Here is a 72,089-nt window from a genome sequence, read left to right as displayed (position 1 = left end):
AACCGAAAGGCCACATCGATCTCAATCTTGGGGCAAAGGGTTTTTTACAGTGATCTTCTCAAATATGGAAGACAAAGAAAGGGTTTTCGAAGATGGGTCGTATTTTTTCAACAATGTAGAACTCTTCATTAGGCATTGGGTAGAATGCTACAACCCAGATCAGGAGAAACTCCTGGCTACCCCAATTTGCGTTCAGTTATTCGACTTACCAATGGAATTATGGGATCTAGAGATCTTAGAAGGAATCAGGAACTCTATTGGCACCTTTATTAAAGTGGCAGATTCGACAAGAAAAGGAAAATATACTTCTAAGTTCTTATGCTCGGATCTGCGTTTACATGAATATTACGGAGCCACTCCCAAATTAAATAGAGCTGGAATATCACGATGTGTATGGCCACAACCTCTAGACTACGAACACATACCATTTAGGTGTATTCGATGCCATGTATATTGTCACTTGTTCTGGGCATGCCCCCTTAATCAGAAAGAGAACCCCTATGCGGAGAGAAGGGCAGGGGAATCGATGGCAAAGGAAGATGGTGAAGGGTTCCAGGAGGTGCAACAGAGAAAGAACAAAGACCCCAGAACCACTTTTCGGTACTACATGAGGATGACATGGGAGAGCCCATGAGGGACAGCACCCCGGAAACGAGAGGCCAAAAAGATAAAGAACCGAAAGGAAACAGAATGAAGAAGATGGTGGCAAAGGCAGAGCAAGGAACGGCTGATACCATGCAAATGGTGGAACGAACCCTAATGGAGATTGATAACCAGAAAGAGGACTTAAGTGTAGAAGAGCAAGTTATGAAGCGGCTACTATAGGAATGGAGATATCTAGATGAAAGATTCATCCCGGAAGACCAGAAGCAACTCTATAAGGACACTTTTCAACAATATACAGACAAACAGGGCATAGTGATAATAAGCCAACCTGACCATTTAGGGTCCCAAGTCAGCCAAGGGCAGGAGGAAGGAGCACAAGGTAAAGGAGGGAAAAATAGAGGAAGGAGAATGATGAATGAATCCACACAGATGGTTAGTGAGCTGCTCGTGAATTTAGGAAGAGTAGTACCATTGTTAGAAGTCTTCCATCAACCCCTAAAATTGTTGAAACGATTATTACAACCTGGAACATTCAAGGCCTCAATAGCAGAGGCAAACTGAGGTACCTTAAAGAGAGACTAAAAAAAGATAAGACAAGTATTATGATAGTTCAGGAAACTAAAGCCGGTGAAAGAAAATTGAAAGAAATTATGAAGCACTTTAAGCTTTAGTATTAGGTCATGGCTCAGGATGCTAATGGCAGCACAGGGGGGCTAGTGATTCTTTGGAATCCGGAGGAAGTCCGGTTTGAAGACTGGGTCAGCCTACCAAGAATCCTCACAGGAAAATTTCAGAATATAGGATCCAATGAATGGGTTCTATTTACAGGGGTATACAACCCTCATATCCTTGGAGAGAGAGGAGCCTTCTTACAAAAGTTGGTAAACCTAAGGAACCTATAACTAGAGGACTTTTAGGCAGTGGGGGTGGGGGGGATTTAACATGATTACAACCGCAGGGGAACAAAAGGGTGGAATGAGAAGAGTAGATGCAGATATGGAAGCCTTTAGTAAAACCATCACAAATTTATGCCTCGTTGATATGCCCACAATCAATGGTATTCACACTTGGAACAACGGAAGAGGAGGGATTCATCAAATAACATGCAAACTGGATAGGTTCCTACTCTCGGAGCAGCTGATAAGCGGAGATATTTTCATAGAAGCCTTGATTCTCCCATGCATGGGGTCAGACCACTGGCGAGTACACCTGGAGGTGGACCTAAAAGAAGGACCCAAGAATCGCCCCTTTAGGTTTGAATCCTTTTTCCTTAGAGACCCGGGTCTCATAAAAAAAAATTGAGGAACGGTGGACATGAAGTGAACAACAGGGTAAAAACAAGATGCACACCTTCCAACTGAAACTTAAAGAGCTAAAGAACAAGCTCAGGAAGTGGAATAAATAAGAATTTGGACACATTATGAAGGATCGAAATGCACTAAGCAAGAGTATGGCGGAAGTCCAACAGAAAACTATTCAGGAAGGGAGGCCTGAAGAACTGGCTCGAGAAGAAGGATTGCTGATAAATAAGCTGGAGGAAAGAAGAAAGCAGGAAGAGATCCTCTGGAAACATAAATCCAGGGTCCATTGGTTGAGGGAAGGAGAACGAAATACAACATTCTTTCACAAAGCCATGGTGCACCATCATCGGCACAACAGAATTTACTCCTTAAAGAATGAAGAAGGAGAGCGCAAAGTCCAACATGAAGAGATGGAAGAACTCTTGGTCAACCACTTCAAATACTTGCTCACAGAAACCCCTGAGAATAGAACAGGAGCCACGTAAAGAATCACACAGCATATACCCCAACTAATAACTTGAGATCAGAATATGGCCCTAATGCATGCAACTACCCTAGAAGAAGTGGAAGAGATAGTCAGAGGAATGTAGAAGAACAAATCCCCTGGATGAGATGGGTTCACCACAGAATTCTATCAAGCCACTTGGACATTCATGGGGAGAGATATCCTGGAGGTTGTGGAGGAATCAAGATGTAACCAAAAGGTATGTCCCAGTCTGAATTCTACTTTCATCACGTTGATTCCTAAAATTGTTAAGTCTAGTGATCCTTAAGGATTTCGGCCCATAGCCTTATGTAATGTCATTTACAAGATTATTTCTACTCTCATTGTAAAACACCTGAAGCCTCTTCTCCTCGACCTCATCTCTCCTGAACAAACAGGATTTGTTGAAGGTAGACAAATCCTTGATGGTTTCATCACATATCAAGAAGTAGTTCACTCTCTTAAGAACCATAAGTTTCCTGACAAGATGATAAAGTTGGATTTATCCAAGGCATATGACAGACTCAGCTGCAGGTAGCTGTCAAGTATCCTCAAAGCCTATGGCTTCGCCCAAAGATGGATCAATTGGATCCTGACCATGATATCCTCCCTGGTTTTCTCCATCCTGTTGAATGGGACTCCTACCTCGACGTTCAACCCAACTCAGGGCCTCAGGCAAGGAGACCCTATATCGCCCTTCTTATTTATCATAGCAGCAGAAGGACTAGTCCGGTACATAAAACATGAGGTTCTTGAATCCTGTCTCCAAGGCCTAAGGATATGGGGCAATGACATGACCATCACCCATCAGCGATTCGTTGATGACATTATGTTTTTTTTGTCGAGTCACCCTGAAGGAAGCCCGCTGAATTAGAGATATTCTCAACACCTTTACGAGAGCCTCGGCGACCATGATAAATAACGAAAAATCCTACATTTTTTCTTTAATACCCAAGGAAATTTTAAGAACTACCTAGCCAGAATCTTAGGGTTCAGTACTGGAAATCTACCGTCCAAATACATTGGCATGCCCCTCTCTGACAACCCTTTAAGAAATGATTGTTGGCAGAACATCCTCCAAAAACTCCATGGAAAGTTCAATTGTTGGGCTTTTAGATTTCTTAACATAGTTGGCATAACAATGCTTCTCAAAGCAGTGCTACAGTCGATTCCAATATACCAACTCTCAGGCATGGCTGCCCCAAAAGGAGCGTGTTCCAAAATGGTGGATATCTTCAAAAAATTCTTGTGGGGTGGAGCACAACAAATCAGGAAATGGGCATTGATATCATGGCAAGGTCTGACCAAAAAGAAATTGGATGGTGGACTAGACCTCAGAGACTCCCTACATCCTGAACCAAACCATGGGAGCAAAACTTTGGTGGCGGTGGATGGGTGGGGGAACAGATCTATGGAAACAAATTTGGACACGGAAGTACAATATGCCGAAGAGAACAGTGGATATCCTGAGATATCAAGACCCCCCAAAAGGTTTGACGGTGTGGAATCTGGTAGCCCACAACAAAAACCTTACTCACCAACATGCTTTTTGAGAGATACGCAATGGAAAAACAACAAGATTCTAGACAAATTCTTGGCAACAAAGAGGAAAAATGATAGAGCAACAGGAGCTCAGGGACATATACTAGTATACCAGGGACAGGATTAAGCATGAGGTGGAACAATTCTGGAAAGAAGACCAAGGACTGGGAAGCTAGAGGAGATGGAATACAAAGGAAGGTCGGGACCAAGCAATAGAAATAGAACAATGGGCTACCCTTGACAAAGAATTGAGGACAAGAAATATAATGATTCGTCAAGATCTTGGCATTTTGAGATGGGGTCATACCACTAAACATACCTTCCCTATAAACGAAGCCTATGACATTCAAGTAAGACAAGAGCAGGAAGGACAAGATATCATATGGAAAAAAAATCTGGAAGGGAGGATAGTGGCCCAAGGTAACCCATTTCCTTTGGATTGTTTGTAAAGGGCGCATCTTGACCTGGGACCAATTGCAGAAAAGAGGATTCCAGGGACCTTCCTTCTGTTGGCTATGTCATCAACACACAGAAGATATGGAGCATCTCCTTAATACTTCCCAGTTTGTGTAGCAAAAGTAGAGGCAAATTTAAGGAGTTTTTGAAAGAATGGACAGAGACCAAATTAGCATTAAAGAAACAATACTCCTATGGCAGAACCATATATGAACAAGCTCAGTAGTAAATCGAGCATGGGGCTGTTAAGATATTCCAACACATAGGAAATAGTTAAGTATAACTTGTTCTTCTATAGAGTTAGGTAAAGTGTGTTTCTTTACTATGTTTATTTGTAACTTACAATCTGACGGTCACGATATGTTCTAGACATGAAGTGATCCGATGGTTTACTCTCTCCTTAGTATTATTGACACTTGATCCATGGCTTAACACTCAATTGGTCCATGATATATATTTAAAGAGCAGGAGGGTCATTTGTAGGGTGACTGTTCATGAGAGAAGCTTATGAAAATTTTCTTTCTTTTATTAATAAATTGTCTGAAGTGGCCACGTTGGCTCAGGCCGTGGACTGTTTCCCACTTTGAGGATTTTAACCACGTCAAGAATACTGGTGTATTGATATGTGATCTATTTGTGAGCGGTGTCCATTGGTGTTCTATCTGAGGAACTTACCCTATAAATTCCTACATGGTATCGGAGCTATTTGAGGGTCATATCCGTTGGTGATCCAAATCGGAAGCCGGTACAACTGTATCCCACTGTCGATCCATTGATTTATTGTTTTTGATTGCTTTCTGGCCGATAGGACTGCTCTATTGTGTTAGGAGCAACTGCTCCAGTGAGGAACCCTTTTCGTTTCATGCGAAAAGGTTTCTAGTAGCCCTAGTTACGTCATTTTTAGGCTTTGGAGGTATGCAGTCTTTATTTGCAGTTTTAGCTATTTATCTCTTTGTTTTTTATTACTGGATCTATACCTTTCATTTCTACGTATGCCCTTTGCCCCGCGACTCTATGCGATTTGGGCAAATTAGAAACAAAAAAGAAGGATTTTTCTCATGTGTATGCTCTTTTCCACCACGCCTTAGTGTGATCTCGGAAAATCAGAAACATTGAGGAAAATATTTAGTTTCCGGAAAAAGATAACTTCAAGCTATAAGGTTTGTTTTTTTTTTGTATGTCCATGTTGGGTTGTGTGAGTTTTTTATTTTGTAGGCAAAAAGAGTTTTTTCAAGTAAGCATGCACCCCAAAGGTTCAGTGACTTAAAACAAAAACAAAAAACAAAAAACCTTCCTCTTTTTCCAAAAATTACTAACATTTTAAACTAGCTCACTTGATCCAAAGTTACTTTATGAGAATAGAGGTTTTGAGTTCACATGTAACTTATGTCTTAAAGTTACTTTATGTAAAAGTTTTCTTACCCATTATAAAAAGTGAGTCACTTATAATTCTAAAGTCTCTTTATCTTTTATTTAAGTTACAATTTAGTGGGTAGCTCTTAAAGTACGATTGTAAAAGTGACTTTCATTTATTTATAAAAGTGGGTCACATAATTTTTTTTTTTAAGTGAGCTAATTAGATTAAGTTTGGAAAGGGGGAGGATTTTTTTTAAATATAACATTATCATTCATTTCCACACATTCATGCACTTCGTCGGCATTTTCAACAACTTTTCTTCAAAAAGCCATAACTTCTTCATCCGGAAGCCGTTTTTAGAGCCATTTTTTTTAATCAGCCTAATTTTTCGAGAGCTTTCAATTGGAACACTTAGTTTCAGCATCTACAACTTCAGTTTTTGTTAAAATGGAAAGTCCATGCCAAGTTATTCTTTACAGCACCAACTACTTCCAATGGTGGTCCAACATTGTCGATTTACTTAGAAGAAAAGGTCTTTACAGAATAACCTCTGGCCAAGAAACTAAACCTAAAGATAAAGATAAGGCACCAAATGGGAAAATAGGCAAATCAAGCATGTGGGTTAATAGGGATATCTATTTCTCCAAACCTTAGATTCCATATTGCAGAGCTTGATACCCCTAATGAAGAAATGAAACAATTTACTAAAGTTTTTGGAATTAAAAATGAGATTAGAGCCCACCAACTCGAAAATGAGTTGCTTACGTTGGACCCCAATAATTTTTCTTCCATTGAATATTTTTTGTCCAAGTTCAAGACCCTTAGACTTTTCTTGGAAGGTGTTAAGGTTAAGAAATAAGATGGCAGCCTTACCTATTCCATTCTTACTAAGTTGGGACCAACCTACTTTGTGTTTGTTTCCACCTTCCATTCTACTAGAGAAACATTTATTTCTCAAGGACAAGACTACAATCCCCCCTCTTTTGATGTTTGTTGTGATTCTTTAATAAGAGAACAAGAAAAACTCTTATATCTTGGTCTTCTTAATCTTGGAAACTCTTCTAAGAAAACCTTAGCCGCACAGCAGCAACCAAATTAAAAGAATCCTAAGAAGAAGTATCCTAAAAAGAATGGTCCCAAACTAGAAAAGGGTCCTAAGCAATTTCACTCTCAAAATGAAAAATCATTTCAACAAAATGATAAGGCAAATAAAAACAAAGGGAAAAAGATTGATAGAGATTGTCACTTTCGTAATCGAGATGGCCACTTAGAATCGAAATGCTTTAAGAAGATGGAAGCCTTGGAAGCAGTAATAAAGAAGCATAACATCCATTTGGACCACTCTTCAACTTCAACTTCATCTTCAGGAATTGCACTTTCTACATGTGGTTGTCAAACATCTCGGTCTGGTTATGCACTAAATGTATCTTCTTCTCCTCATTCTCATGAGTGGCTCATTGATTCTGGAGCTTCTTATCACATGGCCAAAAACAAAACCATGTTTTCTTCTTTAAATGATTGTAACACCAATAATATATATGTTGGTGATGATATATCTCTTAGTGTTATAGGGACTGGAACTATTCATCTAAACAATGGTCAATTTAATGATGTATTATGTGTTCCAACCTTATCCTGCAACCTTCTATCTGTATATCAGATAACTCATTCAGGTGAAGGTAAAATCATTGAATTCTCACCTCATGATGTTGTAATTAAGGACTTAAGAGATCCTAGATAGATTTTAGCTACTGGCATTGTTGATGATTCTAGAAGGTTGTATAAGTTTAACAAATTTGGGTCATCAACTCTTCCCTCGGTATTTGTTGCTCATAATGATGAAGTGAGTAAACTTTGGCATGAGTGATTTGGTCACTTAAAATATCGCTCCCTTCAAAATCTATGTAAATAAAATAGGGTGACATGTCTTCCTATGGTATCTTGCAGAGATGGTGTTTGTTCCGGATGTGTACTCGAAAAATAGCATCGGGATAGTTTTGAAAAACATGCCTCTTGGCACGCCTCAACCCCTTTACAACTTGTGCATAGTGATTTATGTGGTCCACTTCCAATTGTTTCATTCTCTGGGTACAAGTATTTCTTAACTTTCATTGATGGTTTCTCCAAACGCACTTGGGTATGCTTCTTAAAACTCAAGAGTGAAATATTTAACTTGTTCTTGGCCTTTAAGGCCTTTGTTGGGAAACAATCTGAATATCAAATTCTTAAGCTAAGATCTGATAATGGCGGAGAATATGTTAACAACAAATTCATCAGCTTTTGCATTGAGCATGGAATTCAAATGCAACATACTATTCCATATACTCCACAACAAAATGGTGTAGCTGAAAGGAAGAATCGCACCTTAAAGGAAATGGTTAATTGTATGCTTCAATCTCAAGGACTTAGTATTAATTTTTGGGAAGAAATAATTAACTGTGCAAATCATAGAGAAAATCGCACTCCTACTAAGGTTTTAAATAATATCACTCCAAAAGAATCATGGAGCTCAATTAAACAAGATTTAAGTCACTTTCGTGTTTTTGGAAGTGAAGCATGGGCCCATATTCCAGATGAGAAACATAAAGTATTAGAACCTAAGAGTGAAAAATGTATGTTTGTTGGATATTTTGAAGATGTCAAAGGATATAGACTTATTCCACTTAAGTCCAAAAATGTTATCATTAGAAGAGATGTAAATTTTGCTGAAAATATATCATTCTACGAGCCTAGTTCGGTGGATGTGCCACCTCTCTCTATCCCTTCTACTTCTAAAAATATTTCTTCTTCAGATGATGACAATGAGTATGACAATCCTCCCCCATCTTCTCAAGATCCTCCTTTAGCTCCTCAGCTTCCAAAATGGGTCCATGCTACATGGGATGCAGCAGGTGCTCTTGCAGACGATCCTATAGATCAGTGACGTACATGTTCTCAGTTTGATAGAGCCTCTTATTTACTGGCTCAAGATTTAGAGAATTATGATCCTGACACCTTTGCAGAAGCTTCAGGCCATCCAGATTGGGATGCAGCTATGAATGAAGAATATCATTCATTATTGGAAAATGATACATGGGATCTTGTTCCTCTTCCAAAGGGAAGAAAACTTGTTAGATGTAAATGGGTTTACAGAACCAAGTTTGGACCAGATGGAAAAGTTGATAAACATAAAGCTCGTCTTGTTGCAAAGGGATTTTCACAAGTTGAAGGCATTTACTATATTGAAACCTTCTCCCCTGTTGCCAAAATAAACTCTATCCACCTTGTTCTTTCCATTGTTGCCTCTTTCAAATGGGAAGTCCATCAGATGGATGTTAAATCTGCCTTCTTGCATGGGGACTTGCATGAAGAAATATATATGGAACAACCTATTGGATTTATCCAAATAGACTCCAGCCTTATATGTTGGCTTAAGAAATCCCTTTATGGTCTCAATCAAGCCCCTCGGGCTTGGTATGCCAAAATGGATAGCTTTCTTTTAGATACTGGCTTTTCTAGGTTTCATTCTGACAATACTATCTACACCAAGAAAGTGAGTAAGTCTCTTATCATTCTTGTTCTTTATGTTGATTATCTTATCCTTACTGGTAGTGATCCCAACCTTATAAACCATGTGAAGTCTAGCCTTAAAAAGAAGTTTGAAATGACAGACTTAGGACACTTGCATTATTTTCTTGGTCTTCAAGTCTTGCAATCCAAGGAAGGTATTTCCCTTACCGAGTCCAAGTATGCCTATGGTCTTCTACGCCACTTTCACATGGAAGACTGTAAGCCAGCCCCTTCTCCCTTTCAATTTGGAGTCAAACTTTCAGTCACCCGTACTTCACCTGAAGTTGATGCTACCTTATACCGTCAACTTGTAGGAAAAATTTTGTATCTGACCCATACTCGTCATGACCTTTTCTTTGTTGTTGACCTTATTTCTCGATTTATGCAAAACCCACATGAAATTCATTGGAAAGCAGCTAAAAGAATACTTCGTTATGTTCGAGGTATAGTTTAGTTTGGGATTCATTACATTGTAGAAGCATCTCCTCTATTGGTTGGTTTCATTAATTCTGATTGGGCTGGTGACCCTGATGATCGGAAGTCTACGGCAGGTTATGTCTTCACTCTTGGTTCTAGACCTATTCCATGGACTTGCAAGAAATAAAGTGCCATTTCTCTTTCTTCAGCAGAAGCAGAGTATTGTGGTGCCGTAGAAGCTAGTAAGGAAGCCCTGTGTCTTCATCAAATCTTGTCATATTTTGGCTTTCAACATCCATTCAACTATGCAAAGATCCATTCCAACATCAGCGCAACAAACACATTGAACTGCACATGCACTTTATCAGAAAGCTCATTCATGATGATGTTCTTGAAGTGAAATATTGTTCAACCGATGATCAAGTTGCAGACATCTTTACAAAATATCTCACAGAGGTGAAGTTTACAAAACTTCGACTTATGGTTGGAGTTCAGGAATTTGTCACTAAGGGGGGATAGGCTCTAATGCCTCCATCCTTCTCCTATTGTGTCATATTTGTACATCCTTCAATCCTATCCCAAGTTGTTCTTAAGGGGGGATGTTAGGATATTCCGACACATAGGAAATAATTAAGTATAGCTTGGTCTAGTGTAGAGTTAGGTAAAGTGTGTTTCTTTACTATGTACATTTGTAACTTACAATCCGACGGTCACGATATGTTCTAGAAATGAAGTGATGCGACTGTTCATTTTCTCCTCGGTATTACCGACACTTGATCTATGGCTTAACACCCGATTGGTCCATGATATATATTTAAAGAGCATGGAGGGTCATTTGTAGGGCGACCGTTCATGAGATAAGCTTATGTAAATTTTCTTTCTTTTATTGATAAATTGCTTGAAGTGGTCGTGTTGGCTCAGGTCGTGGACTGTTTTCCTCTCTGAAGGTTTTAACCACGTCAAGAATATTGGTGTATTGATCTGTGACATGTTTTTGAGTGGTGTCCTTTGGTGTTCTAGCTGAGGAACTTACCTTGTAAATTCCTAAGGGGTTTGGCCCCAGGATTCACCCTTTGGGCGATCTAGAAGGAGCGAAACCATAGAATATTTAAGAATAAAGAAACTGCGCATGAGAAGGCATGGGATGGTATAGTCTAGAATATAAAGGAAACAATCCTTGCTGAGACTTGGCACCAAGAAGATTGGCAAGTGCCTCCCCAAGAAGCTCGCATTCTTCAAAAACTCAATTTAGCTCCGACGATGATTGCAACTACAACATGGAAGATAAGCAGGGCCAAAAATCCTAAGAGGAAACCCAGCTGGGGGGGCCTAAGAGGTAAAGGCACTCCTCCCTGGACCGAAGGGCAAGGGACTGGAATTATCACAAGCATTCTACTAGAATCAAGGAGGGGTTGCAGGCTCGACTTAGGCTGGAAGGGATGACTTGTATACAAACATTGGTAAGGAGGATGGGAACAAAGGAAGTCCAAGGGGTAACGGACAAGGATCGCAAAAGTCTAAATTCAATAGAATAATCATGTACTAGCGAGGTGGTGTATAACAAAAATTATGTGTTTTATTCTAACTTATTATACGTCTCATCAGTGTCCTAGAAAATAGGTTATGGCTTGTGATGCGAGAGAACATGGGCATGGCAGGAGAGGCTCGACACCCAAGAAAGATAAGGGGTCGAGCACGTCGGAAACACGCAAGGGACGGAAATTAGTAGAAAACCTCATCACTGAAGCAATGGAGGCTTACCGATAGGGACAAATGTTGACATCCAAAAACCATTGGAAGAATGGGAAGAGGAGGTAAAACAAGGAAGTGAGACAGAGGAAGAGATGGATAACTAGAGGACTCTAGTTCCAGATCCAGGTAACACCCATGGGAGAATCACACAGTTCAAGAAAACATTGTACTTGTACTAGTTAAGGAATATTTTACTAGGCAAGGCGATGGAGAAAATATTCGTGGCTATGATGGTGACTCTACAGGGAATGTCGAACTATAAGAAGGATATGGAGAAAATACTCTTCCAGCTGCATAAACAGGATACTAGGATGGACAGAATCGATTGCCACATCCCTTGCATTTTGGAGATGTATGGTATGCCAGTGGAAACCACTAAGGATCCAACACTTGTCGCATCTGCCTCAAAGGACCAAAATGATTAGACTCCTACCCATGCATAATTTTGTTTCATGTGGTTAGATTTTACTTTTCATGTTTCAAATGTTAGTTTTTTTAGTTACGTAGTGTATGGACATGAGATAGAGACATATCTAGCCTAGTTGGAAAGGTTAAGACAATATTGTTTTTGGATGGTTTATAACGTTAACCAATGGCCAACAGACTGGATTCCCCGCGGGGCAAGTTGAGGCCACCTGGTTAATTTGTGTGGTGTAAACTTTCTAATTATATAATAGAAAATGGAATGGACTTGCAAGCTTAACAATAATAAAATATTTATTAATAAAAATAAAAATAACACTATGTTAAACATTTTTATTTGGTCAAAAAGAAAATAAAGAAAAAATTAAAAATAACTCTACATCAAAATAAGAATAACTTTAACCTGAAATAATAAGGTAAACTTGACTTAGTCAACTTATTTGTGGTTTTTAGGGAGTTAAATCTAAATAGGATCAATAGTTCATTCAGCCTCTGCTGAAACCCTAGGTTTTGCGGATATGTTCTTTGGTGCATAAATATCCAGATCATGTTCGGGTGACTTGGACTTATCATCGAGATGACTTTGTAACTAGCATGATCAGGTTCTTCTTCCTTCGCAAAGTATTTCACGTCTTGAGGTAATATTTGTTGCAATTTGGTCACTCGGGTTTCCAATCTTAGCAGGGTGACCCATCATGGACAGTCTGCCCCAGGACTCCCAATTAGCATAGGAGGTTTCAACCTTTAATAACTTGGTTGTGAATGGCCCCAAAATCTAGAAAGCCTCCTCGTCTAAGGTTGTTAAGAAACTAGATGATATCCCTAAAGTCGTGATTTATGCTCCTCAAGCAAGGTCAAGGGCCCTTCAGCTAGCAGATCAAGGGTTGATAGGTCAGATTACTGGTCTGTGGCCCTCTCCAAGATTAATCAAAACATGGATTGAGAACAAATAGAAACCAAAAATGAAAGGGGAAGTAGTATCTTCCTTTGTTAGAAAGAACTTCTTCACCTTCTTCTTTGAGCACAAAGAAGATAGGGATCTTATTTTCAAAAGCAAGCCATATTTCATGGGGCCTCAGGGGTTGTATTTGGACTGATGGAACCCTAACATCAATCCAGATTGTGATATTCCCACCTTACCTTTACGCTTCTAGAACAAAGCTACATTCAGGCTCATCGAGAACTCTCTTGGAATATACATTGAATGTGTCGAGCCTAAGGAAGGACTATTCACCCGTGCAAGAATTTGTGTTGAATTAGATTTGGAAAAAGGTCTTCCAGCTGTGATAAACTTGTGTATGGATGGTTGGACACACATATAGGAAGTTGATTACAACCAATTTCCATTCAAGTTCCGATCCTGCCATGAATATGGCCACTTCACCAAGAGTTGCTCCAAAATTGCAGCCAAGCAAGAGAATGAGGGAGAGAAGGGGGGGGGGGGGGTTTGTTGTGCGGGGTGCAATGACAATAAATAAAAATAGGAAGAGGCCCTAATAGGAAAAAACCTCCTCAACGGGGGGAGAATGGCCAGCATCCCAGAGACGTTGCAAACCCTAACATGCCCACTAATAATAAGGAAGGCACCAATAATTCAGGTGGAGGTTCTGGAAATCAAAATAAATATTAAGAACTAGTAGATCCTAATGAGGAAGAGGGAATGTCCCACAAATATTCAGAGCCAAATCCCCCAAAAAATCCTCTCCCCAGCCAAGAGAAATCCATGGAAGAAGAGAAGTGAAACTATGACTCATCTCGAAATGATTTTGTAGACTTGTCAAAGGATGAAGAGGAGAATTACCTGTCACCAAAGGAAGCCACGGGCCCATCTAGATTAACCAGTTCAGCGGACCAAAAAATAGAAGCTGAGAAATCCAAAGATATGGAAAGAAGAACTCAAAAAACATGAAGGAAAACCAACAGGGAAATCTGCGCAACCCAAATAGAGAAAGATAAGGAGTTGGGCTTTCAAAATACTATACCCCACTAGCTGGTTGATCTCGGTAGAAAAGAAGGGAAAAAAGGAGTAACAACAAGCCCCATGAAGGGGGACATCTAAATTAAAAATTAAATAATGAATATTCTCTCCTGGAATTTTAGGGGCTTCGAATAAAAAATAAAATAATTATGGAAGCAAAATCCTTGCATATGAAATAAAAGCATGCAGCAACCCTCTCCTAGGAGACTAAATTAGATGAAAAGGATTTCGTTTCAAAGCACAAAAAAATACGGAAAAAAAGAAGCCACCTTAAGGTAAGTTCTCGGCATGCATTAGGAGGCGTTAGTACTCTATGGGATCCAGAACAACTAAACTTCATAGACAACAAGAAAACTCAGCATCGGATTGCAACTTCTTTCAACATTTTGCCCTTAAACCATGTGTGCACCATAATAAATTTGTATATGCCTATTCTCTTTCATGAAAATCGATATTGTTGGAAATCTATAATGGACCTCAAAATCTCTACTTTTGGTAAAGATTGTATCATTGGGGGGGACTTCAATACAATCTTATATCAAAATGGAAAAAGGGGTGGGTCATTGGTCAGGGATCCTCATCAAGAGGTTATGGAGGATCTTATTAGTGATCTCAATCTAATTAATATCAAGCCATCGAAGTTGAGATACAAATGGAACAATAAAAGGATGAGACCTAGACACATAGCAACTCGATGAGACAAATTCTTGGTTTCAGACAACCTCCTTCCTTTGAATCTCAGGCTCTAATCCTTTATTCTTCCTTGGAATTGGTCAGATCACAAACATATCATGCTCCGAATGAGCATGTATCAAAATTATGGACCTATACCATTCAAATTTTAAGCTCTCTAGCTCAAATATCTGGATTTCCCTGACATAGTTGTTACCGCTTAGAATCAGTGGGTAGATGGTAGCCCAATTGGTGTATGGGAGACAAAAGTTAAAAGGCTCAAGCAAGATATTAAACAGTGGTTGAAGAATATGGAAGAAACAATCCAATCTTCACTTATATCTTTAGAAAATCAAGTGGAGCAGATTCAATCACAATTAGAAAATGGCTTTGTAACAAAGGAACTCATGTCCCGGGAATTCAGTACCTTCCAATCATATCATACTCTCCTTCGTTAAGAAGAAAATCATTGGACACTAAAATCTTGGAGTATATGGTAAAAATCAGGAGATAGATATTCAAAATTCTTTCACAAACAAGCTAAGAACAGGGAGTGAAAGAATAATATAGTTGAAATTCATTTTCAAGGACAAAAAAATGAAGATTTCAAACTCATCAAGAAGCAACAAATGCCCATTTTAGCAGCCTATACCAAGCATTGGATCACCAGCCAGATCAGGAGGATCAGTATATGTTGGAGCATGTTCGTGAATATGTAATTGAAGAAATGAATGTGACCCTCATCATGCCTCCTTCTAGTGAAGAAATTAAGTAGGTATTATTTTCTTTCAACCCAGACAAGGTCCTCGGGCCTAATGGTTTCTCGACTCTCTTTTTTCAAAAAAATTGGGACACTATCCAAAAAGATTTAGTAAGAATTATCAGATATTCGCTCGAGAATCTCTACATGGGGTGAGGAATCAATTCCTCTTTTCTTTCTCTTATCCTTAAAGAAAATAACCCGTCCTCCTTTATCAGATTCAGGCCAATCTCCCTTTGCAATGTCCCATACAAAATCATCGAAAAAAAATTGGCCCTTAGACTTGAGAAGTTTCTTCCTATTACCATAAGTGAAAATCAAGGATGATTTGTTCCAAGCAGAGAAATTTTTGATAATGTGATCATGATTTAAGAAGCAATAGACCCTAGTTGGCAGAGAAAATATCAAGGCATGATCATAAAGCTTGACATGGAAAATGTTTGGAAAGGTTAGGTATAAATTTCTCTTTCGGGTTATGAAGACAATGGGATTCCATGAAAGATTCATACATTGGATAGCGTTATGTATTGGCTTGTCGTGGATCGCCCCTTTGATCAATGGAAGTGGTACTCAATTCTTTAAATCAATTAGGGGTCTCAGGTAGGGTTGCACCCTATCTCCATTCTTGTATATTTTATTAGCAGATTCTTTTAATAAGAGATTGGAGTTTGAAAGAAGTTTGGGTTGTCTTCTAGGAATCTTCTTTTTTGAGGGTGTCAAAAGCATCAATCATGAGAAATTTATGAATGATACAATCCTTCTGGGTGGTGCCTCGGTGATAATAGAAAAAAGATATAAGAAATATTTGGACAACTTTCTTTTGGCCTTAGGGGGCTCAATCAATGAGGCCAAATCTCAAATTTCTACATGGAGCATCAACTCTGCTCATCTAAAGAAAATTGAGGATGCTCTTGGCTCCAAAGTAGTAAGGGAATATACATATTTAAAATATTTGGGAATGCATATTTTCTTAAAGAAGCCTTATGCGGAATCTTGGCAAGGAGTTTTAGATAAGATCAAGATCAGAATGGAGAATTGGGGTGCTATATGGCTCAACCTCATTGGAAGAACTATCCTAACCAAAGTAGTATTGTTTTCCATCCCTTTGTTCCAATTTTCTTCTCTTGTAGCTCCAAAAAGCATTTTAAACAAGTTGGGAACTCATCTGAGAAAGTTCCTTTGGGAAGGAGGGAAATCTTCATCCAAAAAGTTCAACCTTATAAAATGGGCCACAATCAAGGCTCTGAAGCTCCATGGTGGGCTCAGTATCAGAGATCCTAAGCTAATGAATATGGCTATTGGAGCAAAATTAGAATGTAAAATGAAGACTTGGCTTGGGCCTTGGTCCAGCTTCCATGGCTTGGGCCTCTGTATTAGCTCAATATGGCAAAATGTTGTTTTACAAAGCTCTATGGCTCCTGATACCTGCACCAATGTGTTCAAAAAAGTCCCAATTAGCCAAGAACACCTCCTTCTAGGCTCAATTTGGTCGAAATTTCTCTCCCTATGACTCAGACAGTGTTTTCCTAGAAAATCTCATCTAAATCTGGAATGACTCAAGTTAGCCCCACCATTTTTAGAATTCCCGCCGAAATAGGAGGTCCACTAAAACAATGCCATTTTAACTAAGAGTTTAATTAATGTTAAGTCAGGATTAACGGAGGTGATTATCGTTAACCCCGTGGATTAGGCTAACTGTAACCAAAACTGTTGGTGGTTTAGACGAGATCACATGTCGTGGTTACCTCACAGTTTTGGAGCCCGCCGCACTAACCGTTTGGTGTAATATCGTGGCATTCACATGGACAGAGACCATTGCGGTGTTGGAGCATTGGAGCCACCGACACATAACTGTTTTCGGTTAACAACAATTGCATTCACATGGGGAGGGTTGGCCTGCGGGCTGGCCCTCCCCTAACCGCCAACCCAAACTGCAATATAATTTAATTATGTATGCTCCATTATAGGGGTAAGAAACAACTAGTAGAGGAGGCGGTTAAGACTTGTGGACTGTATAGCGAAGGTCGCGGGTTCGACCTCGAACTCCATCCAAAAATTTTGCTCCACTGTCGAGCCCTGCCTAGGCCTTTGGGAGGTTCCACATGGTGCCTCCACGCTTGTCACATGGCATTCTTTCATTGGCCCAAAAACAAGCCAATAGAATTGTGCCAACACACCATCTGGAACTCAATCTAAATGTGACACTTGTCCAACTGTGATTTGATGTTGACCACTATTGACCCTGCCTAGTCACTTGCCACGTCAGCAGTACAGACTGCTGATTGTCCAGTGACTCAATTTTTTTTTTGCAAATTTCGCCTATTTATCACAGGATGAGAACACAATAGCTTTCTCATACAAACTCATTTTTTGGCGTAATGAGTTGCATTAGGATCATTTTTCCGAGACGGATGCGTTCGATCAGGTTTTGAGCCATTTTATGAACTTTGATTTTTGAGCTAAGTACTAAGTGCCTGATCATTCCTCCAAACTATAAGCTTTTTGGACACCAAAAGATACTATCAATTGTTCAGCAAGTGAGGGTACAACTCCCTCACCTTCTCGATCTGCAACCATTTGGCTTGAGAAGGCTTTTGTCCCTTGAGTCCCACTCTAAGGTATTCAACATCCCCTCTCTTTGAAGTTTTGATTCTTCTGTCAAGTATGAGATCTTGTTGAAGCTCATCTAGATATTCTAGCGAGAAATCATCTATTGATGGCAGTTGAACATGCTCTCCTTGATCATCAATCAAAGGAGGCTCAAATAATCTCAAATTCTCAACATTAAAAATAGAGTATATTTTCATATAAGGAGGCAAATCAAGCTTAAATGCATTGTTACCAGTCTTTTCCATAATTTTAAAAGGACCATAACAGATTGGCTTAAGCTTTTTACCTTCCCCTTGAAGTCTCTCTTTGCTAATATACAACCAAACTTCGTCACCAACTTGAAATTTGTGATCCACCTGGTGTTTGTCATGCCTTGCCTTGTAGCTGCTTTGACTTTTCTCAATTTGTTCCCGAACTATATGTTGTATCAACTGAATTTGGTTTATGAACTTCCTTGCCTTATTGATGTCATTGTGACCATCAATGGTGACATCTTTCTCAAATATGAAGTCCAATGGTGATTTTGGCAAGTACCCATAACATGCCTCAAATGGTGATGTGTTTGTGGAAGAATGCTTTGCCCTATTGTATGCATGTTGTATGTAATGCAATTGTTCATCCCACAACTTGAGATGTTTGCTGCAATATCCTTTAAGAAGATGAATGATTGTTCGATTGACCACCTCAGTTTTTCCATCTGTTTGTGGATGAAAGGTTGTACTCTTCTTCAACTTTGTGTCCATCATGTCCCACAAATTCGACCAAAAGTTCCCAACAAATTGAGAATCTCGATCACTTACAATAGAAGTAGGAAGACCAAAATGAACCCAAATGTTTTGGAAAAAAAGATGAGTTGTTTGTTCAACTGTAATTTTCTTTTTACTTGGTGTTAGTATGCACATCTTTCTGAACCTGTCTACAACTACATACAAGTAATCACGACCTTTCCTTGACAATGAAAGACCTCCTACAAAATCATTGAGATACTCTCCCATGGACGTGAAGGTACCAGAAGTGGAGTGTATGAACCAAGTTTCCTATTGCTAGGCATACTTGTAGCACATAAAGAACATCCTTTAATGAAACGAGAAACATTATCCAACATGCATGACCAATAACAATACCTTTGAAGATTGGCTATTGTCTTTCTTACACCAAAGTGTCTAGCAATCAATTAAGTGTGTGCCTCCCTTATGATATTTTTTCTTTCTCCTTGTGGAATACATAACTTGCCCAAGTGATACAAAAAACTGTTATGTACATGATAATCCAACTCTTCAATTTGGTTTCCTTGACTCAAGCTTGCATATACTTCTTGAAAGTCACTATCATTTTAATACTGTTCAATATAGCTTTCATGCAAAACAAAATTATGCTTGAGTATAACAGATGAATTTACAATAGCCCTTGAAAGCATATAAGCTACCTTATTGTAGATTCCATTTTTATACCTGATAACCAAATGAAATTGTTGTGGAAAACCCATCCATATGAAATGTCATGACTGATGCAACTTTGACTGTGATTGTAAGTACTGCAATGGTTGATGGTCAGTATGGATGATGGTCTCCTTCCCCATCAAATAGTGCTTCCATTTCTTAAAAATTTGTACCAATGTGTAAAGTTATTTGTCATAGGTGGGATAGTTAGTTATAACTCCATTAAATATTTCAGAATGAAATGAAATGGGCTTACCATGCTGCAATAGAACTGCTTCCATGGCATATTCGCTTGCATATGTTTGGATTTCTAATGGACGTCTAAGATCTGGAAGAGCTAATAATGGTGTTGAACTTATCTTTTGCTTCAAAGCATCGAATTATTTCTGTTGTACATCTCCCCAATGGAATACTTTCTTGACACTTGTCAATGCATGTAATGGAGTTGCAATTGAAGAGAAATTAACAATAAACTTTCTCCAATATTGTGTTGCCCCTAAAAAGATTCTTACCTCTGTAACTATATTGGGCTTGGTCCAATTCAAAATGACCTCAACTTTAGAGGGGTCGATCTTCAGCTCACCTCCTCCCAAAATGTGTCCCAAATACACTAAAGAAGTCTTGCCAAGTTCACATTTTGACATATTTAAAAACAATTGTTCTTTTCTCAAGACACTTAATACTTTGTTTACATGCATGACATGTTCATCTCTGGATTTGTTGAATATGAGTATATCATCTAAGTACACAATGACAAAGTCATCTAGAAATGGTCTCAATACATCATTCATTACCCTCATGAAAGTAGTTGGAGCATTTGTAAGACCGAAAGGCATAACAAGCCACTCAAACAATCCATGTTTAATTTTAAATGTTGTTTTCCAAATATCTTCTTCAGCTATCCTAACTTGATGATAACCACTTTGTAAGTCTAACTTAGTTAAATACTTTTCATACCTCAATTGATCAAGAAAATAATCAATTATTAGGAGTGGATAACGATTATTTACTGTGATTTTCTTCAGTGCACGGAAATCCACACACATGCGCCAAGTTCCATCCTTATTTGGCACCAAGACAATGGGTGAACCACATGGCGAAGTGGATGGGCGCATGATACCTTTGCTCAGGAATTCTTGAATTTTCTTTTAGATTTCCATGATTTCCATAATCGACATGTGAAACATGCCAATTTTTGGAAGTGGAACATCATGTTGCAACTGAATATCATGCTCAATTCCCCTCTTGGGAGGTAAACCCTTTGGTTCCTTAAACATCTTTCCATGTTTACTTACCACATCAAACAAATAAGATTTCAATATATCATCACAACCTTCAAAAGATTCATAATAAATATCATTATTTTTCTTGATCATGAGAAGCAGAACATTTTTACCTGCATTTACTACTCTCTTCATCTGCCCTATTTTAACTAAAGAAATGTTTAGCTTTTTGCGATGGGCTCTCACAATGTACTCCAACCCATTCTTGAGCAATATGTATTTGTTATCATGGTGATAAAATATTGCTTTCCTATCATACAAATAAGGACTACCCAAAATGATTCCTGAGATGTCAAGTGAAACTACGTCTAAATCAACTTCATCGATGAACTTTTCAGTAATGGTGAACTTGAATAAACACTTCCTTGTAACCTGTATGTTTGCATTGTTAACTGTCCAACCCAATGGATATGGCTTATGATGAGGTACAGTTTCAAGGTTTAGTTTTTTAACCAAGTCTTCTGAAATCAAGTTTGATTGTGACCCACTATCGAATAATACATCAATCTTTGTATGATTTGAAATTACTCTTACATGAAACAACTCTATTCTTGACTCTTCATTTGGAGTGTTGTTTTGACTATGTGAGGAACTAGTGCTTGCAACAGTTTCTTTTCCTTTTGTAACCATGGATGAAATCTTCGTCTCATCACCAGAATTTGAACCAAGGTCATGTTGTGTGGTAACGGTCATCTTTTGTTTTTCCTTATTGTTTTGTTTCTTAGGTCTTAATTCGGGATGCAATTTCTAGCAGTGGGCTTCATCATGCCCCTCTTTGGAACAATGTTTTCATGTGATTTTCTCCCCTTCTTTCTTCACACTTGCATTCCTCTTTCCCTTCCATTTTCCACCTTTCTCTTTCTCCTTGCCCTTGAATGGATTCCTCTTATTACCATCTTCCTGGATGTTCTTTCCTCTAGATTCAAGGTGTGTGTCTTGCACACAAACCTCATCTAAGTTATTTGGATTGAACATGAGAATAGTATGTTTCAAATAGGAATGTAAACCCCCAATATACTTCAGCAGTGTATCTTGGGAATTCAAATTTACTCCTAACAACAAATCCCTTTTCCTAAACTCCTGTGTATAATCTTGGACTATTTGGCCTTTAAGCTGAATAAAATTTTTGCAACTCATAATGCCTTTTTGCATATAGGCCAAAGGATAAAATTGTCTTTTAATTGCATAAACAAATTCAACCCAAGAAATCTATATCTTACCATGGATTCGCATTTCCTCTTGACTCTTTTCTTCCTGCCAAAATAGTGCAACTCCTTCCAACCTCAGTGAAGCCAGCTGGATCTTTATGTCGTCTTCTTGAAGGTTCTGAATTCTGCAATATACGTCCAACTTTTGAATCCAATTGTCCAACTTTTTTGCATTCACCTCTCCATTATACATGGGAAGTTCGAATTTTATGTTCAATTTGAGTAAGGGAGTCTTTCCTTTTGGGATTTTTGAATGAGTATGGGCAGTTTCAGTGGTGGTAGTGGAAGATGATGTTGTGTGAGATGATGAAGATGATGAGGATGGTGGAGATGGAGGTGGCTTTCCACCGTTCCCTTTTGAATCCTTCTTCTCATCCTTTTTATCCTTTGAGCTTCCTTTTCCATGTGGAGGTTTAGAACTCTCTCCAACCATTCTAGTGTTCCTTTCTTCATAGAGGACTTTAACCATCTCAGTCAAAGTATAGAAATATTTCTTAAATGCTTCCTCTTCTGAAGAAGGACCTTCAGGTGCTCTTTCTCCAAACATAATGGCTATGGATTCAGGCTTAGAAACTGGCATTGCTTGTACCTCTTCAATCTCAATTGAAGGAAAAACTTGAGTTTTATCCTTTGAGCTTCCTTCTCCATGTGGAGGTTTAGAACTCTCTCCAACCATTCTAGTGTTACTTTCTTCATAGAGGACGTTAACCATCTCAGTCAAAGTATAGAAATATTTCTTAAATGCTTTCTCTTCTGAGGAAGGACCTTCAGGTGCTCTTTCTCCAAACATAATGGCTATGGATTCAGGCTTAGAAACTGGTACTTCTTGTACCTCTTCAATCTCAATTGAAGGAAAAACTTGAGGAGTTTCAAGTGCAGGTGGAATTGGAACTTTGAATGGTGGATATTGTGGCCTTGTGGCTCTCCTTCTTCTAGGAATTACCTTAGGAGTTGCTACCAATAGCTTCCCTTCTCCTTTATGCAACTTTAACCTTGTAAGAATCACAATTTTTCAACCTTTAAAACCGTACTTGCACAAACTCAAGCAATCAAGCAATTCAACTTTTCTCTGATACCAAATTGATCTGTTTTGATTGTTAGTTTTTGCTATGCTAATATCGATTACAAATTTCTAAACATGTTCTTTCTTATTGCTTCTTGTACTGAGGTTTCATTAGTTCTTTGTGTATGTAAACATGTAAATTCCCTTAAGTTTAAAATGACATTCATGAGAAAAATAACTTAAATGATCAATGTTGAATAACAATAGTAAAAAATACAACAAACCATTAGATAGACACAACACAGAGTTTTGTTGGAGTTCACCCCTCCTAGGCTACATCTCCTTCGTCCAGCTTCCATGGCTTGGGCTTCTATATTAGCTCAATGTGGCAAAATGTTGTTTTACAAAGATTTATGGCTCCTTATACCTACACCAATGTGTTCAAAGATGTCCCAATTAGCCAAAAACACCTCTTTTTCAACTCAATTTTGCCGAAAATTTCTCTCCCTATTACTCAAACAGTATTTTCCTAGAAAAACTCCTCTAAATCTAGAATGACTCCAGTTAGCCACGCTATTTTTGGAATTTCCACTGAAATAGGAGGTCTACTAAAACATCACATGTTTAACTATAATTTTAATTAATGTAAAGTCGGGTTTAATGGAGGTGATTAGCGCTAACCCCGCGGTTTAAGCTAACTGTAACTTAAACTACTGGCGGTTTAGACGGGCTCACATGTTGTGGTTACCTTGCAGTTTTTGAGCCCACCGCACTAACCATTTGGGGTAACATCGTGGTGTTCACATGGATGAAGACCATTGCGATGTTGGAGTGTTGGAGCCGATGACACATAACCGTTTGCAGTTAACTATAATTATGTTCACATGGGGAGGGTTGGCCCTCCCTTAACTGCCAACCCAAACTGCAATATAGTTTAACTATGTATGCTCTTCTATAGGGGTAAGCAACAACTAGTAGCGGAGGTGGTTAATACTTGTGGACTGTATAGCGGAGGTTGCGGGTTCAACCCTGCACTCCACCCAAAAAATTTGCTCCACTACCAAGCCCTACCTAGGCCTTTGGGAGGTGCCACGTGGTGACGTCCAGGCTTGCCACGTAGCATTCTTTCATTGGCCCAAAAACAAGCCAATAGAATTGTGCCAACACACCACCTGAAACCCAATCTAAATGTGACACTTGTCCAACTGTGATTCGATGTTGACCACCATTGACCTTGCCTATTCACTTGCCACGTCAGCAGTACGGACTATTCACTATGCAGTGACTCGGATTTTTTTTTGCAAATTTCGCCTGTGTAGCAAAGCGATCAGAACATAATAACTTTCTCATAAGAACTTAGTTTTTGGTGAAATGAGTTGTGTTAGGATCGTTTTTCGGGATGAACGCGGTCATTCAAGCTTTGATCCCTTCTGATAACTTTAATTTTTGAGCTAAATACTGAGTTCCTGATCAATTTGGAAGGTTAGTGGGTGCGTCCTCTCTCTCTCCAAACCGCTTTTTTTTCATTTCCCCAAAGGCCACTCGTTCAATATGGAAACTTTGTATGTCTCCCAAGGCACTAAAAAAATGGAGATCCCACCAACAAAAATGGATTCCTCACTTTAATGGGCTTCTAATAAAAACCCAAGGGTGGCAAGAAGGGAAGGGATTTTATTTAATCCCACTAGAATAGTTAAAAAAGATATACATGGGGATTGTGTAGGAAGATTAACAATTAGGTTGAACTTTACGGACTTTATCAAGGCCTCAGTATTGCAAAAGATAACGGTATTGGCGACATCATCATTTTGGGTGACTCACTGATCACAATATTGTATCTAACTAAACCTAGCAACCGAAAGGAAAATTACCTCTCCCAGATTCTATTTCGCATCAAAAGCTTGGAAAATTTCTTTCACTCTAGAGAATGTTATCATATCCTTGGACGTAACAAAGTGGAAGTAGATTTGGAAGAAGACAAAGATTGTGCATTAGTAGAAGCCATGCTTGAAATCAATGGTAAGATCAATCATAGTCTCATTCCCTCTCTCTTTATTTTAAAATTTGACTTTGTAATAAAGGTATTTTTCCCTTTCTTCTCTCTCTCCTTCTGGGATTTATGTCCCCTTTATTTCTCCTTATATCCCCACTTCTTCCTCCTATCTCCTAACTTCTCCATCATCTCATTTCCCCACCCCTATCTGCCTTATTCCCTCCTTTCTCTTCCCTTTATCCCACTCGGTTTCCTCCCTTTCCATTTTGAGGCCCCTCGGGTGTCTTTTTTGCCCTATAACCATTATTTTGTTAGTTAAGATGTCATTTCCCTACTATATCCTTAGCATGGCTTCATGTGATATCCACCGCTATGCAGAGGTTGATCTCCCCTCTTTGCATGCTTGCACTTTCGAATTTCTATGGTTACATTATTGGAATCACCCTCTAGCAAGATTTCTAAATAATTTTGTTGATTGGCATCCGAATGAAATTAATGAAAAAATAATGTCATTCGTGTGTAAAGACATTGAGCGATTTGAAGATAAAATTGCTCTCAATTTGGCTCAGCATCCACCTAGAAATTCAAAAGATCTGTGTTCATGCTTGTGGCTGAGGAATTGGACAAAGGTTTGGTCTTTGTATCTAATTGTGGCATCAAGTTGGGCATCCTCTGCTCTGCTTTGTGAAGAGCCTCAAGATAGGATCCTGGCACTTTATCTTGTAGCAGGGAAGTCTAGGGATCGTCACCTTTGTTTGTGGGTCGTTTGGCACAACGGTCTCTCAGGCTTGCAATGTTCTTTTTTTGATCCTGGCTGCATTGCTCCATGGAACAACCCTATGCATGTTAGCCAGTTCAAAGAAGCTTTGAAGAGGGAAGACTATGATAGCTAGGTGAAGTTTTGGAAGATGTTCCATGCGCAGATTGAACAAGAATAACACATTCTGGCACCTAAGCATCAAATTGTCAAGTTGGAAGACGAGGTCGATGCTCTTAGAGGGATCCTCACATATCTCAAGCTGATCAGACCTTCTCCATCTCTTCAGGACCATCTAAGCCCAATATTGACCTTAATAAGCCAGCTTTAGAATTAGAATGATCTTCATGGGGTCTTTTGTTGGGTTAGAGTTTTTGTGGGTTTTTGAGTCTATAATTTCAGTAGACAGTGCTTTTGCAAGGGTCTCAAATTTTGTAAATTTTGGGTTTGTCACTTTCAGTAGAAAACACTGTAATGAACTCTATGGTAACCTGTCAGAGTCTTGTTAATATGTCAATAGGTCGTCATGCAATCCTATGTAATGGGTTGGTAGTCTGCTAGTTCTGAGGCAGTTATGAAACTAAGATGATGTACTCCCTATGTATTTGTTGCGAACAAGCACAAAATTACGTTTGATAATACTCATTTTTATTTATATATGTATATGTGTGTGTGTGAGCTCCAGGTTTATGAGAACTCGTGATATTGACCCATGGTATTCATGTGGAAAATAGCCTATTCAAAGGAGGAAATTAAATTGACTTAGATCCTTCTTAACTCTTGAGATTTAAACCTCTTTTAGAGTGAAAAAATATTTGATCCCTCTCAGTGCTTGGTAGATCCAGAGTTAAGATGGATCTACGCTGGTAAAATATCAGTAATCGAATCCTCATTATGCTCACTCTATTTGTTGTTGATATTACAACTTAGCAAGAAGGAGATGGTAAAAATATTTCACTCACTCATTAAAAAACTTATATATCGATAGGAAATAAAACAGTTTTATATAAACTTTAAAGAGAGATAAAGTAATTAAAAGTAAGAAAAAAAGATTTATATTTTCACTTTCAAATATTAAAAACGGTTATTTTTTATACTTTAAAAAAAAATTAATATAAGACTTAAATAAATTATTTGAATATCATTGTCCACTAACTCATTTTAATATTCATTAGAGTGTGTGTTCATGTTTTGTCTATATTAAACTAGCACAATCACATTAATAAATGTGGTTGATATAAGCTGATAAGCATATCTAAAACATATAAATAATATATTATAGAACTTATATTATTTTATAAAATTTAAACCTAATATTATTAAAAATAATATCAACCATAAAAATTAAACCCTAATATATACTAACCTTTTGCACAAGAAAAAATATATAAATACCAATTGTCCTTCCAAAAAGAAGAATCAAGAATACAAATTAAGCGCGTTAGGATTGATCTTATCCTATCACGTCTAATTAAACTCAAAAAAATTCAAATCACCAAACACATGTAGATTGTTAATTTTTTTCATTTTACATAATAATTTTAATTTTAATTTTATATGCGACTAATTCTAGATAATTATTTAAACCCTCCGCAATCCTACTACCTTAAATAAAATAATAATTTATAAAATATAATAATAAATGCAACCATATTTCATCAACAAAGACATTATTCATTACATATTTCTGGCTTCACAAAACTTCCATATCCAACAAACCATATTTTACAAATACAAACACTTTCCTAGTGACATCACGGCTACCACGACATGTTTGTGTTATACAAAACTTAAGGAAAAACAAATTATGCCCCATTCCTACCAAAAAAATAATATGCATTTGACAACTGTATTAAATGTTTATATTCACCCATTTCGATTAGTAAACCATATATATTTAACATCTATGTTTTAAATGTTATATTAATAAAATTGTACATCAAATTTTATATTAATAAAATTGTACATCATTAGAAACATATCAAAATATATAATATTTATATTTAATTAAGTTGATAGGATTTTCTATGCATCAACAATCGTCAACACTTTTACCTTGCTCGGTTCGATCAGGTGAGACAATTTCAACCATTGATTTGAAGTGTGACTGCTTTTTCCAAATAATTGTTTTTGCAATTTGCATACATGCAACAATAAAGTTGGAAACATTCCTATAGGAAATCTCTGATCTTAGAACTTTGTGTACCTGCAACAATTGGAAACATTCCTTTGCCAGCATCGAATTCCCATATTAAAAATATCTACACTTCACTCACTCTAATTGGAAACAGCTATTATAGCACATCGCGCAAGATATTTCTTGACATGGAGATCAAGGCATCACATTAGCAATACATGTCACTATAAAAAGCCTCAAGCCGTGTGCATAACCATTCATTTATCTGTTAGAGAAAAACCAAAGAAGTTATTATTATATTAGATTGAAAATGGCTTTTTCTTCGTTTGCTGTCATAACTTTATTTGTAATATCTCTTGTTTTTATAGCGGTGCCTTCTTTTCTTTGGTCTGCCAGATGTACTCTTTAATAGCATCCAAACCCCGATCTACCACTTGGGGAGGGGGCATAACCAGAGGATTCCCTTCCACCTTAAGAAACTGCAACTTTTCCAAGCGCCCAATAGACGCATTCAATGCAATGATTTGATTGTAACTGATATTTAACTCGATGAGAGACGTGAGACCCCCGATCGATTCTGGGAGAGACACCATATAGTTAAAATTGCTGCTGAGATCCAGGTACTCGAGGTTCATCAAGTTCTCAAGATCTTCTGGAAGGCCTCCAAGCCTGTTCGTGTGGACATCCAGAAAGCGGAGAGACATCATGTGGGAGGTGGAGTAGGGAAGATGTGTGAGCTTGTTGGAATGAACACACAGCTTCCGGAGGTTCAGCAGTTCGAACCCCAGCCCCTCAGGCAGCCGTATGAGTTGGTTGAAATTGGCCATCAATTCTTCCAGTGAACTGAAATAAAAATTAAATGTCACCGGTCAAAAATCACAAAAAATGGCGGGGGTTTGAGTGAAAAGAAATTACAAAGACAACTCTGAGATGCTTTGATTAGCCTACCGGCAGCTTTCAATACTATCAGGAAGCGCAGCAAGAGAATTCCCAGAAGCATTGAAAACCTTAAGATTCACAAGACGCCCGATGGAATCCGGTAGTGATGTAAGCTGGTTTGACTGAATGTCCAAATGAGTAAGATTCACGAGACTTGTCACAGAATCAGGCAAAACCTGCAATAAACAATTGAATCAGCGTCAGTTTGAGGTGAGAGATTCCGACCGACTGCTAATAAATAATAGTCTTGAAACAATGTACCTGTAAGTTATTATTAGAAAGGTCAAGCTTGACGAGTGTAGATGACAGTTTCGCTATTTCATGTGGAACACTGTGAAGGAGAAGCCCGCTAAGGTCGAGCTTATGAGAGGAGCTTTTATGAGAATCTTGATTTAACAGTGCTACAATTTGTTTTTCAGCCTCTTGAAATTCGGATGTGTGGCTATCCGAGAGCATTTTCGTGTCCTCCTTCACATTTTTCCCATTTATCATAGGATTCCCATAGATTTGGTACTGCTCCATTAGCTTTAGCACGGCTTCGTATGGAAGACACTGTGATTCAACAATTTAATCACTTATGGACACTGATGGCTCATAAACAATCTGTTTGGTAATTTTCTGTTTCCTTAATTTGTTTGTTTTTTGTAATTCATTCTTGAGATATATGGGGTGATCTGAAAAAAATGGTTTTTCTGTTTATAGAGCAGGTTAAACAGGGATATCTTGACTGTGGTAGCTTATTAGTTCTCTTTCTCTCTCAGGCAGTCTAATGTAAAGCTGTATCAGGCAGTCTCATTGAAAGCTAAGATGGGTCTGGGTGGTGGAGCGCCCCATCAATGTGTTGTGTTGTGTTGTATTTTTTAATGTGTTTTGGAGGAGGATATAAACAATAGGAAAGCAAGTCTTATTACTAATTTTGGTTTCTGGTCTTTGAAATCGATAAGGTTTTCCACAAACCAATTAACTCTTCTAGAAAAATTCAACAATTCCAATTTAATAATCCTATCGGCCTCTCTTTGTACCTTTTGGGACAATTGCTAGTAATATGTATTTTAGGTTATTATTTTTGTCGCAGGTAGGTAATATTGTATTTAGTTTTTGGTCAAATTCATATAAGTTTGGGTTCGACCAAAAAAATTTGCAAATTTGCTATAGTCTAACATTAGAATTTAAAATTTATTATTTTTAAATAATATTTTGAACTATTTATCTTGAAATTGATTAGATAGATTCTTATTAAGTAATCATTATCAATATATACCCACCTTTACCATACTCTGAAATACATACTATGACCTCATGCAATTTGTACCATGCTCTGAAATACGTACCATGACTTGATGGAGTCTGTACTATGGAATGACGGTTATAGGTTACATATTATTATTTAAACAAGGGGAGCTGCGACGCAGTGAGTCCCTGCGTCAAGTTGACTTAGCGTGGCGCACGAATGCAGAGATCATTTGCAGCATCTCAAGGCATATGACTAGCGTGCTGTTCTCTGGCCTGAATGTGCAAATCCTAGAGGCATTGATTTCTAATGGCCGACTAATGAAAATACTCTAAAGGCTAACTAGAGTTTATGGCACGTAAGGTTTTTTTTCACCCTATTATGCAAAGAGTCCTGCTTGAGCACTTGATATTCTGCAAAATCTACGGCATTCTCATATGAGCAGCAATGCTAAGAAACCAGGCCCATATGACCTAGCGTGCTGTTCTCATATGCAGCATCATAGATCCAACCCGGGCCCTGTGGCTGGCCAAAATCACTGAGAGGAGCTAATGAGAAGTCAGGAGCTGGCCTCAGTTCATCCATCTGCAACCTCCAGCAAAAATAAGAGAAAAAACACAGATTTAAAAATATATCCAACAGTTCAGTGTTTGGCTATATTGTTTGAAAATGTTCTATTTCTGTACCATCTGATCATATTTTGGTTTTGAAAGTCATACCCAGCTTGGACCATTAACAGATGGCCCATCCCAGCCAATGTGAGCTACATGTCTAACATCTGTAGGATATCCAATCTCCATTTCATGATCCGTGGAAACTGCAGCAAATTAAAAACTCCAAGAAAGTTGATAAGTGCATGCATTTCACATGCAAATAAAAGGGGGAAATGCCTATTTGAAATAATATGGCTTGCCTGTGCCTATCTACCTTGGAATGATGGATAGTCAAGTTATTTACCAAATATATGGGAGAGAACTTTTAAGCCCTTTTTGAATCTCTGCCACTTTGTAGATGAATGAGACTTTGTCGATGATGAACTAAACACAGTGGTTCCAACTGGAGGTTGTTGAGAAGAGGACTCTTCTGGAGCTAGTTTAACATAGGCATGAAATGAACAATTAAAAGAATCAGCCAAATCTATGTCCTTAAATTACATTTACAACACTTAACATATGCACCATAGCTTACATTGAAAAACAGGAGAATTAGAAATCATGTTCCATGAAAGTCGAAAGAAGACAAAACTTCAGGGTCACTCATAAGAAGCAGGGATGCCAAAAAATTTTTGGCACGCTTTCGCAATTCAGTACTGATTTCTTTTGAGAACTTCCCTCAATTTGTGAAGCAGTTGACTCAGATTTGTCTCTCACTTGATCCTTGGTTGTAATTGTTACCGAAGAAGCACACTGAATAGTAAATGGTTTCACAGATTTCTGTATACGCTCTTTCATCTCATCTGCTGCATCTTTATCTCTAAAACCAAAGCCACGAAAACTTTCATTCTGCAAATCAATGAGTGCAACCGTTATCATAAATGAAAGCATTCCAGAGTCCAGACTAAGCATCCAAATGTTGATATCACAGATTTTACATGGAGCATTATGTGTATGTTAGAAACATTAGAAGAAAACCTTGAAAAAGGTAGTATCTACCTCTTGGCGAATTACAAAGAATCTCTCTACAGGAACACTAATTGCATCTGGCTTGCGCACTGTATGCTCAAAAAGGACTTGACCATCCTACAGTCATTCTCAAATTTTAAGTCAGAATCATTTAGGAAATAAGTATTTGCAATTAAATGTTGACGAACCATAAGCCTCAAGATTTTGTTTTATATGGACAACGTACTTTCAAATAAAAGAGATTCTACAGCACAGCAAGACTGTGAGTGATTCCAAAAGTGGCCAGACACCTGTTTTATCTTTAGGATGTAAGAGATTAAAAAAGGCATAGCCTATAACATTTAGGTCTATAACATATTTAGCTCCATGGAAGGCAAAGATAGAGGACATGCCAGAAACTGAACCAACAGAAAGTTTTGTAGAACATAATATTAGAGAGTAAAAATAAGGCTAATAGTACTGGCGACATGAAAATTAATGGACCACAAACACAAAGTTGCAATTGCGAATCAAGATAACAAAACTTAAGAATTAGATAATAAAAAGAAGATTTATGAAACCAAGATATTAGAAACCATCAACAGGAACAATGTAGCACTTTGAGCGAACCTGGTCACTAGGGGCAAACTCTAATTTTGTAAAGCATTATCCAGAGGAATGGAAAGGCTTCCTATGCTGCTAGAATTAGAAAATATCAAAATCCCAGTATGATGCAAATTTCCACATAGTCAGTGTCTACTGGCTCTGTAGATATACTTCTCAGAAGTGCAAAATGGCAGAAAAAATTTTTGATGAAAAAATGATCATCAAATCATATATTAAATCAAAATATCTCTTTTACAGTGCAATTACCTCTAGAAAGAGATTTACTCTTGGCTGAAGAGCGTTTTGGCATGCTTTCGCAATTCAGTACTGATTTCTTTTGAGAACTTCCCTCAATTTGTGAAGCAGTTGACTCAGATTTGTCTCTCACTTGATCCTTGGTTGTAATTGTTACCGAAGAAGCACACTGAATAGTAAATGGTTTCACAGATTTCTGTATACGCTCTTTCATATCATCTGCTGCATCTTTATCTCTAAAACCAAAGCCACGAAAACTTTCATTCTGCAAATCAATGAGTGCAACCGTTATCATAAATGAAAGCATTCCAGAGTCCAGACTAAGCATCCAAATGTTGATATCACAGATTTTACATGGAGCATTATGTGTATGTTAGAAACATTAGAAGAAAACCTTGAAAAAGGTAGTATCTACCTCTTGGCGAATTACAAAGAATCTCTCTACAGGAACACTAATTGCATCTGGCTTGCGCACTGTATGCTCAAAAAGGACTTGACCATCCTACAGGAATTCTCAAATTTTAAGTCAGAATCATTTAGGAAATAAGTATTCGCAATTAAATGTTGACGAACCATAAGCCTCAAGATTTTGTTTTATATGGACAACGTACTTTCAAATAAAAGAGATTCTACAGCACAGCAAGACTGCGAGTGATTCCAAAAGTGGCCAGACACCTGTTTTATCTTTAGGATGTAAGAGATTAAAAAAGGCATAGCCTATAACATTTAGGTCTATAACATATTTAGCTCCATGGAAGGCAAAGATAGAGGACATGCCAGAAACTGAACCAACAGAAAGTTTTGTAGAACATAATATTAGAGAGTAAAAATAAGGCTAATAGTACTGGCGACATGAAAATTAATGGACCACAAACACAAAGTTGCAATTGCGAATCAAGATAACAAAACTTAAGAATTAGATAATAAAAAGAAGATTTACGAAACCAAGATATTAGAAACCATCAACAGGAACAATGTAGCACTTTGAGCGAACCTGGTCACTAGGGGCAAACTCTAATTTTGTAAAGCATTATCCAGAGGAATGGAAAGGCTTCCTATGCTGCTAGAATTAGAAAATATCAAAATCCCAGTATGATGCAAATTTCCACATAGTTAGTGTCTACTGGCTCTATAGATATACTTCTCAGAAGTGCAAAATGGCAGAAAAAATTTTTGATGAAAAAATGATCATCAAATCATATATTAAATCAAAATATCTCTTTTACAGTGCAATTACCTCTAGAAAGAGATTTACTCTTGGCTGAAGAGTGTTTTGGCACGCTTTCGCAATTCAGTACTGATTTCTTTTGAGAACTTCCCTCAATTTGTGAAGCAGTTGACTCAGATTTGTCTCTCACTTGATCCTTGGTTGTAATTGTTACCGAAGAAGCACACTGAATAGTAAATGGTTTCACAGATTTATGTATACGCTCTTTCATCTCATCTGCTGCATCTTTATCTCTAAAACCAAAGCCACGAAAACTTTCATTCTGCAAATCAATGAGTGCAACCGTTATCATAAATGAAAGCATTCCAGAGTCCAGACTAAGCATCCAAATGTTGATATCACAGATTTTACATGGAGCATTATGTGTATGTTAGAAACATTAGAATAAAACCTTGAAAAAGGTAGTATCTACCTCTTGGCGAATTACAAAGAATCTCTCTACAGGAACACTAATTGCATCTGGCTTGCGCACTGTATGCTCAAAAAGGACTTGACCATCCTACAGTCATTCTCAAATTTTGTGGAAACAGAGCAGTGAGACTCCTACGTATTTCTATGGTTGAGCTGTTGACATTCTCTCTGTCCTTGGATGAAGTTGGTGTACTTATTGAACAAGCTTGGAGTAATTGAGAATGTTTCCCTTGGTTAATGGAAGTGTTGGTGCTGTAGCAGCTATGGGCCTGGATTGCTCCCTTGTTCATGGGGTTTGATCTGGAAGCCATAGAGTTGGCAGGGGATATTGGCTTCGTAAGCATCAAAGCTTACGATTGCTCCCTTGGTCATGGGTTTTGTTGAAGAGATCACTATAGATCCACTGTCCTCCTATAATATCAAAAAAAATAAAACCAGAATATAGAAGAAATACAATAATTTTACCATTCAGTCTCTGATCACTGAAAGGCAGATTGCGAACAACAATGACACGGCAGTCCCATTGACTTACTTTAGCGGTCATTTGTTGGACATGAATAAAATTATCTTATGTTGGATGGAGAAATGGTATATGAACATCCTTATTCTCATCTATATTAAGTGATGTTATAAATCTGCTTGTTTGATAACTAGATTAGCATTTGTTGAAGAGATCAAAATAGATCCATTGTCCTCTTATGATCTCAAGAATATTAAACCCCGAATATGGAATAAATACAAAAATTTTAACAGCAAACCTTGTGACTGACCTTTGGAATTTTACCATTCAGTCTCTCACCAAGTTTCTTTCCTTCTGCTTCTTGTTCCAACAATGTGATTTCATCCCAAAATGCTACATAGCACACCTGAATTTCATCCACTTAAATCAGAACTACTCTGATTTAATAGCAAATCAGAATAACTTGAGAGTTATAAATGTTGACACAACAACTTTACAATTGTTCATAAATCTTTTATCTTCAAGATCAATATCAAAGCCTCCACGTTCACTATAGAAACCACAGTGTACAGTTGTTGTCTCCTGTACCTAAATAGAAAACCAGTCCACAAAATTTAAATACAAGTGTTGAGATTAGGCACCGCAGACACAGGGTAATTCTGAAAAGCAGTTTCTACATGTCTAGTTCATTGAGAGATGACATCTGATAAGGTGGAGTTAAAATCTGATTGACTGTAAGAAATAGTGATGAAAGTATTTTTGTGCTTTCAGATTCTGAATTGTGACATTTTTAAACTCAGTTTGTTCCCTGTAACAATGTGTGACCATAACTGCCCTTCGATGCCAAGAAGAGGCTCACGAACATGAAATTGGATTTAATTGTTGCAATTCCAATACTGGAGGAATGGATTAAGCGTATAACCAATTGATTGAACACTGCCGTGAAACTATTGGGTGTTAAATAAAAGATACATTCATTTCATCTATTCACAATGATGCTAATTGCACTATTTATGCTCAGTGAGCAGTTAAGGTGCAATCACAGAGTTGAGACGTCGGAATTAGTCATCTTCATTCATGCTAGTGTGGAATCGTGGATTGTGAGGTCAAAGTATGACGGGTCACCTTATTTACGTTTTGGAACCATTTGTTGTTGTCACAAATTCTGTTGAGGGAAGGGCTCTGTGTTGTTTTTGTTTTTGCTTTGAGATAAAAATGTATGTTTTCCCATTTTGTTTTCTCTGTGAACTAAAGCTCTTCTATTTTATAACCATATTTGGTGATTTCATTCATAAAGTGTAGTTGGAACTTCAAGTCGGAAACCTGTTAATAAAGAGAAAAACCTTTGTTGTACATTATTTGATGTTGACTAGCTTTATTAGCCTACCATTCGAAAGCCTGTTAATAAAGAGCAAAACCTTTGTTGTACATTATTTGATGTTGACTAGCTTTATTAGCCTACCATTCGAAAGCACTCTCCTACAGGCATGACAATATCGAATTAAGGGTTGTATCTTTGTTAAGCCTGAAGTTGGGTAAGGTATACTGGCCTTAACGATAATTAACCTTCCAACACTATTTGATTCATACAATTCTAGCTTGCCAAGTTGATTTGTAATGAATATGCCATCCTGTAGGAAGATTGCCAAGCTCTTCTTTAACATTAGCCATATTGAAGTTACCATAAAGATTCCATGAAATAGAAGCAAATTTTAGGCTAATTCCAAGTTTATCTTTCACTAGTAGTGTTGAGGGAATGTTGGGTGACTATTAACTTCATTATCAAAACTCAAAGTAGTTCGTGAGTTTCTGTATTATGAAGAATGATCTCTGCTTTTAAAACGGAGTATGGCCATCAGTAAGATACAGAACATGTGTATATGTGTCACATGAACAATTCTGGCATTACCACAATAATCTATGAAATGTTGAAACGAAGCTAACCCTTTGCAACCATACTGTAAGGCAATGGCATTTATTTCTGTTTGCTAGGACCAAGTTTGGCCATAGGAGGAATTCTTGTACCCTCACAAGTTCGTTGTAACGTTATTAGGGTTTGGGCAGAGGTGTAGCATTAGTAACTTGTAATAAAACAACAGATCCCTATTGTACAGTCACATCACTGCTTATGAGTTATGCTCAAATGATGTATGGGAAAAGAGAATTTTGGTTGCACCCGCACCCCATTGTGGGATATGTGGCATAAAAATCCTAACAGTATGTATTTCAACAATAACAAATTTTGGGAAATGTTGTAGTTGTTGATTGATAGACAAGAGTATGGCCATCAGTAAGAGACAGAACATGTGTATATGTGTCACATGAACAATTCTGGCATTACCACAATAATCTATGAAATGTTGAAATGAAGCTAACCCTTTGCAACCCTACTGTAAGGCAATGGCATTTATTTCTGTTTGCTAGGACCAAGTTTGGCCATAGGAGGAATTCTTGTACCCTCACAAGTTCATTGTAACCTTATTAGGGTTTGGGCAGAGGTGTAGCATTAGTAACTTGTAATAAAACAACAGATCCCTATTGTACAGTCACATCACTACTTATGAGTTATGCTCAAATGATGTATGGGAAAAGAGAATTTTGGTTGCACCTGCACCCCATTGTGGGATATGTGGCATAAAAATCCTAACAGTATGTATTTCATCAATAATAAATTTTGGGAAATGTTGTAGTTGTTGATTGATAGACAAGTCTAGATACATAGCACAAGCATCTGCAAATGTTAAAAGTCTTTGATCCACAAGCCACCATTGACAGTTGTGCACCATTTGAGGTATGTTGGACCTGGCAGTTGAAATGAAGCTAACCCTTTGCAACCCTACTGTACACCTTCAGATCGGGTTTAAAGGATAGCTCTGGATTGATTTCGGTCAATAGGAATGCTACAGTTTTGTCACTACCCTGGACAGCAGATGAAAAAACACAAAATGCAAAACATGCATAGACTGACATTCGAACTAAAAATTGCAACAGCTTCGCTATTCACTTACAGAGAAACGTAAGTTCTCCCGGTTGAATTGTGACAATTTCGTTAGTCATGACTAGTTTTATGCCAGGTAACACACACCTACAATCCAAGCCACAAGAAACAATTTTTTGGGCATTTGTCACTACCCTGGACAGCAGATGAAAAAACACAAAATGCAAAACATGCAAAAGGCTTGGACTTGGACACAAGTCACTGCAAGAGATTTGCAATCCCTAGAACTCTCTGCCAACAAAAGATTTTCCGGTAAACTCCAGCCTCAGCCATTCTTGTAACTACATAGCTACTAACAAAGACCAAAAGCAAAATGCCTGGAAATAAGAAACTACACGAGATTTGCAATCAATAGAACTCTCCTACAAAGAAGAAGGCTATTGGACAGAGGGGCAGGTGCATGCATGTTCATATAGAAAGATATAACTACTTCAGTTTTGCTACAGAAAAACTAGAGTTCCACAGCAATGGCATATGCATTTTCTTTATAATTTGTCTAGCACATGAAGTTAAAAAGTCGAAATAACATAGAATTTGAAAAACAATAATGGGAATATTCTAAATTAAACTCCCTGACTCTCCAATACAGATAAATGTCTATTTTATTTTATTTGTCTAGTACCATTCAAGCAAAATCTATTCACGTGTGGTTTCAGATTGGATAGTCAATATGTGTCTCAACTTTTTAACACAGCATGAATAACAGTCAGATGAACGATAATATTTTAAGTACCTAATCAGTGGGTCTGTCCAGAGCAAGCGAACCTGACATGCCTGGCACCAGTCTAGAACCAGTGAGAATATCTCTAACAATGCCGCTTATATTGAGATCAAGAAGTGCCTTGGCAGCTAAAGCAGATCCACCAGCAAATTTAGATAGAATCCTAATCAAACCCTGCAAGCCAATTGATAATATGAGACCATGCAATAAGTTATAACAGAACCTTCCAATTTTTTTAACAAATAAGTCACTTATGTTGATACCGTATATGTGGATGTACTAAGAGATGACTGGCCACTTCCAGAAGTACCGACAGATATAAGTCTTGCTGCTTGTGTAACCAAGCCATGATTACAAAGTTCATCTAATTTCTCAGAAGAAGAGGCAAAAGATTCTACAATCTGAGTCAAACAAATACATGCATCTTCGACCACCTGCGTAACAAATATTTATCATTGGCCAGAGGAGGAAATGTACTTCAAGGTAAACATTCAAAGGATCAATAAAAATTGAACACAGAACACAAACAAATATCTTTATAAACGCACTCCTACGTTAAATATGAAAGGAGAATATGCAAAAAATAGATTACCTTTGAGTCATGAAATTGAAGAAGATTTGTCAATATTGGCACAGCATCCATTACAAATTCCGCTGCATCAGATGGAATCTTCTTGCAAATGTTTGCAGCAGTGGACAATGCTACCCTCTAGTGCCAGTGAGAATATCTCTAACAATGCCGCTTATATTGAGATCAAGAAGTGCCTTGGCAGCTAAAGCAGATCCACCAGCAAATTTAGATAGAATCCTAATCAAACCCTGCAAGCCAATTGATAATATGAGACCATGCAATAAGTTATAACAGAACCTTCCAATTTTTTTAACAAATAAGTCACTTATGTTGATACCGTATATGTGGATGTACTAAGAGATGACTGGCCACTTCCAGAAGTACCGACAGATATAAGTCTTGCTGCTTGTGTAACCAAGCCATGATTATAGAGTTCATCTAATTTCTCAGAAGAAGAGGCAAAAGATTCTACAATCCGAGTCAAACAGGAACAATGTAGCACTTTGAGCGAACCTAGTCACTAGGGGCAAACTCTAATTTTGTAAAGAAAATCATTGAGTTGAAAATGAAGTACAGCGCCACCGAGTGGTTTCATGTGAAGTTCCCCCACAGTTCGACTGTTCTGCCAAGAAGCACTGCCTCGAGCTGCCTCGAACAAGGCCACTGGACACCTTGCCTGTGTAGAGTCCAACAATCATAAGTCAATTTCCCTCAGCAAGTTTCACCTTTGATATTTCAGTTTCTACATATATAAAAATTAATTACTACATTCAGTTTCCTGCATAATGAAGAACTTCAAGCAATGGCAAGGTGTCTTCTAACAAGGTTTTTATTTTTCAGAGGACCAGGCAGGAAGTCGCATGCATTGTGTTTGATATTGGTCACATTTAAAATCAAGACCAAAGTATGTCAATGTCAAAGTACTGAAAAGTGGGTCAGAGGAATTCTTAATAAAATTTTAGAGGAATTTTTAATAAGACTAAGTATATCTGAGGATGTAAATATCCGGAACAGAGGAAAACAAATGGTGTCGCTTTTTTATCACTGGTATAGATTGGCCAAAATATTGCCCTAACAGAACTGGTCATGTAAATACGATAGGTCATTTTAATGTCATAGAAAAGAAAACACAATTCACAAACTGGATCAATTCAGCACAAACAGAAATGGGAAAATATTGCGTACCTTGAATGTTTGGGCACAATTAATCATAATGTGAAAAGATCAAACAGGTTGCTGTAAAGTACAGCAAGAAAGCAGGTTTTCCATGATAATTGACTAGTCTGTCTCCCAACCTTGATAGGATTGCTATCCTTATAGGGTTATACAATTTCAGACAAAAATGCTACAGTTACCCTAAGATCCTCTACAGATAATTAAGAGAGACAAGGCTTCAAATAACCTTTCTCCCTCATCTAGTTTATTCATCTCAAACACAATACTGTCTTTTGATTCCACCGAATAATAGTTTAAGTCTGTTCTATATAAGAAAAATTGAACACCTTTATTGCTTATTTAAAATTTGCAGCATTATAAGGTCAGAGGTAGAAAATTGTCAGAAAGTTTACCCCGCAGATCAATGCATTTACTATTCCAAGCCTCTGAGGACAACCGATGAAAACTTCATTTCAGACACTTTACTAGCCCCAAAATTCTATGCTCGGAAACTACAGAGGGAAACCGAACCATGGAAACCCATATGCTTTCTGCGATTTTTAGAAGCACCCGCCATTTTAAAAGTTTACAGGTGGACCTGAGAAAATCAATACTTACCACATATGTCGGAGGCCACCCAAGAAACCCACCAAACGAACATGCAGCAAAACATAATCAACGAAATGACAGAATTTAATACAGGAATTTTAACCCAACCTGGCAAAAACAAGAAAATATACTTACATGTATCTCAATATTATGGCCGGATCCTCCTCCGCTTGTCCAACAAAAGTATCTCAATATTATGGCCGGATCCTCCTCCGCTTGTCCAACAAAAGTAAGCTCTCAACTGTACCAGCTCTCAACTAAGAAACGACAATGCAACATCAAATTTCAAATTTAAATAAAAATAAGAAAATCAACCGATGTCAATAAAAATAAAAATGAAAGTCGAAACTTTTATCCACCTTGTGGGCCCTACATGACGGCCAAGTGCCTAACACCTATCTCCCTAGCATAACACATGCAAGCTATACAGCAGGCCACCTAAGGTGGCATCAGGTTAACAGCTGTGATCAGGGAGATTGAAACCTGAAACCCGGGCACTGTAGCTGGGTGGAATACTACTACTCAAGTCCATCCTCTTCCTGGATTGAAGAAACCCACAAACGCATATTTGAAAAATCGATGGTTGCAGACCTAGACCTAGAGTGGAATCCTTTTCCATTGGAGGATGATTTCTTTGCCATCAGAAAGAAATGGCTCTGCGATTTCAATTCGAATGTGAAGAAGGCCATAGAGAAGGAGCCCTTCACCTTACCATTCGCAGGTTTCGACAGATCACAGGAGTACGTGGGGATTCATTCGCTATTCAAAGAATAGTAGAGAAAGCTCAGTTCCGCAGGGATGAATTCGTGAAGGACCTGGCTGATCGAATGACAGCGATGGAGATGAGTGTGGAAAAGCTCAAGGATTTGAAGGCCAAGAAGGAAACTAAACCTGAAAAAGCAAAGCCACTGCCATGTGCATGTACTGTGAAGAAGTCCTTAAAGCAAGAATGGAAGGGGGATAATGGTGTGAAGGGCAAGATTTCATACAAATGGGAAGAATCTAAGAATAAAGTCACCGATCCCATCACAATAACAATTCCTGGAGCGCGGCAGGGGGAGTTCAAAACCATTCGAGTTGAAAAATATACTGTTATCAATGATAACAAGTCTTCAGATGCTAAGATCCGAGTCATTCCACTTGAAGAAGGCGGTGGGAGCAGCAGTAGCAGCAGCAGCCACAGCAGAAGGAGTTGTCTCCCCAGGATGCTGCTGTGATCATTCAGACCTGCTTTCGGGAATATCTGGTTCGTCGTTCCCAAAACCTTCGAAAGAATTGCGCTGAAGACAGTTGAAAAATGTGAGGCAGTCTAGGTTTTGAGATTTAGAATAGATTTCGAAATTTCAATTTTCTTTTATTTCTATGAAAATAACGGCGTTTTGTAACGCGGTACTAATTTAAGTCAAACAGAAACTGAAATTTCTAGATGTGATTGAAGTACATGATACCGTGAAGTAGGGAGCTTTTCAAGAGATGGGCAAACTTTCATTGTAGGCCTCGCTCAAAGTAGAAGAGCCCGTTCCCTCCATTTTCGATTCCTTTGGTTGAACCTATCGTCGAAGAAGAGGTAATTCTTTCACAGAACCTCTTCCATTTTTACCCAGCACACCAAATGAGTTGCTTTCATCAACCAATACTCTGAACTTATACTCCTCTTTCAATCTTATAATTTCATCCAAGGGAACCATTTGACCTGAATTCTGATAGTTAGTGACACCCATTAGAAAAGTTACATACAACAATTTCAGTCCATTTGTGGTGACAGTCTCGTATTTGGCTTGAGAAATATGATACCAGGAGATAGTACGCAGGCCCAACACTTTATGTGAGCTCCCAATAACTCAGAAAACTCTCCCAGTTGTCATTAGTTTGAACATCTTGCCCAGATATTGGTCTCTGCTCTGAAAGAATGTCTCACGCCCAGCAGAAACGAGACACGCAGTAGATTTCACAAGGATCTGTGCAGAAGCTGTGATGGGCTTCATAGCTGTGGCCACGGACGAAGATGAACAGAACAGACCCTGTCGAGGCTCTGAGAAAAACCAGAACGGGGTTTTGAGCACAGAGGTGTTGATATTGGGGCCTCTGCTGAGCCGGTAGGCGGACACCTCCCGCCATGCAACCCTTTACCATATGGCGGACACCTGCACAACAGGGACTAACAAACCTTACCATATGTATGCCGTTCGGATATCATACGAAATAACATTAAACATTAGCCAATTAATCTTAGCATTAAGAGCAAACCGCTAACGGTCAGGCCCTGTTCATTGTGCCTAAATAGCAATTTAGGCTATGGTCGGGCCTCTTCCGCCTCGGGAAGAGGCCAAATAAGATGGCGAAGGTAAAGTCAACTCAAGTCAACTCCAAACTTTACAATATAAATGCAAATAACATACGAAAAGTTTGCCAATTAATGCTAACTGGGCTCCGAACGGTTACTATAGTCCTTGCCGGATGCCAGATGGCAGGGACTAAAAATAAAAGATCATCCCACAACATATGACCTTAAAGTACAATCATCATTATCGTGAAAGAAAATGGAAACGAAGAATTTAATGACTATGATATCTATTTTCCAATCATTTCAAATGCGTGGTGGATATGGCTAAGCACTTCAACGCCTGAAGCAAGTTGTATATGTTAATCTTGAAGTTCTAGCCATCATATTGGTCCCAAAGCTCTAAATCATCGCTCTAGTGAGCATAATCTGGCAACCCCTGTGGATCTCGGTGGTGGATTTTCAAATTGTGCATAATTCAGTTGGGTGTATTTTCTACTTGTTGTCGCTTGGATGAGTAAGCAAGTATTAGCTAGGTGTATTATTATTGTACATGATTTAGCTATGTGTATTTTCTATTTTCTACTTCCCATCGCGTCGCTTGAGTAAGTATGATTATTATTTAATTGCAACTCTTATTAATGACATACTAATTATAATGATCCCTATATATTATTCTTAGACTAGATTATTAGAATTATTTCTCTTTATTCTACTTTTAGATTACATGGCTAAACTTAGTTCTCTTTCATGTCTAGTCTATTTTTATATTTTTTTAATGTTATAAATATGTATAATTCTTTAGAGTACCACACTTTGTGCGTTGTTATGAAAAAATATTATATATAAGCATTCACTCTTTGATTTGTCATCCAATCCATTATTTTATTTTATTATGAATGGAGTTACATTTATTATGAATGGAATTATCTCATTAAATATTAGATGCAACATTTTTTATGTGAAGGGATGTGTGCCACTTTTGTTTTTCATTTAAGAGTTAGCAATGTGATAATGTAACCGATTTCCACGCAATCTTACTAAATTGCTATTGAGTAGCCACTTAACATAAGTGCATAAATATATTTGGTAGTTAATTAACATTTTAGAAAATTTGAGAAGTCGCTAAGTAGTCTCTATATTATGGTTTAATATATAATTATAGGTAAGTTATGTAATTTTCAAATTTGGAACTCTGATTTTAAGTGGGAAAAAAAAATCGTAATCAATCAACTACATTATGATTATAAGTGTGACTTGATAGATGTGATCCACTTTTTAAAGTAGTGGTGCTACTATTAATATTGTTATTACATGAAAATTTGAAATTTTGGATTGAGATTTTTTAAATTATTTTATTTAATAAGTAATTTTACAATAAAATTAAAAAATTTAATTTAATTATTAAAAATTAAATAAATTAATTGATTTAAAATTTATATATATATATATATATATATATATATATATATATATATATATATATATAAATAATTTTACAATTTTAATATTAAATTTAAATTTAAATTTAAATTTAGTAAAAGTATTTTTGTAATTAAATATAATAAAATTATATTTATGTGTTTTTATGTAAAAAATGTTTATCAACAACTATTTTTTATATAATCTAATTTTTTAAGGGCAAAAAATGAATGTAGTCTTTTCTTTTTTTTGTTAATCATGGAGTTTTCTTCAAACTCAACCATCATCTTCCATAGTTACTAATAGTAGCAATGCACAATCCAAATGAAAATTTCCAACCATATGTAAATTAACAATTTATCAATGGAGTACTTTATCAACTAGCTCTAGGAAAGCAAATGCCAAGACATGAGCTCCATAAACATAAATAAAATCAAACAAATACACAATCAATGTCTTGAAGAAAATGAATAATAAGGTGTTAAAGATGATAAAGTGACCAATGCATAATGACATGGATCATAAAATCAAAAATAAATAAAAATTAATTTATGTTTTATTTTTTTATTAAACTTTTATATATATCGAATTACGTTATAGAATATACATGAAAATAAATTTCATAAAGACAAAATTATCATTTCGCTCGTGTATTATAACATGCATGCAAATGCATATATACACACGCAACCTATAATTATTAGAATAACACATGCTTTATTTAGTCATAAGGCTATTGAAATCATGACACAAACCAACAAATTTAGGTATTTACAAAATCAGATGTTTATATAGGATTATATCATAAATTTATTATTTTATTTTTAATTTTCTTTTTGTTTTGGATAACACTTTGCTATACATAAATGAGGAACTTATTAATTGAGAGAAAATTCAAAATCAAAATATCTCAATATTATCCAAATACTTCCTCACTCAAATAAAAAATAATATTATTTAAAAATAATTTATTTTACTCTAATAAAAAATTTAATTGTTTCACATTTTAAATTTACATATAAATAAAATTAAGTAAATAACTATTACAATTAACGAATAATAAAACCATTTAATCAATCAATATATTAAATTAAAGTAAAATAATAAAACCATTTTTCATTTCATAAATCACGATTGAAGTAAATAAATCCAAATTAAAATCAATAAATAAAATGTAAAACAACTCCATATTTTAATTTAGTTATTGAGGGGTCTTGGATAGACATTAATTAGGTGCAATGTTAAGGCACTCCTAGATGTTAAGTCACTTGTTCAATTCCCCACCCTGTTCAATTGTTATTCTTGGACATGACCATGATGTAGCTTCATTGTTGTTGAACTTACAAAAAAAATAAAAAATTACACTGAAGTGTACCATTTGTCGATTCAAAGGAAGATAATAAATGGTAAATCAATTTGTATCAAAAGTTCTGAACATAGGTAGATTTCATTAGATTTTATCAAGCATGATCAACAAATATTAGTAAATTGTTTGGCAACAATGAGTTTGACATTGCAAACATTAGCCCATATAACACTACCATCGAAACTTACAAATAAAGACAAAATCTTTGCATCTTAACCATAGTTAACTAAGATGTCATTTAATTCCAGTCAAACACAATCCCACATTATGCCTACTAAGTTAATATCCCATAAATATCTTGCTCAACATAAATTCAATTACAATAACTTTGACCTTATAACCTGAATATTATATAAAAAAATGTCATCATTTATTATTAAATAACTAAATATAAAACATTTTCTTGTTATCATTCTCTTCATTATCAAATAAATAAATATATATATATATATATAAAACTAACTCTTACCTACCCTAAAATATTTAATTACATTTAAAAAAATCAATAAAAAAATATAAAAATATGATTAAACAAATATTCATATAATTTATTTTAAATTTTAAATTTTATTATTATTAGAGTATTTTTTACCATATATCATGACAAAATATTTTATTTAAATTAAACGAACGCTAGTTATAAAACTTTGTTTAATACATTATTATATACCATTCCAATTTATCAGGAAAAAAAACATATCTTCACAAGTTCTAAATAGATTTGAAAATATCTTCCAAACCATTTTAAAATACTAACTAGCGACATTTCCCGATTCAATCGCCACGTTATCAAAGACAGTTCATGATTTAAGTATTTTATTTTTAAGTTATACATGTTCCAATATCCTTAGTAAAATAGTTATACATGTTTCAATATCCTTAATTGCCACGTTACCAACGGTATTTGATGATTCAAATATTTTGTTTTTAAGTTGTAATGTGAAAGCACTCTCAGAAATCATAGTTGTAGATGTGGTAATCAGACGTATTCCGTGAATATTGAATCTGGTTGGTTGATCTTCAAATAAAAATTGAAATTATATACACAATTAAATTGATTTTGAGTTGAAATAGGTATTTTTATTATTTTAAAGATTTCAAAGTAATTGAAAATAAATATTTAAATAACAATAATAAATTAATATGAGATATCAATAAATATTATATTTATAAATATATTAATAAAAAAATTATGTGTTTAATGTGGTTCATAAATAAAATATTTTAGTATTTTTGTTAAGTGAAAGATTTCAATGTTAATATTAAAAAAGATATGCATATATTATATAATACAATTGGAAAAAATAAATTTTTTATATTTTAACTTTTTTGAGGTATATGTTTTTATCAATTTTCTTTAAAATTCATCAAAGATTTATTGTAATTATAACTTTATGTTGTATAGTTTACACAATCCATGCTCCTAATAATATTTTCAAGGCATTGAGTCTATTTATCCATTTAAAAATGCAATTTAAACAATGAAATTTTTCACATAGTGTGTATGTGTGTGTGTGTGTGACCAACAATGCTCTCATGGTGGATCCAACAAAGATGGTGGCCCAAGGAACAAATCAAGTTGGAACTCGGACCAAAAGGCTTCTTTATAGTCATCTTTGCAAGTCTTGAAGACAAAACCAAGATTTTTGAAGGAGAACCTTACTTCTACAACTTAATTGGACTATACCTCTAGTACTAGACAAAGAGATTCATTCCAAACAAACAATATTTTAAAGCCACTCTAGTATGGATCTACTTGTACTCAATATCACGAGAATTTTGGGAAGGAGAAATACTTGTGAGAATAATAAATGCTCTCAGAAACTTTGAGAGGTTTCTTAAGCCACCAAACAAGCAAGGTACATTTCATATGCAAATATTTGTATTTAAATGAATTTTTCTGAGCCATTCCTTGAATCAATAAATATATACTCTCAAAGATGAGCTTTAGAAATAAAACTTGCATCATGAGCACATCCCCTTCTAATGTTAGTGTTGTCATGGATATGACCACTTATTTAAGGAATGCTCCCTTTTAACCCCAGTCATGACTCAACCAGAACAAGATGCAAAGGATGAAAAAGGTTTCTCCGAGCCTCAATCTCGATGAAGAAGCCACAAAGCTCTGCCCCCACTCTCTAGAAAATAACCTAAAGCTAGCAATAACTTTGACCCTTTAACTAATTTGGATCCCTTAGCTCAACCTTTCCAGAAGGACCCTAAAAAACCCTAACACATAGATCAAGCCATATTTGAGCGAAATCTTGAATAACATCTTTCCCAATCCATAGAAGGAACCAAAAGCACCCTTAAAACAATTCTAGAACCAGTAATTTAAGATGTCAACACATAGGATCAAGAGAATGAAACAAGAACCGACGATACTGAAGAAATGGATCTCAACACCCTTTATTTAACAAGCATGGCCAAATCCTTGAAGGGTAACAACCCCAACACAATATTGCAACATCGAGTTCAAATCCTAGGAAAAGCCTACCTCAAAGCTCAGAAAAAATAATCAAGTATATCATCTCCAGGTTCTCAACCAGGAGTTCAATCCTAGGTTTTCAAAGAATCCCATAAATCATAGAAAGATGAAAAGAAAAAAGGAATATAATATGACCAACAAATCCTTGAAGAGCTAGCAGAGTTATTGCTTAATTGAGGTCGAATCAAGTTAATCTCAAAGGTTTATCCCTCCACTAATCCTATTTCTCAATGAATTTTATCTCTTGGAATATAAGGGGCCTACACTGTAAAGGAAAACAAAGGCTCATTGGAAATAAATTGAGGAAAGATACCTTGAATTTCATGTTGATACAGGAAACCAAGTGTACAAGTGAACACATGGCCAAAATCACCTCAAGAAATTGGAGGAACTTTCAATGGATAGTCATAGATGCACAAGGAAAAGTTGGAGGTATAACAGCCTTATAGAATCCTTAGGAAGTATGAGCTTGGGACATGTTTTCCACCACTAATTTACTTACAGTGAAGTTCCATTTAATTACCTAACCTAAAGTATGTTTTATAACCAATGTCTATGCCCCAACTCTCCTAGTAGAAAAATCAAGCTTTTCTACATCGTTTAATAACCTAGCACCAATCATTGTAGACATGCCATGGATCACTAGAGGGGATTTTATCCAAATTCAATCCCTCTTAAAACATAAAGGAGGAACTAGAAGAATAGAAAATGAAGCTTGCCTTTTTGGGGAAATAATAGCATTCTCAAAACTTTTGGACATTTATACCATCAATGCCACTCACATTTGGAACAATAGAATAATATAAACCCAACAAACATCTTTCATACTAGATTGGTTTTTAATCTTATAATATTTAATGATCAAAGACATACTCATGGAAGTTTCAATCCTACCTTATAAAGGATTAGACCATTGGCCTATTAGTGTGGACCTAGACATAAAATCCAATCCAAAAACAAGACCTTCTCAATTTAAAAGTTTATGGATTTTGCATCCAACCTTTTTGGACAAAGTGCAAGAATAGTGGAATGAAATGGACCACATGGAAGGCTATGTGATGTACCAATTCCAACAAAAACTCAAGCATGTGAAGCATTAGGTAAAAGAATGGAACAAATAAGACTTTGACAATATTTTCAAAGGTATAAAATATTTAGAAAACAAGATGGCCTCTCTACCACAAACACTTATCTTACAACATAGATGAGATGACCTTATGCAACACGAAGATAGCCTATTAACTCATATGGAACAACAAAAGTAAGAGGAAGTCTTATGGAGGTAGAAATCTTGAATTCGTTGGCTCAAAGAGGGTGAAGAATAACATCCTTCTTCGATACATCCATTCTTCAACGCAAGCACAATGACAAGATTGTATCCCTCAAAATACCTATAGGCCTCAAGCTTTAAGAGCACAAAGACATGGAGTAAGAATTAGTCTGCTACTACAATGACCTAATGTATGACTTGCACCATGAAAGAGAGGAATATATCATAAAAATAACTGAACGCATTCCACCACTAGTGACACAAGAGAAAAATAAATCCCTTGTGAGAAGTAGCTCCAATGAGGAAGTGGAAGTTATCATAAAATCTATGCAGCACAATAAGGCTCCAGGCCAAATGCATTCACCATATATTTCTTCCAGATTTATTAGCCTATAATAGGAAAGAATCTCTAAAGAGATATGGAATAATCTCGTAAATCTCTCTCAATCCTTCCAACCTTAAATTCCACCTTCTTAATGCTAGTCCCCTAAAAGTATAAGGTTGATGAACCCAGTGGTTTCAGACTTATCTCCTTTGCAGTGTTGCATATAAAGTAATTTCTAAAATCATAGCCAAAAGATTAAAACCACTACTGCCAAAGCTCATATCATCGTAATATTCAGGGTATGTGGAAGGCTTTCAAGTCATGGATGGAATCCTAATTACTCATGAAGTTATCCACTCCCTAAAAACCACAAGAATGCCTAGGATGCTCATCAAGATGGACTTATTAAAGGCGTTAGACAATTTGAATCGGTCTTGTCTATTTAATATTCTAGGATATTTTGGTTTTGAAATGATTGCATTCAGTGGATAAAATATCTCCTCTCATCGACCTTCTTCTGTATTCTTCTTAATGGATCCCCTCCAAACAACTTTTCCCAACTCAGGGCATGTGGAAAGGAGACCCCCTATCGCCTTTTTTGTTCATCTTAGAAATGGAAGGACTTTGTAGAGCCATCAAAGTAGCAGTCTCAACCAATAAATGGAAAAGGATGCGACTTTTCGGGGAGGATATTCCAATCTCTCACCAACAATTTGTGGATGATACAAATTTTATAGGAGCCCCTATTGATCGCAAAGGCAAAGCCATTCAAAAATATTTAAATGAGTTTGAAAAAGCTTCAAGTATGGAATTAAATAATGCAAAATTTAAAATATTTTTCTTTAATACCCCTTTGCTAGTGTAGACACATATTGCCAAGCTCCTCGGTTTTCAAAGAAGCAAACTTCCTTCAAGATACTTGGGAAACCTTTTGGTGGATAGCTTGCGTAGACTTAAAGCCTTGGAGGATTTAATCGAAAAATTGGAAAACAAACTAACAACTTTGACATTTAGATCTTTGAAATTAGTGGGCAAGCTTTTTCTCCTTCATCCATTCATTCAATATCTTCCTTTCTACCTCCTCTCAACTCTCATGGCCCTAACATCCATTCTCCCAAAAATCAAAAGCATCAAAAGGAATTTCTTATCGGGGAGAGAAAAAAAAGAACATTGGGATAATTTATGCTTCTATAAGCTCTGTGGAGGCTTGAGACTCAATGATCCTAGCACTCTCAGCATATTTCTTGGCACCAAAATAGGTTGGTGACGGATCCAAGGAGGTCATTCATTATGGAAGCAAATTTGGAACCATGGGTTTGGCAAGAAGAATCACATTCATCTTCTAGTTAGTTCCAATCATCAGCAAAACGGATCCTCCATTTGGAATTTGAAAAAGGAAGGAACACATCTCATACAACAACATTGCTTATGGGAATACTATGATGGTAAATCAACACTCTTTTGGGAAGATTCATGGCAACAACTCCTTGAGCTTTCAAACAATCAGAACTTGTGCAATCTCAATGTAACAACCCTAGGTTGATTTTCCATGTAAAAATATTAACACTAAGGTCATGGGATACATATTCCAAGTTGAATGGTGGGAAAACATTATAGTGGGAATCACTTGTGGTTTATTAATGACTATGGAAATTGGAAAAGGCATTGGAAAAGGTAAAGAGGCAATAAATGACATTTAATTATGAGAAATAAAGGAAAATAGGAGAAAAAGAAGGTGAAGAGACACAAATTTGCGTGCAAGGAAAAAAAAGGACATGAAATAATTAGTTCACATCTTTTGGTCATTGCAACATTTTGTTAGTTTAGCATTTGGCTCTCTTACACTCTTGCACACTTAGAGTATTCTTGGAGCACTCTAGCATTCACTTGGATTTGGAAGAATACAAGCAAGAAAGCAAATGGAATGCAAAGGAGAGCAAGGAAGAGTAAGGAGACAGTTGGATCCGCAGCTACAACAGGCTTACTTTATAGATAACAGGTTGCATGTGTGATATACTTTTTAGTTTTTGGATGCAGTTATATGCATGTGGTTTCTCGGTTATGTGTTGTCACTAGAATGGAGATTTTCTTGGATTGAAAATGGTTTCAGCCTTGCCTTGCCATTTCTTGGATATCCATGATGTAGTGGGTTCCCCATTTGGTTTTATGATTGGTTCTCAGGTTTCTTATGGCTATGGGTTGGGAAAAAATTCTTTGGAGCCATGAAATAGCTTGGGCTCCCTGGTGGTTGTGGGTTGAGATGGGAGATATGTGGAGCCCTGTGACAACTTGGGTTCCCTGGAGGCTGTGGGTCGAGTTACTAGTTCCTAGAGCCCTAGACAACTTGGGTAGAGACCAATCTGATTGATGCTAGTGATTTCTAGACTATATAGGTGAGATCATTATGCTTGAGGGTTGAGGTGGTTTTTCCTCTGGATGCCCTAGTTGGTTCTATTTTGGTTTAATCCCTATGATACCACATTCATGCTTGGAATACGGTGCAAGGGTGATTGGCTGCAATATAGATTTTGGTTTAGCCAATCTATGGTGGGGTGGTACATGGATGTCCCTGACATGGTTGGCATTTTCATATGTTAATATGAGTTATTTTCCTATTGTGATCTATGAGCACTTGTATTGGTTATTATGGTGATCTTATGGCCAATTTTTCATGGGTTGTATTATGGATATATGCATGGTTCTATTATGTGCTCTAATTATGGCACTTGTTCATGATTTAATAAGTTATTGGACGGTTGATGAATGCATAAGCTAACAAGTGTTATTACAGCTAGCTAGAGAGGGCATAGAGCCTTATTGTTGACTCTCAGATGCATATCATAAGTTTATGATCAAATATGAATTCTTGAATTGTAGCTTCTATGTTCATCATATGTTTGACGAAATGTCTATATTGCATTAGGCATGTATTGGTCAAGATCTTGCTCAAGTTTTGATTGTTTAACATTGTTATCATCATTGTCATGATTTTGGAAAGTTACAGGCAATTCTGGGCAGTGGTCTAGAGGCTAGCCTGAAAAGGTGGCACAGATCTAGCTATCACATGCACAAAATAGAGGAAATTGGCTCATAATTGCATGGAGACACACCTATGGGTGTGATTATATCCTCCCAACTGAATGCATGATGTGTTATGCGTGTATTTGGGGAGTAAACCTAGTGAAAAAAGAGTTTCAACTCAAGGAATGATCACCTGGGGTGGTCGGTAGGCTCTTAAGTGATTTGCAGTCTTTGAGGGATGTCAATTTACTTCTAGTTTGTAGGCCCCACTTCCATAACTGGAACTTGGAGGTCGAGTCATATCACAGTGACACTCAATTCATGTTTACCTTAGAGGGCTTGTCAAAGTGGGTAAATGTGCGAGGAGTGGTTATAGGGTGGTATCAAGGTGAGGTTACAACACTGGACCTCGAGGTTAAAGCAGATCGTCATACAAGTTTATATGTTTGGCATGCAAGCATGATGGTTACTAGTTGTTATATGCATCGCAGTTATATGCATGCACGTCATTTTATTGTTGTTATGGTTACATGCATGACATATGTTAATTGATTAGTGTGGTTTTATGCACGTGCATGGATTAGTCATGCATGATAGTTAACTTGTTCTTATATGAATTACAGTCATATGCATGGTGATTATTATCATTATGGTTGAGTTCTTGAGATTATCATGTATCGTGCTAATATGAACTGATTTGTGCAGATGTAATAACCTGCCATGAGTTACATTGAGGTATGATTTTGACCATTTTTTCTATTTTATTTATCTAACATGGTATGTTGCAGGACAATATAATATCATAGATGAAGAGCAAAGTAGTGGACTACAGTTCACGTGACTCCACTTAAAGGGCTGATATGAAATCAGTGGAATGGGAAAAGTCAGTTGAGCAACAAGGAGAAGAGTATTCTCCTGATCTAGAAGATATATTGAGAGGGTTGAAGGCATAAATTAGAAGTTGCAAGGAAGGTAATAATAGGTTGATTGAGGCACACGAAAGGCTTGCAAGGGCTCAGAAAAAGCAAAGAGAAGTAAATGCAGTGATTCTTCAAATCGTTTTATATTTGCAGAAGCAGGGACAGTTGAGGATCAGTGATGGAGAGGAGGAAAAGACTAATGGTTCATATGGTAGCAGGTCTCAGGGAAGACACAGGTTGGAAAAAGATGATACAGTGAGAGGTGGTAGATCTTGGATACACCTGACAGGAGGGATAACACTTATGGATTTTATCTTAGCTCTGGTTTCAAGAGACATCATCACCATCACCGCCAAAATCCTTATAAGAGGAGTGAGAAGCAATATTTGCTAGAATATTTCAATGAATTTGAGCCTCCTACTTTTGATGGGGAAGTGAAGAAATCAGAAGATGTAGAAGCATGGTTGCTTGGGATGAAGAAATTCCTCAAATTTCATGATTCCTCAGAGAACATGAAAGCCAAGATAACTAACTTTAGTCTCAAGGAAAATAGCCTGAGAAGTGAGGAAAACCTCAGGATGCAGGTGACAAGGAAAATGTGGCACCTTACAAGAAGTTCAATGCAGCTGAGAGAGGATAGGGTATCCTTTTGTGGAGCAACAAAATAAAGGAAATGGCAGAGAACCATTGCGGTGTTGAACTTGTGGTGGGGATCATCACAAGAAGGATTTCCCTCTGTATCAAAGTGGCACTAAGGATGCGTGGTAAGCCTCATATCTACAGTGTGCAGGAGGCACAGACAGTTAGGGATGTAGGTTAGAGCATTCCCTAGATCTATGCAACAATGGATAATAGGCAAGTAGATCATCAAGAATCCATCATTGAGATGGAAGGTGGAATTAGAGGAAGAGTTCAAGGTATAACCACAATGCATATTGCAGTAGAAGAATCTCATGCTCTGAGACCGAGCAATAGAGAAAGTTAAAGTGCGTGGAAGCACTATGAGGCCGAGGAAGCTACATGGGAGATGGTTGATCAGATGTAGCTATGATAGTTGGTTTCCAATTACAGTTCGATTCATGAAGGGAATTGAAATCCCTTGGGAGATGATATGTGCATGTGCTCAGTTGCAGGGTAGCATGCTTGGTACAACAAGGTAAGATAATTGTTATATTTATTTATGCACTCACAATTATGTCTGTTATGGCAGTGTGATGTAGAGAATTGCATGGAAAAAGAGACTGACGTATATCTTGAAGAAGACTCTTGTTGAGCTTTCCCTTGGAAGCACTGGGTACCATGTGGGTTGAGTTATGTATGTGTTGAAAATCTTGTGCTTCGACATATTTTTATTTGTTTGCACTTGATTTGCAGCTTTGATTGTGTTCGGTGCATGGCCATGCCACTTTGTTTGTGGTTGTTTGTATTTTTATGTTTTCTTTATCTTTCCTTCTTGTTCTTTCCTTTTGTGTTTTGAGGGTATTAGGAATTGGTTGGGGAATAAGGAAAGTTAATGGAGTTTGTTGAGTCCCAAACTCGCATCTTCCCTATACACCTTTTTAGCCTTCTTTTCCAGTTACTTGAACCACCAAGCTGTCAAATCATTGCATATTAGTTTAAAAAGAGCTTATAAAATGGTTTCCTAACTATGTCTTATGACTGTTGTTTGATCTAGATTTTTGCTCAGTCAGCTACGGAATCTTGTCAGTTTTTGCAGCCAACTCAACATTCCGCAGCCTTTCTGTTGAATTCTATGTTACAGGTGTCTACTGGAGAATCCGGCCACATGGGCAAGCTGTAAATGATGTGGAGATGGAACGTGTCCCTTTGGTTCAGTCGAATCACTCACAAAAGGCCATGGTCAAGGACAGTCAAAGCGGTGGTCAACCTAAGAGTTTTGTGGTGGCAGGACTTTGTTTTTCACCACGTGAATACTGGCGTGGCAAATTCCTCAATCTCAGGAGGTGTGCTAACACCTGTGGACTGCTCCGTGAACCCAAATCCAACAGCCACCACTCCTTCGATTTAATTGTCACGGCTACCATATTGCTAGATCTCCGGAAGTGGTTATTCATGTGTCTGTTTAGCAGCGCAGAATTTAGGAAGTAGTTGTAGCATCCTCAGTTATAAATAACGCATTATCATACGCTTATTAGTTAGCTTGGTATATGTAATTTTGACTGTTTTACGAGCCCACTGTGTCGTGCTCTATCTTTATATTATGACTGCATTTTAATATATGAGAAGACAGTGTTCTTAAGTTCAATTTGTGACTGATTGCTGATTGGCCGAGGTTGCAGAGGGCCCCTGTACACCAAGGCTCTGTAACTACTGTATAGTTTCTTGCTTTCTTCCTTTATGTTACTGTTGCCATAATCGTTTGCTTGTATATATTACACTGTTTTTGATATTCATGTTAACTGTTGTCCATATTTTCTTTTATGCTTTCTAATGATTGTTAACTGATCAATGTTTTTCTTTCAGGTTCTTGTAGACAGCCCGGGAAATTTCACATAGCTTTTTAATGACTAATGACATGAAATCATCTTGTCCTTTTGCTGATTTATTTTCTGAGTTCTAATTCCAGCATTGTTATTTCTTTCAGTTTTATTTTGCTCATTTACTTTTATGCAATTTAGATATCAGATTACTCAATTTGTTTATGATTACCTCCTATAGCCAGAGTGAGTCGAATGGTGAGGGGTCAGAATATGAGTTGATGTGATATGATTTAGTTTATTTTTCTACAAGTTAGTGATTAGATTACTCATGTCATTTTCAGTTACCTCCTATAGCCAGAGCGAGTCGAATGGTGAGGGGTCAGAATATGAGTTGAAGTAGTATGATTTAGTTTACTTTGCTTACAGTTTTTGAATTGCTTTGAGTTCAGTTTTTTCTCTTTTTATACAGCAGCAAGGATACTGGGCTTCATTGTCACTAGCTTACTGTTTGCTATATTTTTATTTTCTCTAGGAATTGATTTCATCATTGCGAGTTTTAAAACCTTTTTGAAAATTCTGAAGTTTGGAAATTATTTTAGAGGTCACCATTGCCTTGAACACTTATATCCATACCTGACTTTTGCCATCTCACATTAGGGAATCAACAAAAGATAAAACCAAAAACAAACCAAAAATCACAAATGACAAAGAATTAAGAAATCGGTTATCTTGCATATACAGTGCACTTCATTTTAGCAGTTTACGACTTCTATATTGATAGTTTATATAGCAATTTAGGACACACTAAATTGACCAAACATTTTGGCGCCGTTGCCGGGAAAGTGAAACTAGGTAGCCAATTTCTTGAAAAAAAAAACAAGAAAATTTCAAGGTAAAAATTGATAACTTCTCAAAGTATGCTCTCCTCTTGCACCTAGTGTGACCTGGAGGATCAGAAAAGAGAGTTATTGGTTGAATAATTTCTTGAGTATGCTCTCTTCTTGCACCTAGAGTGACCTGGAAGATCAGAAAGAGAATTATTAGCCCAACTTGAATAAAAATAAAAAAATGACATGCATAGAGCAAGAGATTCTAGGGGAAGGCTTATGCTAGGGCCAAGAGTTCGATTTTTACAACTCCATCTACTTCAAGGTATAGACAAGATACACCTCCATCATCTCCAACTCACACTCCTATCCTTAGGATTCCTGGAATTCAAGAGGTAGCAGCTAAATTTTGAGACTCTCCCACACTATCCACCGAATATGAGTTAAGAAAAGACCCTTTCTTTACTTCTACAGGAAAACACATTGTAATTGAGGAAGTAGAATCACCTGAAGAAGAAGAGGGAGAAATTCCTCCTCGTTCACCATTGGTAGAAGAACCAGAGGACTCTGAAATCTCTGAGGAAACTATCATGATGGAGGAAGTAGTAAACGGATTTGGAGGAGGTAGAGGTAGAGGTAGAGGAGGAGGAAACAATGGAGGAGGTAGAGGTAACAATGGGGGAAATAGGGATGGAGATAACTCATTTGGATTTCGTATAGTTGATGAGGAATCTCGAACAAAAATGAAAAACATCTCATCATTTGTCCTCCCAAACTTTTATGGGTTGCGAAGTGAGGATCCTGAAAAATTTCTATTTGAGTTTGAAGTCATGTGCCGAACTTATGATTATATGGAAGACTCTCAAAAACTCAAATTGTTTCCTTCAACATTGAAGGGAGCTGATCTAAAATGGTTCATGGGATTAGTCACTCAATCTATTAGGACTTGGAATGATATGAAACAAACATTTTTGGATAGATACCTGGACTATTGTATGCCCACCAATCATAAGGATGAGGTATTCAAAATGGTGCAAAAAGAAGATGAAAACTTGGAGGATTTATTTGAAAGATTTCAGTACAATATGAAAAGAGAAAAAATGAATAACTTAGATGAGGAAACCTTGAAAGCCCTTCTATTAAAAGCCATTAGAGATGAATGGATAGATATTTTGAACATGATGGGAAAAGGAGATATATCTCAACTTCCACTTCATGATATAGCAGAGCTATGTGTCCATCTCTCAAGGGGAAAATCTAAAACTGGAAAAGGGCCTAGAGATCCTTCTCTCATTAGAGCAAAAAAATCTGCAACTGAATCAGTAAGTAGGGCTGATATTGGCAATATGCTTGATGAGTTCAAAACTGATATTTTAGGGAGTCTTAGTGAGAAACTAGACACCCTTAAGATACAAAACGAGTAGAAATCTGAAGCTGAAGCTTTGGCCACCTTTTATCCGAAATGTAGAAAGAAACATGCTCTAAGGGAATTCCCCTTAGATGCAAAAGTTGTAGAAACATGTGTGATTTGTTCAGAAAGACATGAGACCAAGGATTGTCCTTCAATTCCTGGGCTCAAAGTTGTCTTTCAAGAAGATCCAAATTCAATTAAGTCTCTCTGTTTTGCTTCAAGGAGACCTTGGCAGGGGCAACAAAATAAAGGGTTTAACAACCCCACGAACTTTCAACCCCCACCAAATTGGAATCCTTGGCAACAACCTTGGTCCCAACCTCAAAATCCATTTCAATCATGGGTACAAGGTATGCAAAATCCTTATGGGAGATTTGCTCAATTTTATCAATATCCTCCATCTTTTCAAAATCAACAAGCTCCACAACTTCCAAATCAAAATCCACAAATTTCATTGCCATTTCCACAACAACAACAACCTTCTCAACAGAATCCAAATTCCCAACTCTTGCTTCCATTCCAACAAAAGACAAATCAACTACCTTCCCAGCCATTGCCAAACCCCAACAATAAAAACCCTCAAACTGCTTACATGGTAGAAGGACAACAATTTCCTACCTATATGATTGTTCCTCTCAATGATGTACAACTCAGATCTGGTAGAGTTTTAGACAAGCCTTCTATAGATGCTCAAAAGCAAAGAATTTCTAAGGAAGATTCTCTTGAAGCCAATAAAGGTTCTGAAGCATCTCTTCAAAACCCAAGCACTCAAAAAGAAAAAGAAAAAGAGTCAACCCCCACAACTCCTATAGTTGAGCAACCTGCATCTTCATCCACACATCCTTTTCCTGAAAGATTACAAATTGATAAAGGAGTGGAAAAACAAATCTTGTTCCCTGACTATGATTTCTTAGATGAATTAAAGAATGTCTGTATCAAGATTCCCTTGTTACAAGCCATTAGAGAAATTCCTATTCTAGCAAAAACAATAAAGGAGTTGAGTCTCAAAAGACCGGAAAGGAAACCAAGAGATACAAGAAGAATCCACCTGGTAGGGAAAATTGTAGATATCATGATGGGAAAAATTACCATGCAGAAGTATGTAGATCCTGGTAGTCCAATTGTCAAAACACATATCAATGGGGTAGAAATTCCAAATAATTTGATTGATTTAGGAGCTACTATCAACATTCTGAGTAGACAGACTATGGAACAACTAAAACTTCCTAATCTTCTTTTTACACCTACTTTACTGCAACTTGCAGATCGATCAATTATCAAACCAGATGGTGTATTAGAAGACATTTCGGTCTCCTTACGTTCTTGGGAATATCCAGTAGATTTCATAATTTTAACTCCCAAGAGTAATCTAGGAGGGCACCCACTCATCTTAGGAAGACCTTGGCTAACCACAGCTGATGATTTTATCAGTTGTAGATCTAGGGATATGTATATTTCTGATGGTAATTCAACAAAGAAATTCAATCTGTATCCTCCAGCAAAAGCAATTACAGAAGTAGGAGATAATGAATGGGTCGATGATGAGGAAACTATACAACCTGTCTTTACCATTTCTGAAATCAGTGAAGATAGTCAAATTCTGAACACATTAGAAAATTTTGAAACATCTTCAGAATATGACCACACACAATTTCAGTTAGATTCTGACATTGAGTATCTATCATCTAGACAAATGTCTCTTTACTCTATGGAAGAGTTTGGTAGTTCTGTGTTTCCAGGTAAAACATTGAATATCAACAAAAACTTGGAAAAATCACAACAGGGAAAGCTAACCAAAATCTTGCAAAAACATTCTACTGCATTTGCATGGGAGTATACTGATATGAAAGGTATTGACCCTAAGACTTGCATTCATCACATTTACATCGAGGAAAACAATATACCAATCAGACAACCTTAGAGAATGATGAATCCAAACCTTAGAGAGATAGTGAAAGAAGAGCTCCAAAAATTACTCAATGTAAACTTCATTTATCCAATTTCAGATAGCCGATGGGTTTCTCCTTTGGTTATAGTACCTAAAAAGAATGGTAAATGGAGGGTATGCATTAATTACAGGGAATTGAATAAAGAAACTTCGAAGGATCACTTTCCTTTACCCTTTATCAATAAGGTATTAGATACTCTAGCAGGCAAAAAGTACTTTTCATTTTTGGATGGTTTTAGTGGCTATAATCAAATTCAGGTAGCACCTGAAGATCAAGATAAGACCACATTTTCCTGTCCATGGGGAACTTTTGTTTACCGAGTGCTTCCTTTTGGATTATGTAATGCACCCGCAACATTCCAAAGGGAAGTACTAGGAATCTTTTCTGATCTAATCCATGATTGTGTAGAGGTTTATATGGATGATTTTACAGTTTATGGTGATTCATTTGAAGAGGCATTAGAGAATTTGGGAAAAGTCCTTATAAGGTGTAAAGAAACAAACCTTTTATTGAGTCATGAAAAATGCTTTATGATCTTTATTGAAGGTATTGTTTTGGGACATCATATTTCAGGGGATGGGATTAAAGTTGATAAATCAAAAGTTGAAGTCATCTCCAAGTTTCCTATTCCAAATTGTCAAAAAGATGTTAGAAGTTTTCTGGGATTTACTGGGTATTATAGAAGATTTATAGAGAAATTCACCAAAATAGCATCTCCACTCTTCAAATTACTTACAAAAGACTGTGAATTCAAATGGGATCCTGATTTTCAATCAGCATTTGAAACCTTGAAAGCAAGAATATCTGAAGCACCCATTTTGAGAGGACCAAATTGGAAACTTCCTTTCCATATTTCTACAGATGCTTCAGATACAGCTCTAGGAGCTGTGTTGGGTCAAAAGGATTTAGTTCCTTATGCCATTTACTATACCAGTAAAAATTTGACTCCCACTGAGTTGAACTATACTGTGACTGAAAAAGAGTTCTTAGTTGTTGTTCATGCAATCAATAAGTTTAGACATTATATAACAGGCTATGAAACTTTTGTCCATACTGATCATTCTGCAATTAGATATCTAATGAACAAACCTGTTACTAATGGCATAGTTACAAGATGGCTCTTACTTTTACAGGAATTCAATATTACTGTGTTGGATAGACCAGGGAAACAAAATACAGTAGTTGATTTCTTGTCTAGGATCCAAAACACTAACGAAGATTCTCTTGTAGAGGATAAGTTTCCAGATGAATATTTATTTGCAATAACTACTAAGACTCCTTGGTATGCAGATATTGCTAACTATTTGGTTACAGGGAAGCTACCTCCACATTTATTTCCTAGTGAAAAAAGAAGAATTATTCAGGAGAGTTCAAAATATTCATGGATTTCTAACGAATTGTTTAAAACAGGGCCAGATTGTGTGATCAGAAGATGTGTTCGGGAAGATGAAATGCCTGACATCCTCAAGGCATGTCATGATGAACCATGCGGTGGACACTTTGCTGACAAAAGGATGGCCTATAAAATCCTTTCTTTAGGATATTATTGGCCTTCCCTCTTCAAAGATACAAAAGAATATGTCAAAAGGTGTGACAGCTTCCAAAGAGTAGGGAAACTGACTCTTTCAAATGAAATGCCATTACAACCATAGGTACTCATCGAACCCTTTGAAAAATGAGCTTTAAATTTCATTGGACCCATTAATCCACCATCTAAACAGAGGAAGTATATATTGGTATGCACTAGTTATGTCACTAAATGGGTAGAAGCCAAAGCATTACTTTCTGCTACTGAAAATTCAGTTGTTAATTTTCTTTATGAGGATATTTTTACTCACTTTGGTGTCCCAAGAGAAATTGCGACAGATCAGGGAAGTCGATTTACATATAACATGGTGGAGAAGCTGATGGAAGAATACAAAATCAAGCACAGAAAATCTACTCCTTACCATCCGTAAGCAAATGGCCAAGTGGAGTCTACAAACAAAATTATTGAAAGAATCATCACCAAGACTGTTCATCTACACATAAGAGATTGGGCAGAAAGGCGTCCTGAAGCCTTATGGGCCTATAGAACTACATGGAGGAATACAACGGGACATTCTCCCTATGAACTTGTTTATGGGAAAGAAGTCCTGCTCCCCGTTGAGTTTCAAGTCAAAACTTTCAAAATGGCAGTTCAGTTGGAGATGGATCTATCAGAAGCCCAAAAGCAAAGAATGGAGCAGCTGAATGAGCTAGATGAGATCAGACAAGAAGCAATCCTAAGAACTGATCTAGTTCAACATCAAAGAGTTAAGTGGCATAACAGATACATTAAAGAGAAAAAGTTTCAAGAGGGAGATTGGGCATTACTATTTGATTCCAAGTTTAAAGACTTCAAAGGTAAATTTCAGACCCATTGGCTTGGGCCGTATGAGATTGACAAAGTCTTTAGCAATGGAGCGGTAAGAATCAAAACCATTGATGAATTTCAAACTCCTCTTATTGTGAATGGCCACAGATTGAAAATTTATCATAAGCCACTCTCAAAAGAAGAATTTGTCAAAATGTTTCAAGAAAATTCTGCAATAAGGCTGGTGAAGAAGAATCCTTCTACCCCACCAGCCTAGCTGTTGTTCCTTTCTATTCTTAAAAAAAATTGTATAAGCCTAAAAACCAATCACTAATTGGCAGTCTTATACAGAAAATGTAAAGTAAAAATCAGGGACACCTGAAACTCTATATTTTCCAAAAAAAAGAAAAATCTCTCCTTCTTTTTCCATTTTCACTTCACTTCATTGCCATCCTACTTCATCTCCATTTCATTTTCATTTCACTCCACTTCACTTCATCTCATCCATCTCATTCCATTTCATCAATAAATGTCTCTTTCATGACCATTTCCATTCAGTTAGTTATTACTTAACTATCTTTATTCAACCAAGTTGGTGCTGTGTCAGTTTTCGCAGCTGGAATCAATTTCCGTAGCCAGAAGCAGTTTCTACAGCCACCACTTTGTTTTTCAAATTTACAGTCAAAATGTTAATGCAATAATCATAAAAATGCAGGTGTGACTGAGCATATGTTATGAATACATGGAGCATCTACAAACATCAATAAGGAGCAGTTGATTAAAGGCTAATGGACAACAAATGACAAGGATTCCAAGGTATGAGCAAAAATTTCTTTCAAATAGCAATCAAAGGCACAATTTTGCACAGTTATCAAACCTTAAAGCTCCACTATGTGCAATGATTATCACGATAGCTCCATTACCCATTACCATTCCACGACATTATTCCATAAACCATGCATTTATTCCCTAAACGTTCTCATGATTAAATTTTAGGTTTAACTCGTAGATGACTGCACTTTCATACTCCACTTGTAATCATGAGATGTGACCTATTTCATTACGGCTCCTCTCCACCGCATTTTTCACAGCCATTCCATAAACGTGTAACATCTCGTACGTAGCCATTCAATTCAAAATTCTGACTTCACTCCATTAACATGTCATTCTGTTAAAGCCCCCTTGTTCACATACGTATGCATTTCATTTTGTGAACTCACCTCGGCTGCTCATCCTTTGTTTCTGCTTTTAGTTCCTGAACACTCCCGTTACCTGTTATCCATCTTCCAATTGCAGCCACTGTGTTTTTTTTTTCCATAAACCCTGCAACCTAGCCATCTTACCTCTGCTAACCCTCACACACAGCTGAATTTCAGTTGAATTTCAAAACAGAGGAAAGGATGGGACGATTACTAAGGGCAGAACCGGAAGGACCTAAGTATTTAGAAGGTTACCCTCAAGTAAAAGATTTGCTAAAGAAAGAAAAATGGCTACGCTTTATTAAAAAAATTAAAGGCCATAATGAGGAGGTAACAAAATCCTTTGCATGGTCTTTTAACGGCTAGATGGTGGAAATTGGAGACATGAAGTTCACGGTCACTAAAGCATCAATAGCAACTGCCACACACTTGCCCAGGAAGGTGAGCGTTGGATGAAAAACAAAAGTGTGGACGAGCAGGCATGGAAAATAATATTACGTAACCCAGGTATGGACGTTACTGTATTTACAAAAGGAATTCATGTTCATGCACTAAAAGAAGAATGGGCCAGATTACTGTTAATCATTCAAAAGTTTATCACTTGCGAAGGATGCTTTGGAGCAATGTACATGTATCATGCTAGGTTATTGATGAATTTCTTAGAGATTCAAACCCTTAATCTTCCTTATTTCTTACTGCTGAGCTTGAAAAAGATGAGCACCACAGTCCAAAAGAACATAGGAGACATAGAACCTCATTTATATCATCATGGACTTGTAAGGATTCTCATTGAAGACCAACTGAAGAAAAACAAAGATACCTGGGAACGGTTCTTAGTAAGAAATTACTTTCAAGAGCCATCTGAGGCACCTAAAAGCAGTACACCAAAGACACCAAGAAGGAGTAGGAGAAAAGAAAAGAGTGCCATAACCCAAGATTCTCCTATTATCAAAACTAAAGAAGTTGGTCAAAACGAAAAGGAGGAAAGAACTAAGGACATAAAACAGAGGAAATTGAAAGAAAAAAGGAACATAGAAGAAGTCTACCAATCACCAGAGCCATCTATAGAGGAAGACTATCAAACATTGTCTAAGAGACTAGTGCATCTTCAAAAACAAGTTGTTACAGCCAAGAAGAAGGAAAAAGGAAAACAAAGCATGGAAGAAGGGAGTACTAGCCCACAGTATTTAAGAAGCAATAGGCTTAGAGGAAAGGGGAGGAAAATACAAGTAAAAGGACCCCACTTCATCGACTTGGGTGGGGAAACACCCGAAAAACCTCCAGCTAGCCGTAGTCCACCTCATCCTCAGCCAAATATTGAAACCAGTCCTCCAGATGTTGATGTAAGTCCTTCTCGGCCAAAACTAGAAAGCAGTCCTCCTCCTCAACAGGACTTTGAAGTCAGTCCAAGGAAAACACCCGAAATAGATCCAAGTCAGCAGGATGTGTATGATTACCTCGAATCCTTAGAAAAGACAGCTGCAGGCCCGAGTACATCGTCCACTCTGCCCCACATAACACAAGATGCACAAGTCCAGTCCTTAAAACAAGAAGTGTTTGAATTAGAGGTTCTAAACAGGCACATTAAACAAGACAATGAAGCATTAAAGGAGCAGACCAAAGTGGACAAAATCATTCATGATAATACTATGCTACATTTGGGACTATGGCAGAAGAAGAACAAGAAAATAAAGAAAAAGTGCAGAAAGTTGAGCGGGGAATTAATCAATCTCAAATTCAGATATTTGATAAGGAAACCCAGGGTGGTGGTAGCACCAAGAAAGAAGAGAAGAGGACTGGATGTACTAGCAGAGGCTTCAGAACATATGGACTAAAGGGGAATGACTGAAATTTTGGTTTCATGAGGACATGCAACACCTTCACAGTGGGGATATGTTGAGTCCCAAACTCGCATCTTCCCTATACACCTTTTTAGCCTTCTTTTCCAGTTACTTGAACCACCAAGCTGTCAAATCATTGCATATTAGTTTAAAAAGAGCTTATAAAATGGTTTCCTAACTATGTCTTGTCACTACTGTTTGATCTAGATTTTTGCTCAGTCAGCTGCGGAATCTTGTCAGTTTCCGCAGCCAGCTCAACTTTCCACAGCTTTTTTGTTGAATTCTATGTTACAGGTGTTTACTGGAGAATCCGGCCACATGGGAAAGTTGCTAATGATGTGGACATGGAACGTGTCCCTTTGGTTCAGTCGAATCACTCACAAAAGGCCATGGTCAAGGACAGTCAAAGCGGTGGTCAACCTAAGAGTTTTGTGGTGGCAGGACTCTATTTTTCACCATGTGAAGACTTGCGTGGCAAATTCCTCAATCTCAGGAGGTGTGCTAACACCTGTGGACTGCTCCGTGAACCCAAATCCAACAGCCACCACTCCTTGGATTTAATTGTCATGGCTACCATATTGCTAGATCTCCGGACGTGGTTATTCACGTGTCTATTTAGCAGTGCAGAATTTAGGAAGTAGTTGTAGCATCCTCAGTTATAAATAACGCGTTATCATACGCTTGTTAGTTAGCTTGGTATGTGTAATTTTGACTATTTTACGAGCCCACTGTGTCGTGCTCTATCTTTATATTATGACTGCATTTTAATATATGAGAAGACAGTGTTCTTAAGTTCAATTTGTGACTCATTGATGATTGGCCGAGGTTGCAGAGAGACCCTATACACCAAGGCTTTGTAACTACTATATAGTTTCTTGCTTTCTTCCTTTATGTTACTGTTGCCATAATCGTTTGCTTGTATATATTACACTGTTTTTGATATTCATGTTAACTGTTGTCCATATTTTCTTTTATGCTTTCTAATGATTGTTAACTGATCAATGTTTTTCTTTCAGGTTCTTGTAGACAGCCCGGGCAATTTCACATAGCTTTTTAATGACTAATGACATGAAATCATCTTGTCCTTTTGCTGATTTATTTTCTGAGTTCTAATTCCAGCATTGTTATTTCTTTCAGTTTTATTTTGCTCATTTACTTTTATGCAATTTAGATATCAGATTACTCAATTTGTTTATGATTACCTCCTATAGCCAGAGCGAGTCGAATGGTGAGGGGTCAGAATATGAGTTGATGTGATATGATTTAGTTTATTTTTCTACAAGTTAGTGATTATATTACTCATGTCATTTTCAGTTACCTCCTATAGCCAGAGCAAGTCGAATGGTGAGGGATTGAAGGATGAATGTGTAGTTTGATCTTAGTTTTATTTTATGCAATTTAGATATCAGATTACTCAATTTGTTTATGATTACCTCCTATAGCCAGAGCGAGTCGAATGGTGAGGGGTCAGAATATGAGTTGAAGTAGTATGATTTAGTTTACTTTGCTTACAGTTTTTGAATTGCTTTGAGTTCATTTTTTTCTCTTTTTATACAACAACAAGGATACTGGGCTTCATTGTCACTAGCTCATTGTTTGGTACATTTTTATTTTCTCTTAGGAATTGATTTCATCTCTGCAAGTTTTAAAACCTTTTTGAGAATTTTGAAGTTTGGAAATTATTTTAGAGGTCACCATTGTCTTGAACACTTATATCCATACTTGACTTTTGCCATCTCACATTAGGAAATCAACAAAAGATAAACCCAAAAACAAACCAAAAATCGCAAACGACAAAGAATTAAGAAATCGGTTGTCTTGCATATACAGTGCACTTCACTTCAGCAGTTTACGACTTCCAGATTGACAATTTATATAGCAATTTAGGCACACTAAATTGACCAAACAGAGTTCGGGGAGAGCTAAATGAAACCCAACAAGTAATATAAGACCTATATGAAGCTCGGTGCATGAATAAAGGGGAGCTTAGGGCAAGAATGTGACAACTAGTTGGGATGGTTGGGTCCATTGGGGTAAATGGATAGTGGTAAGACAATCATGAGAATGGTAACATGAAAGGTAAAGTAAATGGATTTGAGGCATCAAATGCCTTGGCTATGTTGGGAATTTTTGTTCTCAATATTCTGCATGTGTTGCACGGATAAATGAAGTTCTCTTAACCTTGACCTTATGAGCACTGGTAATTATGTTATGATCATGATTATGCTAATGTTTATATATATATCTCTGTGTGTGTGAACGTCATTGCCTAACGGGGTCGTCCAAGATCATTCTCGTGGAAGAATAATTACTTATGCATGTGAATGGCATGAAAAAGTTTCATGTTATGAGGAATCAAGTGGGCAGAGTAGCCTTGACAGATCTATGAGGTTAGTATCGTGTGGATATGATTTGATATTATTTGCTTATAAATATGCCTATTTTTATATTATGGCACGCAACGTTGAAGAATGCATTAGCAAAATGAAAGCAATGTGATATGTGGCATGTTGAGACATGCGTGAATAGTGGAAGGAGCCAAAGACCTGAGACTTGGGTTGCAGATGCACGTAGTAAGGTGTGGGAAAGACACTAAAGGAAAGAATGCCTGGTAGAGACAACGCGACCTCTGGATGTGCAACACTACAGTTGTGTACATGTTATATTGTGTACATGTTGTATGTGTTATAGTGTACATGTGTTACTGTGTCATGACTATTGTGTAGTCATTGTATCGTGACATGTGTATTCATTGTGTTTTACTAAGTGTACATATATGTGTTGTGTTGTACACCATATGTGGGTGTATGTATTGTGATGTACTTTTTGTGCAAGTGTATGCGTAAGGGATTGATTATATGGATCCCTAGAGGTTGTGGGTTGGAGCCCTGTAATAGATTGGGTCCCCTGGAGGCTGTGGGTGGAGACCTGTAACAACTTGGGATTCCCTAGAGGCTATAGGTTGAGATACTAGTCCCAGGAGCCTTAGAAAACTTGGGATGATACCAATCTTAAGTTATTGATATTGAGGGTAGAGGCAGTTTAGTCTTGGGATGCCCTTGTTATTGATATTGCATATAGAAGAGAAGGCATTGGATGCTTTCCAAGTTTGGCAGCTGATTTGGTGTGTATACGAAAAGAAAAAAGAATATAGGAAAAAGCAAAGAACGATTTGATTTATTTCAAGTTTTAATTATGCACATATAGTTTATGATTTTGATTTATGATGGTTGAGTTTTGAGCTAACCAAATGTGATATGTTTATACATGATGATTTGATCAAAGAGCTAATTTGACTTATTGTGATAAGAAGTAAACAAAATTGCAAGTGTACCTTATTGATGAGCTATCAATGAGGTATGATTTGAATTTATTACAATTCCTTTTGAGTCTAATGGAAATTATGTGCTTGGTACAGGAAAACATGGAAATGTGTGGTTTGGCTGGTTGGAACAAGCTACAAGAGAATTAACAACAACAACAAAAGGAATTGGAACATGCAACAATATGTCGATAAAGGACTTCAGGAGTAGGACCATTGTGGGACATTGGTACCCAATAGTGTCCTTTGATTGCCATGATCACAGTATGATTGGTCTAATGGTTTTGAGGCAGGGATATGCCTTGTTTTTTAAGCCTTCCGATGCTAGGAAACCTTGTCAAGGGTTGGATCTCTCGAGAAGGGAATGCCGAGGAACTTGCAAGGTGTGTGACTGTACGAAAGGGGGTGACGGGATTTCCCGAGGAACTAGGAAGTAGAGAAGGGAAGGCTGGAGAATACTTATTTTTGGTCATTACAATTGCTAAATGGAATCAGAAGCACATTGGGAGTATTCCCTGGAACAATGACTCGATAATTTTTCACTGAGAGAACATGTAGCACAAGGATTGTAGCATTAGACATTGCAGGCAAGCTTTGATTTGGAAGTGGATTATGGACTTCCTAGGAAGGAGGTGAATCCTGGTATTACTTTGAGGGTGGAAGTATGAGCCCTTGAATTCCATTGTTGCTAATGCAGGCATTGTATCCTTTTATTTGTTGGTTAAATCAAATGTGCATATGTATGTATGTGTATATTATTGTAAATATTGTAATGAGTCGGGTTTATAAAGCTCCATTAGCAGTAGGCTTGTCATGTTTTCAACAGTTTGTCATTGTAAATACTGCATCGAATTATGTTATAAAGCTTTGTGGGTAGTGTGTTTTGTTTATCATAGGTGTCATCGAACAGCGAGGATGTTGTTCCCCCAAGGGCGAGAGGTTTCTAACAACCCCTGCTTGATTTTTCGTGTAAGTAAAATAAGACCAAGGTCATTGGACATGTATTCCAAGTTGAATGGTGGGAAAACATTATAGTGGGAATCACTTGTGGTTTATTAATAGTTATGGAAATTGACAAAGGCAAAGAGGCAATACATCACATTAAATTATGAGAAATAAAGAAAAATAGGAGAAAAGGAAGGTGAAGATACAAAAATTTGCATGCAAGGGAAATTAGAGGAAAAATGAAAGAAAAAGGAGACATCAATGATAAAAAGGCATCATATAATCAGTTCATAACTTTTGGTCATTGCAAATTTTTGTCAGTTTGCCATTTGGCTCTCTTACACTCTTACACACTCAGAGAATTATTGGAGCACTCTAGCATTCACTTGGTTTGGAAGAAAAAAAGCAAGAAAGCAAAGGGAAAGCAAAGAAGTGCAAGGAGACAGTTGGACCAACAACTACAGTAGGATAACTTTGTAGGCAACAGGTTGCATGTGTGATCTCCTTGTTAGTTTTTGGATGCATAGTATGTGCATGTGGTTCCTTGGTTATGTGTTGTCATTGGCATGGAGATTTTTCTAGATTGATAGTGGTTTCAACCTTGCCTTGTCATTTCCTGGATAGTCATGATGTAGTGGATTCCCCATTTGTTTTTTTTATTAGTCCCCAAGTCTCCTATGGTTGTGGGTTGGAAAAAATTATCTGGAGCCCTAAAACAACTTGGGTTCCCTTGAGGTTGTGGATTGAGATGGGAAATATCTGGAGCCCTGTAGCAGCTTGGGTTCCTTGGAGGTTGTGTGTTTAATTACTAGTTATTGGAGCCCTGGATAACTTGGGTAGAGACTGGATGATGTTAGTGATTTATGGACCGTATAAGTGAGATCATTATGCTTGAGGGTTAAGGTGGTTTGGCCTCTGGAAGCCTTGGTTGGTTCTATTTTGGTTTAACCATTATGATCCCACATTCATGATTGGAATATGGCGCAAGGGTGATTGGTTGAGAGAGATATTTTGGTTCAACCCATCTATGGTCGGGTGGTACATGGGAGTCCCTAACTTGGTTGACATTTTCGTATGTTAATATGAGATATTTTCCAATTGTGATCTATGAGCACTTGTACTGGTTATTATGGTGATATTATGGTTGATTTGTCATGGGTTCTCTTTTGGTTATATGCTAGTTATATGCATGGTTATATTATGTGCTCTAGTTATGGCTATTGTTCATGATTTGATAAGTTATTGGATGGTTGATGAATGCATGGGCTAACAAGTGTTATTGCAGTTAGCTATAGAGGGCATAAAACCTTCTTGGTGATTTTCAAATGAAGTTCATAAGTTTATGATTAGATATTGTTGGCTTGGTGGGGCCTGACCCAGGTTTAGCGTTAGTTAGCCAAACAAATCCCTACACTACTAGCCCTTTTGGCATCAACCCTTGGATCACGGACTGAAGTCTCACCCAAAGCTATATGGGGGGATGCTGGAATCAAGTTTCCGCACCCTGAGATGGTCGTGATGTCGGTTTATTCCTCATATTCCTACTTTCGCGCAGGTTGTTAAGTTCTAGGGCTCTGTCCGCCTAGCCATTTATTCTGCCCTTCAATACCTGCGCGAAGGGGTACGATTGGCCTTTACGTAGCCCTAACCTGTGGTTTAGGTACTTTCGCACTACAAGGGCAGTGTAATGTGCATATTCCCAATCTATCTTAAGTATCTTACTTATCTTTTAAATAATCATAGTTAGTGCTGCGTAAACAGATATCCTTATTTGCGTTCAATTATCCAACGTAATTACATACATTCGCACATCAAATAAGCATTATAAATGAAATTCATACACAATATGACGAGAGGCATTAACAGGAAACCAAGACAGAGAATTTGCAGAATGTTTCTCTTTATTGATATCTTTAGATAATTATAGACTCTATCCGCCTTGTGCACACAGCTGTAGGGGTCTATGTGCACTCAGCTACAGAGCCTCTACCTACGCTACGACCCAAAACTTAGACTTTTCTCCTTATCCCTGAGACTTCATACTTCTTAGAACTTCCTCCTGACTCCTAGAGATCACTTACGTAGCTCTTTTTATACAATCCCATGGTCCGCGGACCATGGGTAGATCCGGTAGATCTTTACAGTTGACTTTACTTTACAAAAATAATGGCAGACAACCCTTTATGACTCATGACACCTCTGTGCTCCGTGACC

At 37.1% G+C, this 72,089-nt stretch overlaps 2 protein-coding genes, 1 long non-coding RNA gene and 3 pseudogenes across 4 annotated transcripts; 1 reads left to right on the top strand and 5 right to left on the bottom strand.

The window, feature by feature from the left end:
• Window positions 1–28,089: 28,089 nt before the first annotated feature.
• Window positions 28,090–29,188, bottom strand: LOC149164486 (plant intracellular Ras-group-related LRR protein 6 pseudogene; annotated as a pseudogene).
• Window positions 29,189–30,297: 1,109 nt separating this feature from the next.
• On the bottom strand, window positions 30,298–31,058 carry LOC149164485 (CRIB domain-containing protein RIC7-like). The gene is made up of 3 exons (XM_089430922.1): window positions 30,855–31,058; window positions 30,617–30,714; window positions 30,298–30,482 (listed from the first exon to the last, which is right to left on the bottom strand). Exons 2-3 carry the CDS (start codon window positions 30,695–30,697, stop codon window positions 30,348–30,350), a joined length of 216 nt encoding a protein of 71 aa, XP_089287048.1. The 5' UTR covers window positions 30,698–30,714; window positions 30,855–31,058; the 3' UTR covers window positions 30,298–30,347.
• Window positions 31,059–31,255: 197 nt separating this feature from the next.
• LOC149164484 (uncharacterized) lies at window positions 31,256–31,908 on the bottom strand. Its single transcript, XR_016260245.1, has 2 exons — window positions 31,550–31,908; window positions 31,256–31,399 (listed from the first exon to the last, which is right to left on the bottom strand). It is a non-coding gene; the product is annotated as an uncharacterized LOC149164484 (long non-coding RNA).
• A 434-nt stretch (window positions 31,909–32,342) lies between these two features.
• Window positions 32,343–33,134, bottom strand: LOC149164483 (uncharacterized). The gene is made up of 3 exons (XM_089429492.1): window positions 33,006–33,134; window positions 32,775–32,861; window positions 32,343–32,624 (listed from the first exon to the last, which is right to left on the bottom strand). The coding sequence occupies exons 1-3, from the start codon at window positions 33,132–33,134 to the stop codon at window positions 32,343–32,345; spliced, it is 498 nt and encodes a 165-aa protein (XP_089285618.1).
• Window positions 33,135–38,189: 5,055 nt separating this feature from the next.
• LOC149164482 (E3 ubiquitin-protein ligase UPL3 pseudogene) lies at window positions 38,190–39,212 on the bottom strand (annotated as a pseudogene). The gene is made up of 4 exons (XR_016260069.1): window positions 39,086–39,212; window positions 38,770–38,996; window positions 38,441–38,611; window positions 38,190–38,351 (listed from the first exon to the last, which is right to left on the bottom strand). The product of XR_016260069.1 is annotated as an E3 ubiquitin-protein ligase UPL3 pseudogene (transcript).
• Window positions 39,213–40,996: 1,784 nt separating this feature from the next.
• Window positions 40,997–41,806, top strand: LOC149164481 (uncharacterized; annotated as a pseudogene).
• Window positions 41,807–72,089: the final 30,283 nt, after the last annotated feature.

The sequence above is a fragment of the Pinus tabuliformis genome, chromosome 5_1, assembly GCF_031772625.1.
Source record: "Pinus tabuliformis cultivar Carrire ecotype Pingquan chromosome 5_1, CPIR1, whole genome shotgun sequence".
NCBI lineage: Eukaryota > Viridiplantae > Streptophyta > Pinopsida > Pinales > Pinaceae > Pinus > Pinus tabuliformis.
The sequence above is the reverse complement of the archived record's forward strand: the minus strand, read 5'-3'. Positions and strand labels throughout refer to the sequence as shown.

What these genes read in the sequence shown, in the direction of transcription:
- LOC149164485 (XM_089430922.1), bottom strand. Translation starts at nt 30,697, where the DNA reads ATGGAGATTGGATATCCTACAGATGTTAGACATGTAGCTCACATTGGC. An exon ending in CTGTTAATGGTCCAAGCTGG is followed by an intron (nt 30,483 to 30,616) that starts GTATGACTTTCA and finishes TGGAGGTTGCAG; the next exon opens with ATGGATGAACTGAGGCCAGC.
- LOC149164483 (XM_089429492.1), bottom strand. Translation starts at nt 33,134, where the DNA reads ATGTCCTCTATCTTTGCCTTCCATGGAGCTAAATATGTTATAGACCTA. An exon ending in CACTTTTGGAATCACTCGCA is followed by an intron (nt 32,862 to 33,005) that starts GTCTTGCTGTGC and finishes GAATTCCTGTAG; the next exon opens with GATGGTCAAGTCCTTTTTGA. An exon ending in TCTTTGTAATTCGCCAAGAG is followed by an intron (nt 32,625 to 32,774) that starts GTAGATACTACC and finishes ATTGATTTGCAG; the next exon opens with AATGAAAGTTTTCGTGGCTT.